The sequence below is a fragment of the Bos taurus genome, chromosome 8, assembly GCF_002263795.3.
Source record: "Bos taurus isolate L1 Dominette 01449 registration number 42190680 breed Hereford chromosome 8, ARS-UCD2.0, whole genome shotgun sequence".
In the NCBI taxonomy this organism is placed as follows: Eukaryota; Metazoa; Chordata; class Mammalia; order Artiodactyla; family Bovidae; genus Bos; species Bos taurus.
In genome coordinates this window covers 13,267,951-13,340,039 of record NC_037335.1, presented here as the reverse complement: position 1 = coordinate 13,340,039, position 72,089 = coordinate 13,267,951, and positions in this window count along the sequence as shown.

The following is a 72,089-nucleotide window of genomic DNA, read 5'->3' as shown; positions in this document are numbered from 1 at the left end:
CTGGCGAATCCCAGGGACGGGGGAGCCTGGTGGGCTGCAGTCAATGGGGTCGCAGAGTCGGACACGACTGAAGCGACTTAGCAGCAGCAGCAGTAATAGTAATTATATAGAATAATTGTCATATTTGCATGTAGCTATACCTAATCCTGATCCTGCACTAACTGGCCATCTTAAGTCAATTATGACTTTGTGAATGAGGGAGGCATTGTGAAATTAGAAGACTGATTAATAAATAATGTAGAAGCCTTTTGGTAAAAGAAACAATAGCACTTTTTTTTTTTATTGCCTTTAACTATTGTGAAATATCCTTTCTTTTTTTTTTTTTTAAGCTCTGTTTGGAAATTAAATGTTTAAAATGCTATTTAAAACCATGTAAGTGCACTAATAGAAACTATTTTGCTAAAGAAATAATGAGTATTTTTGCTATTTCCTCTAACTATTGAGATAGTGTTTCTATACCTTTAAAATTAGCTGTGATAGAGAATTAAATTGTTTTCAATTCCATTTTTTAAACAAAATATATTACTTCTATAAAAGCAGCCTTTAAAATATTGCCAACCTATTTTAAAGTCTAACTGCCAAAAAGAAATAAACTTTTTGTTCATTAAAAGAAGCTATTTAATTAATCATATATTTCCTAATTTACTCTTCAGAAAGCAATTAATACTATCAAGTTGTAGTCAGTACAGTTAACTGCTAAAAAACATTATCAACTTTTCAAAGAAGACTTTACAACCATACACATTGCAGTTCAATTTGTATCACTGGGTTTAAACCACAGATAATTGATACTCCATGTTGTCACCAAGGGCTTCCCCAGTGGCTCAGAGCTAAAGAATCTGCTCGCAATGCAAGAGAGAAAGGAGACGCAGGTTGGAAAGAACCCCCTGGAAAGGGGAACAGGCAACTCACTCCAGTATTATTGCCTAGAGAATCTTATGGACAGAGGAGCCTGGCGGGCTAGAGTCCATGGGGGCGCATAGAGTTGGACATGACCAAAGCAACTGAACACACACACGCAAGTTGTCAGCAAGCCTATTTTACAGCAGCTGACAATAACATTTCCTCAATGAACCTTAGTTTACTCAGATTGCCCAACTTCTGTGTCAGTTGCTTTTGCTACTGTTCAGTCAATAGTGTCCGACTCTTTGCAATTCCATGAACTGAAACTTGCCAGGCTCCTCTGTCCGTCGGATTTCTGAGGCAAGAATACTGGAGTGGATTGCCATTTCCTTCTCCAGAGGATTTCCTGGACCAGGGATCCAATCTGCTGCCCCTGCATTGGCATGCAGATTCTTTACCACTGAGCCACCAGGGAAGTCCCCTGCGTCAGTGGGAGTTGCTAAAATTATATCATTATGCTTTGAACCTAATTTCAGTTTTCTAAACATCTACATAGTTTTAAGATGTTTGGAATATATCTCATATTTTCTTCTGGGGTCATCTCTTTCATGTTCCTCTCCATCCTTGTCAATATCTGCACTGAGCCAATTGCTTAGGAACTTCCATTACATTTAAAATATGAAAACACAATTGATAGAGGGAGGGAAGCCAGGGAAAGTCTGCTCTGACTGACCTATGGCTGTGGTCAAAAGCAGTTACCACGGAGCATAGCTTTCTATATTCTGATAAAATTCTGAAAAAATATGGCATGACCTCCTTCTTCCTGGGACTAAACAAGCTTTCAATAAATTAAGAGATTAGGGGAGGAAATGGTGTTAAATATGGACAAAAATTAAAAATGTTATCAGCTAATCAGAAAACAGAGTGTATATACATATATACACAGTTCTGTCTCCATAAAAGTAATATTTAATATAAAGTTTGCAAATAAATTGCAATTATGCATATTAAGCTTGAATTTTATGTTCATATTTATGTATAAATACAGATACTATAAATAGAAGAGATTCTATAAATAGAATAGCTACTTTGGAAAAAGCACTTTCATTTCACGTTTAATACTGTAGTTTAGGGGAAATGAGTGAAGTTAGTATCAGAAAAGAATAATAAACTTTTTTTCTACCCTTTTAAATAATTCTGGCTGGTCAAATAATTAAGTTGACCTGAGACAGAGTAAGAGGAGAAATTCAAACCAAATAGCATGTATACATGGGAGAGACCCAAGAAAACTGAGTCACTCACCAAAATGGCTGAAGCTCTCAGCTTCAATACCATTGTCAGCTAACTGCAAAAGAAGAGGTTGCGGGTGGTGCTTGGGGACTTCAAAGGGAAGGAAGACAATTTACATAGAGATGGAAAAGCAAACCTTTGTTGAATAAATGTTTGCTGGGCCCTGAGAGACAATGAGACACAGACTGGACTATGATCTCTAGGGCACTTCCCTCACCACAGACAGCTCATATTCTTTGCAAATATCCGTGGCAATGGCTCTTTTCCAGGAAAAGGCCCTCTATTTGAACTTTTCTTAGGCAGTTAAGGAGAAGGTGAACATTTTTTTCCTGAATCTTTAGGACCTTTACTGCTTTCAGCTCAAAACAATCCACATGCCAAAAAGACATTTTGGAGTTACACGTTTTCCTCCCCTACACTAGTCTCTTTCTGAACCTCGTGTACATGAGAGAGGGAAAACGTTTAATTATGTTTGGATGAAACTGAAATGTAACTTGAATGCGCATACAATGGATTTGCCAACTAAGAGCTGGGATTCATTATTAACACCAGGCTTGGGAGGACCTATTTGACAACATGACATCTTTTAATCTCTGAACAGTTGGCCTTTTATGGGTTCAGTCCCAAAGAACCAACTAGGAGTATGCACATATTCCAAAGAACCAACTAGGAGTATGCACATATTCCTTATAGGAAGCTAAGGTTTCTCTGTCCTAAGCCATATTGTTTGAGCTGACAGGCTCCTTTCTCTTTAATGAATGTAAATGTTTTTTTCTTGATGTGACACTGCTCTCTGGGGGTTAGCAATTCAGAAATAAAACCTTTTGACTTTAAAAGTAGTTCAGCAAGAGTCTTGGGACTAGGGAGAGCACAAGAGGCAAAGTGGAACTGTTCAAGTAAAAGCTTAGTTGCCCTTCAGAGAGAAGCCCTAGCTGCTCCAATATTGGTGAGACTTATCACTACATCATCAGTCTAGTGTCCCTGAGAGAGCTCTTGTAAAACTCTGAACAAGTACTATTGTTGGCAGCTCTTCTAATATTAGGTTTTGCTGACTCTTAAAATGCATGTATGGCAATTACATTTCTTCAAGAACCTACTGACCTCTGTACTTAATACTCACAACTTATTTCAGAGAAAATTCAATTGAAAATAAGAAAGTAGGCTACTCTCACCTTGCGAGATGGTCTCTGAGGACAGAAAAATGGGAGGAGCCCCAAGGCTTTGACCATTCTGGAAAATGTAATGGACCATGAAAGTCTTTCTCAAACTTACAAAGACCCTTGTTAATATTTTCACATTATACAAAGGCTTTTTTTCCCCTTAAAAATCCCAGGAGTTTCTCCACAGTAGCATTTCACTAATCATATAGAAGGCATGAGCTTATATATGTACATGAAATTCATATATTAAGTCTGAAGTAAATTTTCACTGAGGCATTTAGGAAAGACAAGCAGTTTGTAGAGAATTCCCTAAACACTATGATTTAGAGCAAATATGACTCAAATCTGAATGCTTTGGAGAGTAACAAAGTTAAGAATACTTTTTTCTTCCATGGTTTCCCAAATGCAAAATGAAAATGCAATTCTCAGCATAGATCCCTTAACTTTATATGTATTTAGTAGCACAAAATAAAAGGAAGGAAATATATCACTGTTGCATGAAAACAATTGAAAAAAGAAAGACTCAAGCCCTAGCTAAAAAGAAAGAAATGTATACTTTTTACTGAGGTAGGGCTGTGCAAATTTAATGTTTCCAAATATTCTAATAAAATTCCCTCTAATTTCTATACTCCTGTTAATACAATTTCAAAGACCCATTTAATAAATAAGCAATACTAGTGAAAAGAATACATTAAAAAAGAAAATTTGAAGAAGATGAAATTTAAAATTTAACCAACTATATCCATATTTACTCCCATCTTTTAAGGAAATGGATTTTAGCTGAAGTAAATGGCAACCCAATTCAGTATTCTTGCCTAGAGAATTCCTTCGACAGAGAAGCCTGGTAGGCTACAGTCCATGGGGTCACAAAGAGTCAGACAGAACTGAACAACAGTTGCATTTCAGGTTCAGTATGAGATATTTACTCTGATATAGCCATCTATAGAAATATAGAATCACTGTACTGTACACCTAAAATTGTTAAAATATAATATGTCAATGATACTTCAGTCTAAAAAGAATTGAATGAATACCTAAAATACTGGCTGTCTAAAGTGCTTACTAGGATTTTATTTAGAGAAAGTTAGTAATAGGATGATAACCTTTAAAATGCATCAATATATATGCACTCAGTTCAGTTCAGTTCAGTTCAGTCGCTCAGTTGTGTCTGACTCTTTGTGACGCCATGAATCACAGCACACCAGGCCTCCCTGTCCATCACCAACTCCCGGAGTTCACTCAGACTCATGTCCATCGAGTCAGTGATGCCATCCAGCCATCTCATCCTCTGTTGCCCCCTTCTCTTCCTGCCCACAATCCATCCCAGCATCAGGGTCTTTTCCAACGAGTCAACTCTTCGCATGAGGTGGCCAAAGTACTGGAGTTTCAGCTTGAGCATCATTCCTTCCAAAGAAATCCCAGGGCTGATCTCCTTCAGAATGGACTGGTTGGATCTCCTTGCAGTCCAAGGGACTCTCAAGAGTCTTCTCCAACACCACAGTTCAAAAGCATCAATTCATCAGCGCTCAGCCTTCTTCACAGTCCAACTCTCACATCCATACACGATGACTAGAAAAACCATAGCCTTGACTAGATGGACCTTTGTTGACAAAGTAATGTCTCTGCTTTTGAATATGCTATCTAGGTTGGTCATAACTTTCCTTCCAAGGAGTAAGCGTCTTTTAATTTTATGGCTGTAGTCATCATCTGCAGTGGTTTTGGAGCCCCCAAAAATAAAGTCTGACACTGTTTACACTGTTTCCTCATCTATTTCCCATGAAGTGATGAGACCTGATGCCATGATCTTCATTTTCTGAATGTTGAGCTTTAAGCCAACTTTTTCACTCTCCTCTTTCACTTTCATCAAGAGACTTTTTAGTTCCTCTTCACTTTCTGCCATAAAGGTGGTGTCATCTGCATATCTGAGGTTATTGATATTTCTCTCGGCAATCTTGATTCCAGCTTGTGTTCTTCCAGTCCAGAGTTTCTTGTGATGTACTCTGCATATAAGTTAAACAAGCAGGGTGACAATATACAGCCTTGACGTACTCCTTTTCCTATTTGGAACCAGTCTGTTCCATTTCCATTTCTAAGGGTTGCTTTCTGACCTGCATACAAATTTCTCAAGAGGCAGGTCAGGTAGTCTGGTATTCCCATCTCTTTCAGAATTTTCCACAGTTCATTGTGATCCACACAGTCAAAGGCTTTGGCATAGTCAATAAAGCAGAAATAGATGTTTTTTTGGAACTCTCTTGCTTTTTTGATGATCCAGCGGATGTTGGCAATTTGATCTTTGGTTCCTCTGCCTTTTCTAAAACCAACTTGAACATCAGGAAGTTCACGGTTCACATATTGCTGAAGCCTGGCTTGGAGAATGTTGAGCATTACTTTACTAGCATGGGAGATGAGTGCAAATGTGTGGTAGTTTGAACACTCTTTGGCATTGCCTTTCTTTGGGATTGGAATGAAAACTGACTTTTTTTAGTTCTATGGCCACTGGTGAGTTTTCCAAATTTGCTGGCATATTGAATGCAGCACTTTCACAGCATCATCTTTCTGGATTTGGAATAGCTCAACTGGAATTCCATCACCTCCACTTGCTTTGTTCGGAGTGATGCTTTCTAAGGCCCACTTGACTTCACATTCCAGGATGTCTGGCTCTAGGTCAGTGTTCACACCATCGTGATTATCTGGGTCATGAACATCTTTTCTGTACAGTTCTTCTGTGTATTCTTGCCACCTCTTCTTAATATCTTCTGCTTCTGTTAAGTCCATACCATTTCTGTCCTTTATCGAGCCCATCTTTGCATGAAATATTCCTTTGGTATCTCTAATTTTCTTGAAGAGATCTCTAGTCTTTCCCATTCTGTTGTTTGCATTGATCTCTATTTCTTTGCATTGATCATAGAGGAAGGCTTTCTTATCTCTTCTTGCTATTCTTTGGAACTCTGCATTCAGATGCTTATATCTTTCCTTTCCTCCTTTGCTTTTCACTTCTCTTCTTTTCACAGCTATTTGTAAGTCCTCCCCAGACAGCCATTTTGCTTTCTTGCATTTCTTTTCCATGGGGATGGTCTTGATCCCTGTCTCCTGTACAATGTCACAAACCACATTCCATAGTTCATCAGGCACTCTATCAGATCTAGGCCCTTAAATCTATTTCTCACTTCCACTGTATAATCATAAGGGATTTGATTTAGGTCATATCTGAATGGTCTAGTGGTTTTCCCTACTTTCTTCAATTTAAGTCTGAATTTGGCAATAAGGAGTTCATGATCTGAGCCACAGTCAGCTTCTGGTCTTGTTTTTGTTGACTGTATAGAGCTTCTCCATCTTTGGCTGCAAGAATATAATCAATCTGATTTCGGTGTTGACCATCTGGTGATGTCCATGTGTAGAGTCTTCTCTTGTGTTGTTGAAAGAGGTGTTTGCTATGACCAGTGCATTTTCTTGGCAAAACTCTTTTGAGTTTTGGCCCTGCTTCATTCCATATTCCAAGGCCAAATTTGCCTGTTACTCCAGGTGTTTCTTGACTTCCTATTTTGTATTCCAGTCCCCTATAATGAACGTGTAAAGTATTAATAGATAGCTAGTGGGAAGTTGCTATAGGACACAGGGAGCCCACTTTGGCACTCTGTGATGAATAATAGGGGTGAGATGGGAGGAGAGGGAGGTTCTAGAAGGAGAGGATATAGAGGTTCTAGTTAGAGAGGATATATATATATATATATATATTCTTAGGGCTGAATAAAATTATTATATGTGAGAAACCAACTCTATGAAGCAATTATCTTCCAATTAAAAATATGAAAATATAATAAGACAAAAACAATTCTAAATTTGTTTTAGAAACAATTAACACAGAATGTTATTTTATGTGCACACAGGGTGTGATGTGATAATAATATGAAGTAATAAACAATATACACAGTTTCTCTAACTACGTTTCTTTAATCTGGTGAATATTTCTCCTTTCTGGGTCACTTGGCATGAAGGCTCATCCAGAAGTCAAGAATCAGAAAAGAATAAAAAAAAAGTATCAAATATTAGGTTATAGTTTAAGAAATAATTTCCCAACTATATAGTAAATATATTAACTAAAAGAACTGTGAAGCAATTTGCCTTGATTTCCTTCCTTTCAACTAAGGAAGAACATATTTCTCTGGGTTACTGGGGAAAGAAAAATCAAAAGTAGAGAAATGACAGACTTCACAACATCAGAATTTTAGAAGACGGGCATGAAGTTTCTCTTCCCCAGTGAATTAGCTTCCCTGGGACTAGTGACAGAAATGGCAACCACAGTACACCTACACCTCAATCCCATGTGGATACATGGAAGATGGAGCCTTTTACTAGAATCATTTCAGGCACCCCAATTCCATTCAGCAGAACAAAGAATGATACAGTGATGGCATCAGAGACAAAGATGGAAAACTCAACACCATTATTATTATTATTTTTTTTCCTGCAGCCCCAGATTGACAAAAAGTGGTCCATTGGAGAAAAGAATGGCAAACCATTTCAGCACTCTTGCCCTGAGAATCTCATTAATGGTATGAAGAGGCAAAAAGATATGACACTGAAAAGTGAACTCCCCAGGTCTGTAGGTGCCCAATATGCTACTGAAGACTGGAAAAATAGCTCCAAAAGGAATGAAGTTGTTGGTCTTTAGTTGCTCAGTTGTATCCAACACTTTGCAACTCCATGGACTGTAGCACACCAGGCTTCTCTGTTCTTCACCATCTCCTGGAGCTTGCTCAAACTCATGTCCTTTGAGTCAGTGATGCCATCCAATCATCTCATCCTCTGTTGTTCCCTTCTCCTCCTGCCTTCAATTTTTCCTAGTATCAGGGTCTTTTCTAATGAGTCGGCTATTCATATCAGGTGGCCAAGTATTGGAGCTTCAGCTTCAGCATCCGTCCTTACAATGAATATTCAGGATTGATTTCCTTTAGAATTGACTAGTTTGATCTCCTTGAATGGTTTGGCCTCAGACCAAACTATAGGGAAGGAACACAGCTCCACTCATCTGCAGAAAATTGGATTAAAAATTTACTGAGCATGGCCTTGCCCACCAGAGGAAGACCCAGTTTTCCCCACAGCCAGTCCCTCCCATCAGAAAGCTTTCACATGCCTCTTTTCCTCATCCATCAAAGGGCAGGCAGAATGAAAACCACAGTCACAGAAAACTGTCGGAACCATGTTATACTGCTTTCTCAGAAATGTCTCCTGGAATTTAATCTTACTCATTCTCTCTCCCTTGCTTGCTCTTTCCTCACCCTTAAGTTAAACATTCTGGCTGACAAGTCAGCATTAGCCAGATGCTGTTCTGCATGCAGAACAACCCCCTTATCTACAAAGACCTTTCTTTACAACTCTCATGCGATTACCTCCAGACCTCCAGGAGGAAGCTCCCTTAATCCCAAGAGTTCTGGCCTTTGTTTTGCTTTACTGCTCTTAGTTAAAGATTACAAGATAAGTTACCAATAAATATCTGTTCAATGTTTTCTTGGGGAGTTGCTCTTCTGCAAGCTCTCCCTGTACTGTGTCTCTCATAATCCTGTGTGTTTGTGAGAATTATTCAGTGTGAAACCACTACAACTAGCCAACTGATCACATGGATCACAGCCTTGTCTAACTCAATAAAACTATGAGCCATGCTCCATAGGGCCACCTAAGACAGATGGGTCATGGTGGAAAGTTCTGACAAAACGTGGACCACTGGAGATGGGAATGGCAAGCCACTTTAGCATTCTTGTCTTGAGAACCCCACAAACAGTTTGAAGGAATGAAGATGCTGACCCAAAATGGAAAAAAAAAAAAAAAAAAAACACCCAGTTGTGGATGTGTCCGGTGGTGAAAGTAAGTCCAATGCTGTAAAGAATAATATTGCATAGGAATCTGGACTGTTCATGAAGCATGGTAAATTTGAAGTGATCAAACAGGAAATGGCAAGAGTGAACATTGACATTTTGATGTTCATGAATCAAGGTAAACTGGAAGTGGTCAAACAGGAGATGGCAAGAGTGAACATCAACATTTTAGAAATCAATGAAGTAAAATGGATGGGAATGGGAGAATTTAATTCAGATGACCATTATGTCTACTACTGTGGGCAAGAAATGGAGCAGCCCTCACAGTCAACAAAAGAGTCTGAAATACAGTACTTGGGTACAGTCTCAAAAATCACAGAATGATCTTGGTTCATTTCCAAGGCAAACCATTCAATATTACTGCAATCCAAGTCAATGCCCCAACCACTAATGCCAAAGAAGCTTAAGTTGAATGGTTCTACGAATACCTACAAAACCTTCAAGAACTAACAACAACAACAAAAAGATGTTCTATTCATTATGTGTGCTTAGTCACTGAGTCATGTCCTACTCTTTGGACCCTATGGACTGTAGCCTGCTGGGCTCCTCTATCCATGGGATTCTCCAGTGGGTTGCCATGCCCTCCTCTAGGGGATCTTCCCAACATAGGGATAAATACCAGGTGTCCCACATTGCAGGCAGACTCTTTACTATCTAAGCCAGCAGGGAAACCCCAAAATACTAGAGTGAGTAGCCTATCCCTTCTCCAGGGGATCACTGTAACCCAGGAACTGAACCAGAGTCTGGGTCTCCTGCATTGCAGGTAGGTTCTTTACCAGCTGGGTTACCAGGGAAGCCCTAATCATCATAGGGGACTGGAATACAAAAGTAGGAAGTCAAGAGATACCTGGAGTAACAGGCAAGTTTGGCCTTGGAGTACAAAATGAAGCAGGACAAAGGCTAACGGAGTTTTGCCAAGAGAATGCACTGGTCATAGCAAATGCCCTCTACCAACAACACAAGAGATGACTTTACACACGGACATCACCAGATGCTCAATACCAAAATCAGATCAATTATATTCTTTGAAGCCAAAGTTAGAGAAACTCTACAGTCAGCAAAAACAAGACTAGGAGCCTACTATGTCTCAGATCATGAAATCCTTATTGCAAAATTCAGATTTAAATTGAAAAGAGTAGAGAAAATGACTAGGCAATCCAGGTATGACCTACATTAAATCTCTTATGATTATACTGCTGCTGCTGCTGCTAAGTCACTTCAGTCGTGTCCGACTCTGTGCAACCCCATAGACTGCAGCCCACCAGGCTCCCCCATCCCTGGGATTCTCCAGGCAAGAACACTGGAGTGGGTTGCCATTTCCTTCTCCAATTCATGAAAGTGAAAAGTGAAAGTGAAGTCCCTCAGTCATGTCCAATTCCCAGCGACCCCATGGACTGCAGCCTACCAGGCTCCTCTGTCCGTGGGATTTTCCAGGCAAGAGTACTGGAGTGGGGTGCCATTGCCCTCTCCATATGATTATACAGTGGAAGTTAAAAATAGATACAAGAGATTAGTTCTGATAGAAAGAGTGTCTGAAGAACTATGGATGGAGCTTGGTAACACTGTACAGAAGGCGGTGATCAAAACCATCCCCAAGAAAAAGAAATGCAAAATGGCAAAATGATTGTCTGAGCAGGCATTAAAAAGGGCTGAGAAAAGAAGAGAAGGAAAAGGCAAAGGAAAAGAGGAAAAATATACTCATCTGAATGCAAAGAATAGAAAGGAGATAAGAAAGCCTTTTTAATTGAACAATTCAAACATAGAGGAAACAATAGAATGAGAAAGACTGAGATCACTTCAAGAAAATCAGAGATACCAAGGGAAAATTTCATGCAAAGATGGGCACAATAAAGGACAGAAACTATATGAACTTAACAGAAGCAGAAGATATTAATAAGAGGTGGCAAGAATACACAGAACTATACAAAAAAGATCCTAATGACTTGGATAATCACAATGCTGTGATCACTTAGAGCCAGACATCTTGGAGTGTGACGTCAAGTGGGCCTTAGGAAACACCATTATGAAAGTGGTGATGGAATTCAGGCTGAGATGTTTCAAAGCCTAAAAGATGATGCTATTAAAGTGCTTCACTCAATATGGCAGCACATTTGGAAAACTCAGCAGGAGTCACAGGAATGTAAAATGTCAGTTTTTAATTCCAGTCCCTAAGAAGGGCAATACTAAAAATGTTCAAACTACTGCACAATTGCACTCCTTTCATATGATAGCAAGATTATGCTCAAAATCCTTCAAGTTAGGGTTCAACAGTATGTGAACTGAGAACTACAAGCTGGATTTAGAAAAGGCAGAAGAACCAGATCAAATTGCCAACATCTGCTGGATCATAGAAAAAGCAAGAGAATTCCAGAAAAACATCTACTTTTGCTTCAATGACTATGCTAAAGACTTTGATTGTGTGGATCACAACAAACTGTGGAAAATTCTTAAACAGATGGGAATACCAGGCCACCTTACCTGCCCCCTGTGAAACCTGTAGCAGGTCAAGAAACAACAATTAGAACCGGACATGGAACAAAGGACTGATTCAAAATTGGGAAAGAAGTATGTCAAAGCTGTATATTGTTACCCTGCTTATTTAACTTATATGGAGAGTACACCATGTGAAATTCCATGCTGAATGAAGCACAAGCTGGAATCAAGATTGCAGGGAGAAATATCAATAACTTCAGATATGCAGATGACACCACCCTAGTGGCAGAAAGCAAAGAGGAACTAAAGAGCTTCTTGTGAAGGTGAAAAAGGACTGTAAAAGAGCTGGTTTAAAAGTCAATGCTCAATAAGAGAAGATCATGGCATCACTTCTTGGCAAATAGATGGGGAAACAATGGAAACAGTCACAGATTTTATTTTCTTGGGCTCCAAAATCACTGAGGATGGTGACTGCAGTCGTGAAGTTAAAAAATGCTTTTCTCCTTTAAGAAAAACCATGACAAAGCTAGACAATGTTTTAAAAAAGCAGAGACATCACTTTGTCAACACAGATTCCTATTGTCAAATCTATGTTTTTTCCAGTAGTCATGTATGGATGTAAGAATTAACTATACTGAAAGCTGAGCACCAAACAATTTATGCTTTCAAACTGTGATGCTGGAAAGACTCTTGAGAGTCCCTTACACTCTGAGGAGACCAAACCTGTCAGTTCTAAAGGAAATCAACTCTGAATATTCATTGAAAGGACTGATGCTGAAGCTGAAACTCTAATACTTAGGCCACCTGATGTGAAGAGCCAACTCATTGGAAAAGACTCTGATGTGAGGAAAGATTGAAGGCAGGAGGAGAAGGGGACAACAGAGGATGAGACGGTTGGAAGGCATCACCAACTCAATGAATATGAGTTGAGCAAACTCTGGGAGATGGTAAAAGACAGGGAAATCTGATGTGCTATATTTCATGGGGGTCGCAAATAGTCAGACATGACTGACCAATTGAACAACAATCAGATTGGCAAAGGGATTAGAACTAACATAACATACTCCAAGGATGTAAATGCATAAAGCAACAGAGAATTAGAAAAATGAATCAATAGAAGACAGTGGAGGAGTAGGATGGGGAGACCACTTTCTCCCCCACAAATTCATCAAAAGATCATTTGAATGCTGAGCAACTTCCATAAAACAACTTCTGAACGCTGGCAGAGGACACCCGGGACCCAGAAAGGCAGCCCATTGTCTTCAAAAGCAGGTAGGACAAAATATAAAAGACAAAAAGAGAGACAAATGAGTTAGGGATGGAGACCCATCGAGGGGAGAGAGTCATGAAGGAGGAGAAGTATCCAAACAGCAGGAAACCCTCTCACCCACGGGTCTATGGGGAGTTTTGGAATCTCAGAGCACAATGTAATTGGGAGGAAACACACACACACACACACACACACACACACACACACAGAATATGCGTTTAACCACAACTCCCAGCAGAGAAGTAGCCCAGACGCTGGTGTCCACCACCAGCGAGCAGGGCCTGGACAGGGAGATAAGGACTGGATCTGAATGCCCTGAGGACAATCTGAAGGAGCTAACATGAGATAGCAACCCCAACTGTGGGATAGCCAGAGAGAGAGAGGGTACAAAATGAAACAGAGAGAACTTTCCCACAAAAAAACTCTAACCTAAGGCACAGTCTCTCCTGCTCACAGAACAAAGGATTGAGAGAATACCAATGGAGAGCTAGCCGCCTGCAGACAGGACCCTCCCCCTGCCAGAGGCAGAGAGGCAGGTGGGTGCAGCCAGAGCTGGAAGGGGAGGGGGGAGGGGCAATCTCGGCCCCAGAGACATCATCCTCCACCAAACTGTGAGCAGGCTCGCAGCTGCTAACCAAGTCTTCCTGGGACCATGGACGGATGACATCTCCCAGGAGGGTCATAGCCAGAGAAAAGCTCCCCAGAGGAGACACAGGGCACACCTGAGATTGTGCTCTTGCAGCACATCCAGGAAACCAAGCAGCTGGGACTGGGGAGGTGATTAAGATGGGACAGTGCACTCGCCAAGCACCTGGTTGCCTGAGTTGCTTGGACCTGGGAGGGCACAAAAGGCATGCCCAACTGAGTCTCTTCCTTTGTGGAGTACCCAAAACCTGAACCTGAGCAGCTTAGACCTGGGAAGTGTGTAAAACCCAGGGCCTGATTTGGACAGGTCCCTTGCGAAGCAACCTGGAGCCTGAGTGCTGGGAAAGCACACAGCACCGGGAGCCGGGGCAGATTCAGTGTGGTCCATACACTGTGAACACTACCCACACACACCAGTGGTATTTGTTTGCAGTGTTCCTCCCTCCCTACAGCAGAACTGAACAAGTGAGCCTAAATACATGACCACCTTCATCCGCTTTTGTCAGGGCAGAAATTAGATACTGAAAAGACTTGGAAACAGAGGAAGCCAAAATAAACAAAGAGGGACCCGCTCTGGAAATGACAGGTGCAATGTATTAAAACCTTGTCGTTAGCATTGAATAAGCATTGGAATGGGCCTATAGACTTTGAGAAGAAGTATAAGCTGGAACAAGGAAATATATGAAACTGAACTGACCCCACACTGCCCTCAACAGCTCCAGAGAAATTCCTAGATATATTTTTACTATTAACATTTTAATTTTCTTTATTTTTAAGTTCTTTATTACTCCATTACTTTTCATTTTTATAACCTGCTGCTGCTGCTACTGCTGCTAAGTCACTTCAGTCGTGTCTGACTCTGTGCGACCCCATAGACGGCAGCCCACCAGGCTCCCCTGTCCCTAGGATTCTCCAGGCAAGAACACTGGAGTGGGTTGCCATTTCCTTCTCCAATGCATGAAAGTGAAAAGTGAAAGTGAAGTTGCTCAGTCTTGTCCGACTCCTAGCAACCCCATGGACTGCAACCCACCAGGCCCCTCGATCCATGGGATTTTCCAGGCAAGAGTACTGGAGTGGGTTGCCATTGCCTTCTTCGTAACCTACTATTACCTTGCAAAAAAAGGCTCTATTTTTAAAGCAGATTTCATATATATATATATTACAATTTTTGTGGTTGACTTTATTTTGTATTTTTAATATTGTATTTTTCATAGTCTAATCTCTACTTTAGATTTTTAATCTGCATTTTGGTATTTGTTATCAATTTTGTACCTCTAAGAATCTAATCTTCAGTATCCATTTTTACTTATGGGTATGATTACTGGCTTGATTGCTCTCTCCCCTTTTGACTCTCCCTTTTCTCCCCCAGGTCACCTCTATCTCCTCCCTCCTCCTTCTCTTCTCTACTTAACTCTGTGAATCTCTCTGGGTGTTCCAGGCTGTGGAGAACACTTAGGGAACTGATTACTGGCTAGATTGGTCTCTCCCCTTTTGACTCCCCCTCTTCTCCTCCTGGTCACCTCTATCTTCCTCCACCCTCTTCTCTATGTAACTCTGTGAGCTTTTCTGGGTGTTCCAGACTATGGAGAGCACATAGGGAATTGATTATTGGCTAGATTGCTCTCCCCTTTTGATTCCCTTTCTCCTCCTGGCCACCTCTATCTCCCTCCTCCCTCTTCTCTTCTCCATGTAACTGTCAGAACCTCTCTGGGTGTCCCTCACTGTGGAGAATCTTTTCACTGTTAACCAAGATGTTTTATCATCTGTTCTTTATAGATAGAGAAGTCTTGAGGCTACTGTAAGAATAAGACTGAGGGCCAGAGGCAGGAGACTTAAATCCAAAACTTGAGAACACCAGAAAATGCCTGACTCCAGGGGATATTAATTGACAAGAGCTCACCCAAAAGCCTCCATACCTACACTGAAACCAAGCTCCATTCAAGAGCCAACAAGTTCCAGAGTAAGACATACCATACTAATTCACCAGTAATGCAGGAACACAGCCCTGAGCATTAAAATAAAGGCCCAAAGTCACACCAAAGCCACAGACACCTCAAAACTCAGTACTGGACACTTCATTGCACTCCAGAGAGAAGAGATCCAGCTCCACCCGCCAAAACACAGACACAAGCTTCTCTAACCAGGAAACCTTGATAAGCCACTAGTCCAACCCCACCCACAGGGAGCAACCTCCACAATAAAGAGGAACCACAAAGTTCCAGCCTACAGAAAGGCCACCCCAAACACAGCAATCTAAACAAAATGAAAAGACAGAGAAATATTCAGCAGGTAAAGAACGTGATAAATTCCCACCAAACCAAACAAAAGAGGAGGAGATAGAGAGTCTACCTGAAAAATAATTCAGAATAATAATAGTAAAGATGATACAAAGTCTTGATAACAAAATGGACTTACAGATATATAGGTTGGAAACAAGGATTGAGAAGATGCAAGAAATGTTTAACAAGGATCAAAGAGAAATAACAAAGAATCAATCATTAATGAATAATGCAATCAGATCAGATCAGATCAGATCAGTCGCTCAGTTGTATCCGACTCTTTGCAACCCCATGAATCGCAGTACGCCAGGCCTCCCTGTCCATCACCAACTCCCGGAGTTCACTCAGACTCACATCTATCGAGTCAGTGATGCCATCCAGCCATCTCATCCTCTGTCATCCCCTTCTCCTCCTGCCCCCAATCCCTCCCAGCATCAGAGTCTTTTCCAATGAGTTAATTCTTCTTATGAAGTGCCCAAAGTATTGGAGTTTCAGCTTTAGCATCATTCGTTCCAAAGAACACCCAGCACGGGTCTCCTTTAGAATGGACTGGTTGGACCTCCTTACAGTCCAAGGGACTCTCAAGAGTCTTCTCCAATACCACAGTTCAAAAGCATCAATTCTTTGGCACTCAGCTTTCTTCATAGTCCAACTCTCACATCCATACATGACCACTGGAAAAACTATAGCCTTGACTAGATGGACCTTTGTTGGCAAAGTTATGTCTCTGCTTTTCAATATGCTATCTAGGTTGGTCATAACTTTCCTTCCAAGGAGTAAGTGGCTTTTAATTTTATGGCTGCAGTCACCATCTGCAGTGACTTTGGAGCCCAAAAAAATTAAGTCTGACACTGTTTCCACTGTTTCCCCATCTATTTTCCATGAAGTGATGGGACCAGATGCCATGATCTTAGTTTTCTGAATGTTGAGCTTTAAACCAACTTTTTCACTTTCCTCTTTCACTTTCATCAAGAGGCTTTTCAGTTCCTCTTCACTTTCTGCCATAAGGGTGGTGTCATCTGCATATCTGAGGTTATTGATATTTCTCCGGCAATCTTGATTCCAGCTTGTGCTTCTTCCAGCCCAGCGTTTCTCATGATGTACTCTGCATATAAGTTAAATAAGCAGGGTGACAATATACCATCTTGACGTACTCCTTTTCCTATTTGGAACCAGTCTGTTGTTCCATGTCCAGTTCTAACTGTTGCTTCCTGACCTACATACAGATTTCTTAAGAGGCAGGTTAGGTGGTCTGATATTCCCATCTGTTTCAGAATTTTCCACAGTTTATTGTGATCCACACAGTCAAAGACTTTGGCATAGTCAATAAAGCAGAAATAGGGACACTGTTAAACTCCCTAGCATTTGAATCATAGGAGTCCCAGAAGAAGATAAAAATAAAGGCCATGGAAAAACACTTGAGGAGATAATAGTTGAAAACTTCCCTAAAATGGGGACAGAAATAGCCACCCAAGTGCAAAAAACCCAGAGTGTCTGAAACAGGATAAACCCAAGGTGAAACACCCCAAGACACATATTAATCAAATTAATGAAGATCAAACACAAAGAGCAAATATTAAAAGCATCAAGGGAAAAGCACAAATAACACACAAGGGGATTCCCCTAAAGATAACTGCTGATCATTCAGTAGAAACTCTTCAAGCCAAAAGGGAATGGCAAGACATACTTAAAGTGATGAGAGAGAAAAACCTAAAATCCAGATTACTATATTCAGCAAAGATCTCATTCAGATATTAAGGAGAAATTAAAAGCTTTACAGATAAGCAAAAGCTGAGAGAAATCAGCACCACCAAACTAGCTTTTCAACAAATGTTAAAGGATATTCTCTAGACAGGAAACATAGAAAAGGTTTACAAACTTGAACCCAAAATAACAAAGTAAGTGGCAATGGGATCATACTTATCAATAATTACCTTAAATATAAATGGATTGAATGTCCCAACCTATAGACAAAGACTGGCTGAATGGATACAAAAACAAGACCCCTATATTTGCTGTCTACAAGAGACCCACCTCAAAACAAACAACACATAAAGACTGAAATTGAAGGGCTGGAAGACAATATTTCACACAAATGGAGACCAGAAGAAAGCAGGAGTAGCAAAACTCATATCAGATAAAATAGACTTCGAAATAAAGGCCATGAAAAGAGACAAAGAAAGACACTACATAATGATCAAAGGATCAATCCAAGAAGATGTAACAATTATAAATATATATGCACCCAACATAAGAGCACTACATATGTAAGGCAAATGCTAACAAGTATGAAAGGGGAAATTAACAGTAACACAAAAATAAAGGGAGACTTTAATACCCCACTCACACCTGTGGACAGATCAACTAAACAGAAAATTAGCAAGGAAACACAAACTTTAAATGATACAATGGACCAGTTAGACCTAATTGATATCTATGGGACCTTGCACCCCAAGACATTGAATTTCACCTTTTCTCAAGTACACATGGAACATTCTCCAGGATAGATCACATCCTGGGCCATAAATCTAGCCTTAGTAAATTTAAAAAAATTAAAATCATTTCAAGCATCTTTTCTGATTATAATGCGGTAAGATTAGATGTCAACAGGAGGAAAAAATCTATTAAAAAGCAAACATGGAGGCTAAACAACACGCTTCTGAATAACCAACAAATCACAGAATAAATAAAAAAAAGAAATCAAAATATGCATAGAAACAAATTGAAAACACAACAACCCCAAACCTATGGGATTCAGTAAAAGCAGTGCTAAGGGGAAGGTTCATAGCAATACAAGCTTATCTCAAGAAACAAGAGAAAAATAAAATAAAAAAACCTAACTTTACACCTAAATCAACTAGAAAAAGAAGAAATGAAGAACCCCAGCATTAGTAGAAGGAAATAAATCATAAAAAGTAGGGCAGAAATAAATGAAAAAGAAACAAATGAGACTAATACCCAAAATCAAAAAAGGTAAAAGCTGGTTCTTTGAGAAGATAAATAAAACAGACAAATCATTAGCCAGACTCATCAAGAAAAAAAAAGGAGAAGAATCAAATCAACAAAATTAAAAATGAAAATGGAGAGATCACAACAGACAACACAGAAATACAAAGGATCTTAAAAGACTACTCAGCAACTATATGACAATAAAATGGACAACTTGGAAGAAGTGGACAAATTCTTAGAAAAGTATAACCTGCCAAAACTGAGCCAAGAAGAAATAGAAAACCTTAACAGACCCATCATAAGCATGCAAATAATAACTGTAATCAAACGTCTTCCAACAAACAAAAGCCCAGGACCAGATGGCTTCACAGAATTCTACCAAAAATCTACAGAAGAGCTAACACCTATCCTACTCAAACTCTTCCAGAAAATTGCAGAGGAAGGTAAACTGCCAAACTCATTCTATGAGGCCGCCATCAGCCTAATACAAAAACCAAACAAAGATGCCACCAAAAAAGAAAACTACAAGCCAATATCACTGATGAACATAGATACAAAAATACTTAACAAAATTCTAGGAAACATAGTCCAACAACATATTAAAAAGATCAGACATCATGACCAGGTGGGCTTTATCCTGGGGATGCAAGGATTCTTCAATATTCTCAAATCAATCAATGTGATATACCGCATTAACACATTGAAAGATAAAAACCATATGATTATCTCAATAGATGGAGAAAAAGTCTTTGACAAAATTCAACATCCATTTATGATAAAAAAAAAAAAAAAACCTGCAGAAAACAGGCATAGAAGGAACATACCTCAACATAATAAAAGCCATATATTATAAACCCACAGCAAACATTATCCTCAATAATGAAAAACTGTAAGTCAGGAACAAGACAAGGGTGCCCACTCTCACCACTATTATTCAACATAGTTTTGGAAGTTTTAGCCACAGCAATCAGAGAAGAAAAAGAAATAAAAGGAATCCAGATTGGAATGAAGTAAAACTCTGTTTGCAGATGACATGATCCTCTACATAGAAAACCCTAAAGACACTACCAGAAAATTACTAGAGCTAATCAATGAATACTGTAAAGTTGCAGGATATAAAATGAACACACAGAAATCCCTTGCATTCCTATGCACTAACAATGAGAAAACAGAAAGAGAAATTAAGGAAACAATTCCATTCCCCATTGCAATGATAAAATACTTAGGACTAAATCTACCTAAAAAAAAAAAAAAAGACCTATATATAGAAAACTATAAAACACTGATGAAAGAAACCAAAGATGACACAAATAGATTGAAAAATATACCATGTTCTTGGATCAGAAGAATCAATATAATAAAAATGAGTATACTACCCAAAGCAATCTATAGATTCAATGCAATCCCTATCAAGCTACCAAAGGTATTTTTCAGAGAACTAGAACAAATAATTTCACAATTTGTATGGAAATACAAAAAACCTCGAGTAGCTAAAGCAATCTTGAGAAAGAAGAATGGAACTGGAGGAACCAACCTGCCTGACTTCAGACTATACTACAAACCTATAGTCATCAAAACAGCATAGTACTGGCACAAAAACAGAAATATAGATCAATGGAACAAAATAGAAATCCCATAAATAAATCCACGCACCTACGGACACCTTATCTCTGACAAAGGAGGCAAGAATATACAATGGATTAAAGACAATCTCTTTAACAAGTGGTGCTGGGAAAACTGGTCAACCACTTGTAAAAGAATGAAACTAGAACATTTTCTAACACCATACACAAAAATAAACTCAAAATGGATTAAAGATCTAAATGTAAGACCAGAAACTATAAAACTTCTAGAGGAAAACATAGGCAAAACACTCTCTGACATAGCACACAGCACGATCCTCTATGACCTACCTCCCAGAATATTGGAAATAAAAGCAAAAATAAACAAATGGGACCTAATTAAACTTAAAAACTTTTGCACAATGAAGGAAACTATAAGTACAGTGAAAAGACAGCAATCAGGATGGGAGAAAATAATTGCAAGTGAAGCAACTGACATAGAATGAATCTCAAAAATACACAAGTAGTTCATGTAGCTCAATTCCAGAAAAATAAACAACCAATCAAAAAATGGGCCAAAGAACTAAACAGACATTTCACCAAAGAAGACATACAGATGGCTAACAAACATGAAAAGATGCTCAATGTCACTCATTATCAGAGAAATGCAAATCAAAACCACAATGAGGTACCCTTTCACCCTAGTCAAAATGGTTGCTATCAAAAAGTCTACAAAAAATAAATGCTGGAGAGGGTATGGAGAAAAGGGAACCCTCTTACACTGTTGGTGGGAATGCAAACTAGTACAGCCACAATGGTGAACAGTGTGGAGATTTCATAAAAAAAAAAAAAAAACTGGAAATAGAACTGCCATATGACCCAGCAATCCCACTGCTGGGCATACACACCGAGGAAACCAGAATTGAAAGAGACACGTGTACCCCAATGTTCATTGCAGCACTATTTACAACAGCTAGGACATGGAAACATGCTAGATATCCGCTGGCAGATGAATGCATAAGAAAGCAGTGGCACGTATAAACAATGGAATATTCAGTTCAGTTCAGTCACTTAGTCGTGTCTGACTCTTTGCGACCCCATGAACTGCAGCACACCAGGCCTCCCTGTCTATCACCAACTCCCGGAGTTCACCCAAACTCATGTCCATTGAGTCGGTGATGCCATCCAGCCATCTAATCCTCTGTCGTTCCCTTCTCCTCCTGCTCCCAATTCCTCCCAGCATCAGAGTCTTTTCCAATGAGTCAACTCTTCGCATGAGGTGGCCAAAGTATTGGAGTTTCAGCTTTAGCATCAGTCCTTCCAATGAACATTCAGGACTGATCTCCTTTAGAATGGACTGGTTGGATCTCCTTGCAGTCCAAGGGACTCTCAAGAGTCTTCTCCAATACCACAGTTCAAAAGCATCAATTCTTCAGTGCTCAGCTTTCTTCACAGTCCAACTCTCACATCCATACATGACTACTGGAAAAACTATAGCCTTGACTAGATGGACCTTTGTTGGCAAAGTAATGTCTCCACTTTTCAATATGCTATCTAGGTTGGTCATAACTTTCCTTCCAAGGAGTAAGCATCTTTTAATTTCATGGCTGCAATCACCATCTGCAGTGATTTTGGAACCCCAAAAAATAAAGCCCCCCTCAATTTTTTTAAAATGGAATATTACTAAGCTATTAAAAATAATTCATTTGAATCAGTTCTAATGCAGTGGATGAAACTGGAGCCTATTATACAGAGTGAAGTAAATCAGAAAGACACATATATATATGGAATTTAGAAAGATGGTAATCATGACCCTATATGCAAGACAGTCAAAGAGATACAGATTTAAAGAACAAACTGTTGGACTCTGTGGGAGAAGGTGAGGTGGGATGATTTGAGAGAATAGCATTGAAACATGTATATTACCATATGTCAAATAGACTACCAGTCTAGGTTTGATGCAGAGACAGGGTGCTCAGGGCCAGTGCACTGGGATGACCCTGAGGGATGGGATGGGGAGGGAGGTGGGATGGGTGTCCAGGATGGGGAACATATGTACATCCATGGTAGATTCATGTCAATATATGCCAAAACCACCACAATATTGTAAAGTAATTAGCCTCCAATTAAACAAAGAAGGAAAAAAAATGAATCAACAAAGATGATACATACACACAAATACACTCACAAGTGGAATACTATTTAGCCATGCAAAAGAAGAAAATTATGGCATCTGCTTCAGCACCATGGAGGAACTTGGAGAGCATTATGTTAAATGAAATATGCCAGAGTAAGACAACTACAATATGATATCTCTTATATTCAGAATCTTAAACATACAACAAGTGAATATAGCAGCAAAGAATCTAACTTGTATGTGGGCTTCCCAGGTGGTGCTAGTTGTAAAGAAGCTACCTGTTAATGCAGGAGATGTAAGAGATGAGAGTTTGACCTTTGGGTTGGGAAGATCCCTTAGAGGAGGGCCTGGAAACTAGTGCCAGTATTCTTGCCTGGAGAATCCCATGGGCAGAGGAGCCTAGCAGGCTACAATCCTAGGGTCACAAAGAACCAGAAATGATTGAAGCAACTGAGCAAAATAGGGAGAAGGAAGATCCAATGCAGGGGAAGGGTAGTACGAAACACAAACTCTTTGTATAAAGTAAGCTACAAGGATATACTGTACAACTTGGGAATATAGAAAATATTTTCTAATAACTATAGATGTAATATAACATTTAGAATTGTGAATCATTACACTGTATGCCTTTAACTTATACATCAACTATATTTCAATAAACAGAAAAATTTCACCCTAGTGAAAACAGATACCATGGGGTAACATAGCCTACAAATTAAAGAACCAATTAGGAATGCAAATACCAGTGTATAGGGGCAACCATACTTAACTACGATCTGGTCCAACATGTGCCCACAGTGCCACACTGTCACTCAAAAACCAACTTGGAATTTAGAGATCTCCTTAAGTCAAAAAATGTAATAGGAATTCTAAACAGATTGAGTTTATTGACTAAGAAAATTTTAAATTGACAAAGAAAATCTTGGTGTTATTGATTTATCATTATATAGCATGGTAAAATGTTTAAAACTATTAAAAATATAAAAGCTCTATTTCTATATAATTGAATTTATGACATGAGAAATCTATTACCAATGTATAGTGATAACAACACATTAAATTATATAATATTTACAGAACGTGCCAACTTCTAAAGTATTCATTTAGATGCTTTCAGAACAAACCATAAGACAATGATAATGATTATATCCATTTTACAGATGAGAAAACATTCTCAGAGAGATGAAGTATATAATTATCCCAGGCTACCAAGCAGACAGAGAAACAAGGTTTTGAGCTCAGGTGGTCTGACTTGAGACTCTGGATTCCCAGGCTCCATGGTTGCACTGTAGAAAAGAGATAATATTATGAACTAAACATTCAGATAAAATAACAAGTGCAATTGGTAACACAGAGGAGAACTATATGGTGTTACTGTGTTACATATAGGCATTTATAATAAGCCAAAATATTTTGAAAACTTGTGCATGTTTGTTTATATTTTAATATACCTGGAGCCTTAGAAACAGAAGATAAGGCATTTTCCCCTGAATACTCAGGTTTCTTGTTATTTATTTATTTATTTTTTTATAGTTTCATGGGATCAAGATCTTTAAATCACCTAGCTGTGGATAAGTGGGATAAAAAAATCATGCATGAATAATAGTTTGCTTGTTTATTGTTTTATTCAGATTAAAAATATGTTGAATAATAATTGTATTTATTGAGGAAAAACACTTGTTAAAAAGTGTTAGCTTTGGGTAGAAGATGCAGCTTCCTGTTTCAGAAATTTAGCATCTGAGGTAGCATTGACTTATGTAAGTAAAATTATCTAGTCACAAATTAATAGAAAATTTTAAGTTCAGGAGAGCAAACCGTAGACCTGAGAATGGATGAAGCTGTTCAGTGGAAAATACAGAGTAATGCTATATAAAGCTAAGAGGGTAAGGACAAAGCCCTCAGGAATAGGAACACTGGAGGAGTGGGCACATGAGGATAAACTGTTAAAAGAGACAGAAGTGGAACAAACACAGGAGGGAAGCTAGGAGAGAATGAAGACAGAAGTCAAGAGGGAGAGAGTTTCAAGGACAGGGTATGCTGTTTTGTACACAAATCCTGAGAATTTGATTACAATAAGTAACACATATATGTGTGTGTATGTATGTGTGTGTGTGTGTGTGTGTGTGTGTGTGTGTTCAGTCACTCTTTGTGTCCAACTCTTTGTGACCCTGTGGACCATAGACCACCACGCTCCTCTGTCCACAGGATTCTCTAGGAAAGAATACTGGAGTGGGCTGCTATGTCCTCTTCCAGGAGATCTTCCAAGCCTAGGATTGATTGTGTTGCAACTATTGACATACATATCAAAGTGTTACAATTATTGACATGTAAATCAATGATGATTTTGTAAGACTACAGTTGATTCATGAGTACAAAACAGAGAACTGAATACGTGGTTTACTGAGTAGAAAAAGAAGAAATATATAAATTCATATTAACTCTATTATATTTAAAAATACCTCATGAATGATTTCGTGTATAATCTTGATTTTCAAATTTTGAACTCTGACCATCAGATCATGAATTAATTTACCAATGCTCTCTATGATCTCTGTTCTTCCCACCATTTGAAAAAAGCATGAGGGTACTGTATTTATAAAATTGTGTTCCAGATTTCCTTCCAGTTTAGTTAAGAAAACGACAAACATGGGATCTGATATGGGATTGATTATTTTGTGAGTCTTAGAAGTAATCTTTGGCTAGAGGTGATGAAGGTAGTAAATTAATATCATTAATGAAGAAAAATATTTCTGACTTTTAAAATTAAAACTCTCATTTCTTAAAAAAGTTTCCAAGTCTGGATGGCACATTACACTTTGATTAGTATGTGGGAGTGATATTAAAGAGAGTTTTAACAATTATGTTTCATCTTCTAAGCTTTATGTCCTTTGGTCATAAGTATCTTGAATTGCCTATGAAGATGTCTTGAAGTTCTTAAAATTTGGGAGGGAGATTAAAATAGAAATGAATTCTGGCATTTGATGACATTTACCATAGGGAAAAATATAATGTGAAATAAAATCAATATCTTCTCTAATCTTAATTTCTATTTTCTTAGTTTTACAATTGATTGAGAAACAAATCACATTTCATTTCTGAGTATCCTTCCTCCATTTCTATTCTTCAAAATCTGCTAGATGTATTAGATGCCCATATTTAGGAAATTTTATCTATGGAATTAAAAAATACAGCTTCTTTAGTGTGAATTTTCTTATATATATTTAATTTTAACTCATTTCACCTCTCTTTAAGCAACATCACCTCTAAAATGGCAATTAATCAGTTAAGAATAGATGGTAACACATTTTATAAAGTAGTCCTGTTTTCTGTATAATATTTCTAGGTTTTTGTTTTGGACACGTTAGGACTCTATGAACCTGAAACACTTTTTCTTTTCTCCCTAAAGAGTTTGAGAACAGATGTTGAGGAAGACATTTCTTTGGGTGTTTGCAGTCTTCAGGGCTACCCTGGTGGCTCAATGGTAAGGAATCCACCAGTAAAACAGGACATCTGGGTTTTATCATTGGGTCAGGAAGAGTCCCTGGAGAATGCAATGGCTCTCCACTCCAGTATTCTTGCCTGGAGATTTCCATGGACAGAGGAGCCTGGTGGATTATGGTCCATGGGGTTGCAAGGAGTTGGACATGACTGGGTGATTAACACTTGCACTATTCATAGACTTCACAGCATAGTACAGTTAGGCTTCACAATTTCATCTTGTTGAATTATTTCAAGATTCAGTGTCACAATTTGTCATTTCTTTGTTCTAAGACAATCCATACTGTAAGAGTGTCTTGGCCAATGAAAGACCTGTAGCGAACTTTTTTTTTCCCCCCACTGTCTGCTCTACATTCCCCAACCCTCCCCCCCATACTATTTCTTACCCTTTGCTTTTTCTTGAGGAATATGTCTTTCCCTTTTCCAGTTGATTCTGCCTTTTGTATGAAGCATCCGTCCCCTTTCCTCTGACTGACTCCACCAGAGTCTTGACTCTACCCTTGCTCTTTGTAACACCTCATACATCTGGTATAATGACTAGTCCTGGGGAAGGTACATGACCCAGGGAGAAGCAAACACAAACTTCTGATTTTTCACTAGGATTTATATTCGTTTCTTGAAAGAAAAACTCTTTTCTTTCCACTCCCCGCAACTGCCAATACCAGATGGAATTGTATAGGGTCAGAACATTTGGTTACATTGTCCCCTGAATTTTGAGGGGAAAAAAAAATTTGCTCAAGTAGGAACAAGTGAGAATAAAATAGAATAAAATAAAAACATCAAATAAGAGAGAAAGAGCCTTCAGTAAAATCATTTGAGTTCCTTATGACTGAGTCATTAATCATCAAAATCAGTTTGGTATACAAAAATTGATTTTTACTACTTCAACAGATTTGAGATGTATTTAACTTGCAAACAGGAGATTTTTCACTAAATTAGAACATTAGAATCCCATATTTCTAAGATGAACCATTCTACTTTGTGCTTCTCACAATTAGAATAATATCTATGTGCTATATTTTACACACAACTCCCCTTTTCACTTTTTGTTTTGAGGTTATATTCAGGCATTTATATCTTTGTATACAGATCAGTGATAGACACATTTTTTAGATCAGAAGAAAATGTCTGAGTTTTTTTCCTAAGGATCATTATGTTTCATTGTTAGAACTTTAATTTTTCTAATGAAAGACTTTTAGAGTGGACATGTATTTTCCTTGATTCTGTGCTTCAATTTACATTCTAAGTACAGTTTTTAAAACTTATACATATTGAAAATCTGATCACATTCCCAGGCCCAAATCTCTTTTGATATAAAAATTCTTTATTTTTCATAGATTTTAATTACATCCTATATATGTGAAGGTTTTGTCAACACATTGTATTTTAACATGCCAGAGCTTAATTATCGAGGCAAAGAATCACTTCATAATGATCATTATATCGGGCCTTCAATCTAATCACAATCATTTTAAGTGATCATTTCTGTAGAAAACTAAATACAAAGTAAATATTTACTTTACTTTTTAATTTAAAGTAAATATTTACTTTACTTTTTAATTTAAAGTAAATATTTACTTTACTTTTTAATTTAAAGTAAATATTTACTTTACTTTTTAATTTAAAGTAAATATTTACTTTACTTTTTAATTTAAAGTAAATATTTACTTTACTTTTTAATTTAAAGTAAATATTTACTTTAAAATACAAAGTAAATATTTCAATTTTATTTATCTCTATAATTCAGAAGATAAATTATAGTATATACCATCAATGTATAAACATAAAAAAGTCATTACCTTAACTTAACTTTGAAAATTAATGGACACATAGTTGGAAAAGTACTTATTTTTATGAAGATCCTCTATAAAATTCAGACTTGAACTAAAAAAAAGAGGAACTTATACTGCATCTAGTTATATTAAATATCCATGCATTAGGAGGAAAACAGAATGCAAAAGTTTAAGAAATCTTTACCAGTTAAAAGATTTCATTGCTTTAAGTAAGTAAAAACAACCTGATCTATAATATATGACCTTAAATGAAAGAATATCTGTGTGCTGATATCAGATTTGTCATGACTCATGTTCCAAATGATTAAAAAAAAAAAACCCTGTGTTTTGTTGTTGATGTTTGTTTATTTCTATTTCTGTTCTCTTAGGTTCAGTTTTTTGGTGGTGAAATATCAACAGCTTGTGTGCCCCTCCATTTCTTCTTGGTTGTCCAATTATGAAGAAGTCACCATGACCCGTAGAAACCAGATTACTTAGGTTTGATTCAAGTGCTCTAATTTTACAAACTGCAGTAAAATGTGACAGAAAAGGATTTTCTGAGAAGGGGACTTTGGATGGTTTTCTAAATAGGTATCAGATGCTAATGACCTATAGGAAATTGAGCATACAGGACAGGCATTATCTAGGGATATCTTCTACAAAAGAGAAAGGAAAGTTTTTGGTTAAATGCAGGCATCTCTGCTCTCTTTACTTCAGTTAATGGATTGCTTACACAGAAAAAGCAATCTGTCTTAGGCTTGCCCTTAAGGAAGTCTAGTAAAACCACATATATGTTTTACTAACATACAGTTCATAGTAAAAAATACTACTTTTTTATTAACTTGCCATCAATGCTTAGAGTAGGGTATATCAATGCAACCATCCCCAATTTTACTGGACAGTCACTAAGACCACTTACACATATATGGTATCATGGCATCATTGCATGACAGTGTGCCTTTCCCTGAAAAATTCTTAACAGTGAAACCATAGTACTAAATCAAATAGGAAGGTTTGTGCATTTTAAAAGTACATACTTTTTGGCTGTATCTTAAAAGTTGCTCCAAATATCTTAGATATTTCTTTATGTAATATATTCTTTATGAACGAATTTATGCATAGTACTCTGAAAATACTCATTTTTTATCTATTTCAGGGTGTTGATATAATTGACTGGACTATTTAAACTAGACCTCTGTAATAAAAGACATTCATATGTCTCAATTTTAGAGGGAAAAAAAAAAGTATAATCTGTAAGTCATTTTCCCAAATAGAAACAGGCAAAATATTTAGTCAGCCATAATAAAATCACTCCCATTTGCTGGTAGCTGTCCATGGGGTTGCTAAGAGTCAGACAGGACTGAGCGACTTCACTTTCACTTTTCACTTTCATGCATTGGAGAAGGAAATGGCAACCCACTCCAGTGTTCTTGCCTGAAGAATCCCAGGGACAGGAGGCAGGGGTGGCGGGGGAGCCTCGTGGGGTCTATGGGGTCATACAAAATTGGACACAACTGAAGCAACTTAGCAGCAGCAGTAGAATCACCCTGCAATGCAGGAGACCTGTGTTTGGTCTCTGAGTTGGGACAGAGGAGACTGGTGGGTTACAGTCCTTGGTGTCACAAAGAGTCAGACACGACTGAGCAACTAACACTTTTTTTTTTTTTTTTAATAAGATCAGCAGAAAGGTATCACCCCACAATAAAATCTAATGGCCAAAAGTATGTTCCTTAATTCATACCTATTAAGCATGTATTTCTTATGAAAGATGACACATCTATTTTGCTCTGAAACTTTAGACCATGATATAACACATAATGCTTTACACATTTATAATTAGACATCAAACACATTTATTGTTACTTTTCAACCTGTAAACCTGGACTTATTACTGTTCTTCCTTCTTTTAAGTCCAGTTTCTTAACTGAAATAAAAAAAAAACCTAATTAGATGAGATCTCTTAGTAACCTTTTCATGAAACTGTCTCAAGGGCATTTAACACTTTTATTCAACCAATATCTAAACTTTCTATATTAACCATTTTAAATTGTGCTCTCTGAAAACAAATCCCATATGTCTACAGGAAAACATGCTAATTCCAGCACTATCACTGGGGCAAGCCATGAGTTGACTAAAGATATGATTAATGGATGTGCTTATTTTTTTTTTCTCTTCTTTTCCTCAGAGTGTTAGTGTAAGAATTGAAAATCAAGTAAATCTGGCAATATTATAATTGCAAAACCTCTCTTTCTTGTGAGCCATGTAGTTAATCTAGAGTGTAAACCCTAAGCTAGTAAACATAAAACACAAACAAGTCAATATTGTGAAGTAGTATTTGCAAAAAAAAAAAAAAAGATTCAAGCTAAAAAGAATGATATTTTGATCTATATATTATCTATACTCATGTATATTATATAAATGAAACATGAATATTCAGGGTGTTTATTAATATTATGTCTAGTTACACAGAAATAAATGTATCAAAATATATTTATATATGACCTAAAAGATATGAAAATTAAACCGAGACTTTATCTGGGTAACATGGTTATATAAGTGCTATGTAATTGCTGAAAAAAAACGAAAATCTTAGTTTCTATATTCACATTAATACTATATTGTAAATATTCTCTCTCTATATATATATATATATGGAAAATTGATAAATGGGTTTAGGAAAGAAGGTAGAAATTATTCTTAGTATTTCATTATAAGGAAATTGAATATAAATGAGAAGTTGTATGTGATTGAAGGAATTAAAAGAGAACCCAGAAGTATACAACAGAGATAAATGGCGATCATTAGACCTGGGGAAACAGAAGTTGCTGGAACACAGAAGCAAGGCTGCAGGCTGAGGGCTGAGGACATGGCATGAGGGCTGTGACCACAGTCTGATTTGCCTCAGTGAGTGGAGACAGATAAGAGACGACTTTGATTCTTTTCTCTCCTCTTGCCCTCTTATATTCAAAAATGCCTTCCATTGGCTTATTTTGCAAGCAGGATGCACCAGAGTCTGGGAGGGGATGCTATGCGTGAGAGATAGCAGAGCAGAAGGTTGCTGCTGCTGCTAAGTCGCTTCAATCGTGTCCGACTCTGTGCGACCCCATAGACGGCAGCCCACTAGGCTCCCCTGTCCCTGGGATTCTCCAGGCAAGAACACTGGAGTGGGTTGCCATTTCCTTCCCCAATGCATGAAAGTGAAAAGAGAAAGTGAAGTCGCTCAGTCAGTCAGGTCCGACTCTTAGTGACCCCATGGACTGCAGCCTACTAGGCTCCTCTGCCCACGAGATTTTCCAGGCAAGAGTACTGGAGTGGGGTGCCATTGCCTTCTCTGAGAAGGTTAGGGGTATAGCAAAGAAGCCTAATGTATATTTTAGGGGAAAAAATTAAGAATGACGAGCCATTTCCAGATATCAAGAAAAGCCCAGGAATTGGCCAAAACCATGACTAAATTCCACTCTGACGTATTTTAAGGCCCAGAAAATCCATACTCCTTTCCGTAGTAATTTACTACACAGCCGACTGTGTTAAGAGGCAGCCTTCTCTGGGTGTTGGAAGAGCACCAAACTGTATCACAAATCGTGATTGGATGCTGGGTTATCAAAATAGTCCTATTTTGAAGACAGAATTCATTTATGATCAGATTCCTTCCAGTTAAAACAATAATTTTTCTTTCTTTTTTTTTTTTTAAGAAAAGTAAAAAAATGTCCCCTGTACATTTCTTTTACAACGTAATAGGCACATTATTCTGTTGCAGTAAAAAGGTAGGTTGAAAAGGTAAGACAACATCTACTTCATCAATATATATTGATAAATTTTAGAAAATAAATCAATCTATGACAACACAATAAATGTAAGCAGAAAATCTGTAGGACAAATAATTAATAGTTAAGTGTAAATGAGTTGATAAATTTCAAGCTCTAGAATGATTAAATCCAACTAAAGAGAACAAGAATCCTTAACTTGGAGAGCAGGTGTTACTGGTATAGAACTTTTTTTTTTCCTCCTTTCTCTTGCTCTCCTTTTCACTTCTTAGGTATAAAAAGGTGATATTGAAAATCCTCAAGGTAATTTATTTAAATTGAATCTTGGTAAGCTAAAAATGATTTTTTCATATACTATCAGGATGAAGCAACATAGGGAGAGAAATATTAGAACTTAAATGCAATACTGTTTTCCAGCTCAGCACAAAAGATTCTCCAGAAGCTAAAATAAGGAATGGTTGTGCCACATTTATCAAATAAAAGAGGAATATATTAAATTTATATATGTAACACTATTTTTATAAACAAAATATGTATATCAACTTAATTGCATTTTTGTAATTTAGCATATTATTTCAATGACCATATTATCAATTCATAAAGCACTTTTAAAACTTTCTTTATCAGATTGGTTTTTATTATATCCTGAAGCTCTTTAATGAAGTTCATTTTCCAGAATGATACGCATACATAATGGGAGAACTTACCAATCATATCGTTTGAATAACTAAACCCACACAAAAAGGCAGTTTCTTCTGTAGATGATAGCACAGGGCATAGTATTTAAGCTAATGAGGATTATCATTATTTTAACATGAAATACTGCTAGCAATTTCCTTTTTCAGAAACAGCTGATGAATTTTCACAGATTCAGTCAATATCTGTGAAGGTAGTGGGGTCTTATAAAAAACTTTGTCGATAGGGGAGAATGAAATAAAAATAGTTACAAATGGGCAAATATATATATCTATATTTGCAAATATATGTGTGTGTATATATATATATATACATACATACATACACCCTCAAGTTTATGGTTCAACACTATTTTAAACTAAGGAGCCAATTACAGATCAATAAAACTCAGGTGTAAATTGATTCTTTAGGGCTTTCCCAGATTCTAAAATTTTTGTCATAGAAATAGCCTATATATCTGTGTTGACCAATACAGTAGCCACCAGTTACATGTGGCTATTGAGGAGTTGAAGGATAGGGAAGCCCGGCATGCTTAAGTCTATGGGGTCGCAAAGAGTCAGGTAGGACTTAGTGACTGTACAACAACAATTGGAGAGTTGAAATGTGGCTGGTGAAACTCAGCAACTAAATGTTTATTTTATTTAATATTAAATCGTCTAAATATAAATCTAAGTAGCCATTGGGGCTAGTGGCTACAGTATTGAAGAGGCTAGTTCTAAGAAACAGCATGGTATCAGGAGACATGTGAGTTATCCAAAGCGTATCGCCAGGTATGCGTTTGCGCTGTTACTTCAGTTGTTTCTGACTCTTTGTGACCCCATGCATGGACTGTAGTACTCCAGGCTCCTCTGTCCTTGGGATTCTCCAGGAAAAAATACTGGAGTGGGTTGCTATTTCCTTCTTCAGGGGATCTTCTCAACCCAGGGATTAAACTTGTGTCTCTTATGTCTCCTGCATTGGCAAGCAGGTTCTTTACCACTAGCGCCACCTGGGAAGCACCAGCCAGCTCAGGAGTAAAGAATCCACCCGCCAATGTAGGAGAAGCGGCTTTGATCCCTGAGTGGAGGATTCCCTGGAGAAAGAAATGGCAACCCACTCCAGAATTCACCTAGGAAATAACATAGACAGAGAACTTGGTGGGCTATAGCCCACGGGGTCACAAAAGAGTTGTACACAACTTAGCAACTAAACAATGACAATATTCCACTTAATATACAACTAGTAACAATGGTACCCCACTCCAGTACTCTTGCCTGGAAAATCCCATGGACGGAGGAGCCTGGTAGGCTGCAGTCCATGGGGTCGCTAAGAGTCGGACACGACTGAGCGACTTCACTTTCACTTTTCACTTTCCTGCATTGGAGAAGGAAATGGCAACCCACTCCAGTGTTCTTGCCTGGAGAATCCCAGGGACGGGGGAGCCTGGTGGGCTGCTGTCTATGGGGTCGCACAGAGTTGGACACGACTGAAGCGACTTAGCAGCAGTAAATATAAAACCTCTGTTACAGGCAGTTATGACAGATATTGCCAAAGAATTACGGCACTCTATCCCTTAGCTTCTACTGCCTCAGAAGTCTTTCTTTCCTTTTTTTTTTTTTTTTTATTTTTTAACTGAAAGATAATTGCTTTACAGAATTTTGTTGTTTACTTTCAAACCTCAATATTAATCAGCTGTAGATATAAATATGTCCCCCTCCCTCTTGCTAGTTGGTACTGGCACACTACCTAAAACAAACTTTCCATTTCTACAATATTACAATGCTTTCTAAAATGAAATGTGTATCACAGTAGAGGTCAGGTAGTGGTATTGATTCTTAGAAACAACTGAGAAACTGCCTGAAATCGCAGGTCTCTGACTCAAAAAAATGGAAACTGTTCTTAGGCTAGAGAAAGTAAATACTGAGCTAAGATAATCAGAGAAAGTAATAACAACTAAGTATGTGAAAAAACAATAGAAGTTATGGTGGGTTATTAATATCCTATGTTGGTTTACTTAGAAGGGAAAACATGAGAAAATAATAAGTAGGTGACTCTATAAGGAAATAAAATTATTGCAAAGGAAGAAAACTATCCTTAACTACATACAGTATCACTTTCAGTATGTGTATTTAGAGATACTGTAAAAACAGGTTCTAAATAGAGAGAGAGGGCATTTTTATCCCAGGAACTATTAGAGAACTGGTAGCAGACTTACCATATACAATTAGAAAACTGGGCAAATTCATTGAAAGAATAAAATCGAACCATTTTTAGATATTGGACAGCAGGCAGTGCAGGAAAGATGTGAAACAAATAAGGTGGGCTCTTGGAGGTACATTCTGGACCAAAGTGCAAGCTGAGTCCTGCATCTGAATAGAGCAGAAGATTCCCATTCTAAAGTGACAGAAATCAGAGTTTGGCAAGGAGAATATATTGATATTTGAATTATGTGTGTATCAGAAAAGTGGGCAAAGAAGGTGTAAGGGTTAATAAAATATTACTGAAATATTTACTACATAACAGTTTACCTAGACCTCGGAACAGACCAAGTTCTGGCCATCCAGAGTGGAGAAAACTTGAGAATATGTGTTGCTGCTGCTACTGCTGCTGCTGCTAAGTTGCTTCAGTCTGTCCGACTCTGTGCGACCCCATAGACAGCAGCCCACCAGGCTTCCCTGTCCCTGGGATTCTCCAGGCGAGAACACTGGAGTGGGTTGCCATTTCCTTCTCCAGTGCATGAAAGTGAAAAGTGAAAGTGAAGTTGCTCATCTGACTCTAGCGATCCCATGGACTGCAGCCCACCAGGCTCTTCTGTCCATGGGATTTTCTAGGCAAGAGTACTGGAGTGGGGTGCCATTCTGCCTTCTCCAGAGAATATGTGGGAATTCAGTAAAAACCACAGAAAAGTCATATTTTAAATGATGTGTGAAACTAGTCTTATAATAAAGGATATTATATATTCAATTTATTAAAAATATAAACTTTGACCCAGAAAAATATGAAGGAGATACTGGAGCAAACTTGTTGATCAGAAATGAAAAACACTATACATTTTAACAAAATTCTATTAAATATGGACTTTCAAAATTAAATAAAAATATAATTTATAATAGCATTCTGAAGTGAATATAATTTACTTGTATAACATATTTTATTTTGTATAAATAAAAATATGCAGTATCTGTATGTGAAAACTACTAACATTAATAAAAGAGGTCAAAGAAGGTATAAATAAACAGTGTTTGTGGATTAACTATTAAAACTGCTCTTTGATTTATAGATTCAATACAATTTTAATCAATACAACAGCAAGTTTTTTGTGTGATCTCAATTATTTGATTTTAAAGGTTACTTGGAAAAAGTAACTAGAATAGTCAAGATTACTCTGAGAAAGTAAAGGTACTGTCTAAGGGTTTATGCTATCCACTTTCAGGACTTAGTCTAAAGCTCAGTAATTGGAGAAGTACAGTATTCACATAAGAGACACACAGAGCAATGGAACGTAAAACAGAGATGAGAAATACACACAGCCCAAATGTCAACAGATTTTTTGTATAGAGGAAAAGACAATGCAACTGAATAAATAACTGTTTTTTCAACAGTCAGTACTGGAACAACTGGATTTCCACATGCCAAAATATTGACCCATGATCCATACTTCACACTTTAAACAAAAATGAACAAAAATGAATCAGCCTTAAACATAAAATGCAAAATTATAAAAACATCTTGAAGAACACATGAAAGAAAATATATGTGGTCTTAGGGTTTAATGTAACAATAAATTGAACATTACTAAAATTTTAAAATTGTGTTTGGCGAAATTGCCTGTGAGTAGAATAAAAGCAAAAACCAGTAAAAATATTCATGAATCACATATCTGATAATGAACTTGTACCTATAATATTTAAATAACTCTAAAATGACACAAATATAAACTAATAAAAGTTGGACAAAAGATAAGAAGAGACAGCCACCAAAGAGTGCATGAAGATGCAAATAAATACTTTAAAAGCTGTAGTTGGTCAACAACTTTTGCCTTTGGAGAAAACCAAATAAAACAACAGTGTGACACTACTAAACATAGAAGAGAATATGTAATATTGATTTAACTACCAATGCCGTGTTTTAGTGAGAATGCAGAGTGGTTGAACTATCAATTATCACTGTCATGAGTAACATGGTATAAATTTAAAAAAAAAAATGGCAGTTTCTAATCAAGTTAAACATACCCTTGCTTTAAGAATCAGAAGGCAGTGCCCAGATATTTACTCAAGAGAACAAAAAATATATAAATATATATCCACACTAATCTGTATAATAATATTTGTAGAGTTTAATTTATGGTTGTTCAAATTAAACAGTCCAAACTTTGCATTAAATGGAGAATGGATAACCATGCTATGGTATGTCCATAAAGTAGAATATCACATATTACTACATACAGAAATGTACTACTGACACATTCAGGATGAATCCCAGAAACACTATGCTATGCAGATATGCTGCTGCTAAGTTGCTTCAGTCGTGTCCAACTCTGTGCGACCCCATAGACAGCAGCCCACCAGGCTCCCCCGTCCCTGGGATTCTTCAGGCAAGAACACTGGAGTGGGTTGCCATTTCCTTCTCCAATGCAGGAAAGTGAAAAGTGAAAGTGAAGTTGCTCAGTCATGTCCGACTCTTAGCGACCCCATGGACTGCAGCCCACCAGGCTCCTCCATCCATGGGATTTTCCAGGCAAGAGTGCTGGAGTGGGGTGCCATTGCTATGCTGATATAACTCTGCTCAAAAGACTATACAATGTAGAATTTAATATATCTGACTTTCTGAAAACAGTAAACAATAGGGATAGAAAGTAGATTAGTATAAATTGATGGGAGAGAGAGATGGGATTAACTTCTAGGGACCTGAAGGAACCTTTTGGTGTGATGGATATAATTTTTATCTTGATGGTGGTAGCAACTGCATGACTATATATGTTTGTCAAAACTCAGAGACTGTTACTGTTGGTGATTACACTTCCATAAACCTGACTAAAAAATGAAGTGAAAATAAATAAAATGAAATTACCATTTACTGCCAAGATGTTGAACTGAATCACTAATCCACTGCTAGTGGGAAAGTAAATTAGTACATCTGCTTGGTACCGTGATTTCACAGCATCTATGAATGTTGAATACAAGCACACCTATGAACCAATAATTCTATGAGTATGTATAGAATCAATAGAAATGTATACATATGTGAAAATAATATGCATACATGAACCCACAATAATACTATTACCCAAAGCCTTAAACTGGAAACCACCAAAATATTTATAAGAAATAAAAAGCTTTGGGAAGATGGAATTATGAAATTGCTTGAAAAATTGCAGAAGTTAGTAGAATCAAATGATGAATACATTGTTCAATAAAGTTCTAAATAAAAATGGTACAGGGTAACTTGCCATGATGAAAAGTATAAATCATAAATCTGCTCATGAATTAGCATGTATTTAAAAAGTGATTAGTCTTAATAATGACCATATGTCCACAATTGACCAAAATTAAGTCAATTTTCTCTCCTGCCCACCACAGGTCCCTAAACTTTAGGTCACCCCCAACCTGAGCAAGCACTAAAGTAAGGACTGTGCCTTCGCATGAACTTATCCCCAGAATAGACTGACTACAGTGAGACACATTTCCTGTCAAACCATGCTGATTATGCATTTGGCTTATGCTCTCTCCTTTGTTCAATTTCCCTTTCCTTATTTCTTATCTATGAAGGAAAAAAAAAAAAAAAGGCATTTTTCAGTTTGATTTTGAGACACTTGCAGTTCCTGAAATGGGAGCATTCATCCTATTCACTAGTCTTCCTGTATAAAGGCTCAGCTTATCTGGATTTGTTTTTATTTGACAAAGTAGCTGTACAGATGACAAACATAAATACCTCCGGGGTATATCATTCTCTTAGGACTTTCCAAACATCAGTTTTAAACTGATTATACCCACTTTTTATCTCATGGTTTTTTATAAACATACTAAAACTTTCTGCCCATCTTTAGTGTTCCAGTGTTCCAGTTCACAAAAAATGTAATGTCTCTACTTGTATATAATTGTAATTAGAAACTCACAAAGAATGCCAGTTAATTTTATTTTTAAGAAAATTAAAAAATACGGATTTAGGTGGAAAATTTAGAGGGTTTTTATGCTTCCTTGTTTTAATTTTGTTTGTTTCTTTTCAGTCAAGGATAATGCCTAACATTATCACAGGCCACATGCGGCCTCATTTTAATATTATTATGTCTTAGGAAATAGAAAGTGCGCCAGGAGAGGGAGAGAGATAGGGGACAGCTGATCGGCTGAACTTGGTGAACACACATTTATTAACTTCACCATCTCACAAGAGTGTGGTTCATGGCCCCTCAAACTAATCACAAAAGTAACGTCAAATGTCCCTGTTCAGAGATCACCACAGTGAATATAATAATTGAAATATTACAAGAATTACCAAAACATGACAGGGAGGCAGGAAGTAAATGAATGCTATTGAACAGAACTAGTACTGATAAGACGTGCTTGAGGTAGTGTTGCCACAAACCTTCAACTTATGAAAAATGTAAAACAGTGAGATTATGAAAAATAAAATGAGGGATCTCTGTAGTAAATTTCTATGGTGAAGCTGATATGAAAAGTATTTCAAGAAACAAATCAGCATAGCCAATATGCACTATCTCTCTTTTCTATTCATCTTTAAAGGGATTTGAAAAACGTCTGAACCTCTAAAGGATTAACGTATAAATCAAATAAGTGTCCTGCAATTAGGGTGAAAAAAATGTACAGGATGCACAGTTAAATTTCAATTTCAGGAAAAAAATCAAATAAATTTTAGTTTATTACAAATGAATCAAATATGGCATAGTTAATTTAAAACATAATTAAAATTTGAAATTAACTGAGTGTCTTTCCGCCTTCTAAATCCAGCAATCATATATAATAAGAGTATTCAGTATTTGAGTCATTATGTTGTCCATATTTTTGAATATAGACTCTTGTTCAAAATAAATTGCAAATTTCTCAAAGTATTAAATGGATAGATGACAAACATTTTCAAACTTAGAAGCTTTAAGTAAATTATCATTGTAAATAAAGCTGTGAAATAGGACAGAATTAAAATGTATTCCTATAATAGCAAATCGGAGTGAAAGTGAAAGTGAGAGTCGCTCAGTCATGTCTGACTCTTTGCAACCCCATGGACTATACAGTTCATGGAATTCTCCAGGCCAGAATACTGGAGTAGGTAGAAATCAGAAACTATATACAATTAAAATATGAGGGTTCAGATATAGAAAACATTTAATTTTAACACATAAAATTGAGCTTGGGAAGTGTCTTTTAATGAAGCTTCTATTTTTAACTGAAAATTTATATTCTGTATTAGAATGGAATGAAACTGAGAAAACCTATGATTTTGTAGCATTTAATTTTAGTATACAATTTAAATGATTACAAACATACATTTTACATGATGAGTTTGAACTTGTAAATACATATCACAGGGAGAAATGCTCACAGACATATGATACAAATTTATGGTTATAAAAGGGGTAAGGTGAGGGAAAAATTAGGAGTATGGGATTAACATTTACACACTATTGTATATAAAATAGATTACCAACAAGCACTTGATATACATGACAAGGAACATTATACCTTATAATAATATATAATAGGACAGTTTCTGAAATATAATACATGTATATATATATATATACACAAATTTCTTTGCTGTCCACCTAAACCTAAAACAACACTGTGAATCAACCGTATTTCAATAAAAATATATACATATATAATATATAAATACATACATAATATTTAATTATAATATAATATATATATTTAACCTTTATTTTGTATTGGGGTATAGCTGATACACAATGTTTTAGGTTTTGGTGAACAGCAAATGGACTCAGCCATACATATGCATGTATTCATTCTCCCCTAAACTCCCCTCGCAACCAGGTTTCCACATGACATTGAGCAGAGTTCCATGTGACATACAGAAAGACTTCGTTGATTATCCATTTAAAATATCACAGCGGATTGTTTACCAGTGTGCCACTTGTGAAGCCCTGGATAAGGGCACAGAAACACTAAAATTAGAAGATCATATGGAAACAAAAGGACATTTTTTTATGATTCCAATACAGAATTCTGAGATGATTTTAGAGAAAGAAATGAGTTAGAAACTGAAAAAAATGCATGAAAACATATGAAGAATAGACATTCTGTTTGTGTGATTTTTAATATTCAGAAAAGTAATATTAAATTGCTTTAGTTGTCCTGTTACTTACATTTGTTTTATCTCAAGACCAATTTTATATAAGCAATAGTATTTGAAAAGGATTATTTATCCTAATAGAATTAATTCATCAGTATGTAAATATGAGTTTGAAAATTAGAAAAAAATTAATTATTTTAATGTTTCTAACATCTAAAAGCAAAAGCCTTGCTTTAAACAGTACATCATATGGCCACTCCAACCTTTTTCATACACTCAAACCCCACATAATTTTCTCTTTTTCTTTGATGATATCTTTGATTAGTATGGACCAGCTCCTTCTCAGTGTTTTTCTGTCCAGAATGTGTACCATGCATTTTATTTATCTATTAAATGCCAGTCTCTTCCACTAGCTTCTTGAGAACTGAGGATATATTTTATTCATACTTTTATTTCTAGCTTCTAAAATACAATACTACATGCAGTATTTCTTAGTACATGCTTATTAAATTGGACTTGAGTCATAGTTCTAGAAGTGCAATTATTAAGTTTCATATTTTTGTTGTAAATGTAACTTCTGTTTAAGTTAGAACTTTGGGGTTATGCATCTTTGATTTAGATGCCATACAAAGTATACAGTATTGAAGATATATTGCAAAAAATATGCATTTTTCTACACAGAAAATTAAAATGTGGGATTGTCAGAAATGGTTATATATCTTGAAATAGACTACACAGCTCTCTTTTGCCTTAGGCAACAGAAAACGCCAAGTGGTGTTCTTCCTTTTTTGTCTTATCATTTCAAGGAGTGGAGAAGCCTCTGCTGTCAGCGTAGTATATTACATTTAGTTATTTATTGAAATTCTGCCTACTTGAAAATATATTTGAATCTGCTTATTATTATAAACATCATATTTTAAAACTATGGATTGTATTTGCATTGGCAGTATGTGTGGTAAGGGAGACGCAGGTAAAAAGAAGTATTGACAATACCTTGCTTCCTTTCTTTCCACTAGTGACTTTCTTATGTGGTTTCATATTTTCTTCTGTAGCTCGGAGCTCATAGATATACATAGACTTTGAGAAGCTATTGTTGATATAATTTGAAATTAATCTTTAGTGTCTAACCTTAGTTTTTTTGCCTGACATACCTCGTGGAGACATTCAGCTGTTTATCATCTTTTACTGACATGGAGTCATCAAGATACATAGGCATACATACTGTTATAGGAGAAAGAAAATCTTAAAATAAATCAACAAATTAAATTAACCACCTGGTAAATCTAAATAATGACAACTTCAGATCATAGGTTTAGGAGCACAAAAGTATTACACTCATTAATACACACATCATAAATCTATTATTTCCTTGTCTATACAGCTTTATAAAAATTAGTATTTCTAATGTGTATATTTTAATGGAAAGGATGTAAAAGAGAGTAGTACCAATGGGGATATCTATTTACATTCATTTAAAAAGTATTTTTAAGTAGCATTTATAGAAATACATCAGAGCTTAATCACACAAAGGTAAAAATTACATTTGGCTTCTCAGTTGGTACTAATAGCAAAGAATCTGTCTGCCAATGCAGAACATGAAAAAGAATAGGGCTCCATCCCTGGATTGGGAGGATCCCCTGGAGAAGGAAATGGCAACTCACTCCAGTACCCTTGTCTGGGAAATCCCATGGGCAGAGGAGTCTGTAGGGCTATAGTCTATGGGATTGCAAGAGAGTAGAACACTACTGAATGACTGAGTATGAATACTATAATTATATTCATATATAATAATAGCATTCATTCAACTTATATGCAAGAAATTATATAACATTATAATACATTGCAGTCAATATTTGATTTCATTCTCAAACAACAATATAAATAGATAACATTCTCATCCTCACTTTGTAGATGAGAAACGAAGGAATAAAAAATAGTTCATATATTTTAATTTTGGATGTTTGGGCTAGATTCTAGTTTTTCTACCAAAATGCATATTTCAAAATAAGAAGCTAATTTTGTAATGGATATATTGAGATTGCAAAATTAGCTTCTTATTTTGAAATATGCATTTTGGTAGAAAAACTAGAATCTAGCCCAAACATCCAAAATTAAAATATATGAACTATTTTTTATCCCTTAGTTTCTCAAGCTGGTTTTAGAAAAGGCAGAGGAACCAGAGATCAAATTGCCAACATCCGCTGGATCATGGAAAAAGCAAGAGAGTTCCAGAAAAGCATCTATTCCAAAAAGCATGCTTTATTGACTATGCCAAAGCCTTTGACTGTGTGGATAACAATAAACTGTGGAAAATTTGAAAGAGATGGGAATACCAGACCACCTGATCTGCCTCTTGAGAAATTTGTATGCAGGTCAGGAAGCAACAGTTAGAACTGGACATGGAACAAGACTGGTTCCAAATAGGAAAAGGAGTACGTCAAGGCTGTATATTGTCAACCTGTTTATTTAACTTATATGCAGAGTACATCATGAGAAACGCTGGACTGGAAGAAACACAAGCAGGAATCAAGATTGCCGGGAGAAATATCAATCACCTCAGATATGCAGATGACACCACCCTTATGGCAGAAAGTGAAAAGGAACTCAAAAGCCTCTTGATGAAAGTGAAAGTGGAGAGTGAAAAAGTTGGCTTAAAGCTCAACATTCAGAAAACGAAGATCATGGCATCTGGTCCCATCACTTCATGGAAAATAGATGGGGAAACAGTGGAAACAGTGTCAGACTTTATTTGTTTGGGCTCCAAAATCACTACAGATGGTGACTGCAGCCATGAAATTAAAAGACGCTTACTCCTTGGAAGGAAAGTTAGGACCAACCTAGATAGCATATTCAAAAGCAGAGACATTACTTTGCCAACAAATGTTCATCTAGTCAAGGCTATGGTTTTTCCTGTGGTCATGTATGAATGTGAGAGTTGGACTGTGAAGAAGGCTGAGCGCCAAAGAACTGAAGCTTTTGAACTGTGGTGTTGGAGAAGACTCTTGAGAGTCCCTTGGACTTCAAGGAGATCCAACCAGTCCATTCTGAAGGAGATCAGCCCTGGGATTTCTTTGGAAGGAATGATACTAAAGCTGAAACTCCAGTACTTTGGCCACCTGATGCAAAGAGTTGACTCATTGGAAAAGACTCTGATGCTGGGAGGGATTAGGGGCAGGAGGAGAAGGGGACAACAGAGGATGAGATGGCTGGATGGCATCACTGACTCGATGGACGTGAGTCTCAGTGAACTCTGGGAGTTGGTGATGGGCAGGGAGGCCTGGTGTGCTGCGATTCGTGGTGTTGCAGAGTCGGACATGACTGAGCGACTGATCTGATCTAATATTGAGATTAGTGGGCTATTTAGTGAAGGAATCCAAATTCTCTTGATTTAGCATACATGTTACTAGCTAAATAGCCTTTTACTTTAAAGTATTGTTTTTATTTTTTGTTCACTTTCAATTATGTACTTGGTTTGATGTCCTATTACAATTTCTTCTGTGTTTTGATTCCTATATAGCAAAATTTTTACCTTGTATCAAACTTCTGCTACCTTATCAGGCACAGTGGACTTTGAAATACGCAAAATTTAGCCCCAAGTTTTTTGTCCTCTCTGTCTAAAACACTGTCGCTTCTTCAAATCTTTTAACAAAAACAGATTCTACTAAATCTCTAGGGCTGGATACTTATGGAAAGAAATCATATGTTCCATAATTGTGTCAGGTCCATAGGGAAAAGCTCTTCTTTGACATAATTAATTCTCATCTGCCCTGTATATATACATAATATTAACAATTTCCTCCCTGGATTCTAAGAGTTCTCTTCTCCAAATTATACTTGGAAAAAAACATATGCCATTTCAGAAAGAAATATATTAACTCTATTACATGAGCTTGAAAGAAATAAGTCAATTTAACTGTTATCAACACAATGGGTAATCATGACAATTAGAATGCATTTTAATTTCATTTTGAAGCTAATCCATGATGTATTTTTAGATGAGAAGGAAAAAAGACTCTGAAACACTGTAAATTTGGGGGCAGTAAGCATAGAAAAATTTAACATACATGCAAATAATGGGTTTTATAAATCAATAACTATCTAATTTTCACAGAACTGTAGTTCTGTCTAGGTAAATATTTAGGTGAATATACTAATCCTTTGCTTCCATCAGAGATTCAATCAATATATAAATGCATGCACTGACTGTTATACCATGAATTTCAACAGCATTTCATATACTGTTGAATCTATAACCTGTCCTCAAAAATATTTGAAAAATAATAGCAGTCAAATGTCTACAGTTTTGAATTTTTTTTTTAATTAGTGGAATAGTCTTCCTTCATTTCTCCTGTACCTTTGTTTTTTCTTCAAGAAGCACTGATAAAAAGAAAAATTAACAATATATTAATCCCTGATTCAGAAATGAGCTAAGAAGCATATTCTGAAGTCAAAGATCATATGTGCCCTTTTATGCAGAATAATGAAAAAGGGTAATAGCAAACTTTTCTGTCAATAACATTAGTATATTGTGACTAACTTTTTATAATTTGTGCCTTAAGAGAGGTCACGCATTTTTCTTTAAAGAAGTTTGGTACATTACAAGAAGACTATCTCCATCATATTCCATTTTTAAATAAATTTAGACCCATTTTTAATTTTTAAGTAAAACTGCAATGGTTAACCTTTAAGTTAAACTGAAGATTCAATAAGTAATCCTTTAAATAGTGTATTTTTCTTGTTTTTAAATCACAGGAAATTAGTAAAGCTAAAGGATTTATTACAAAAATATAGGGAAGGAGCAGTTTGTAATGTACTTTAATACTTAACTTTTTTTTTTTTTTTTTTTGGTTAAAGAAAATGCTGAGTTAATGATTTTAAGGGTAGAGTGATTCTACAACCTTCTCTACTTCTTCAGAGATCAATTAGGTGATTTACATATTTAATTCAAAAAAGTTTTATTATAGCTCTATCTTTAATTCTTTTTTTTAGGAACCTTCAAACAGTTGTCCATAGTGGCTGCACCAATTTGCATTCCCACCAACAGTGTAGATGAATTCCCTTTTCTTCACACCCTCTCGAGTACTTTTTATTTGGAGCCTTTTTAATGATGACCATCCCGATCAGTGTGAAGTGATACTTCATTAAACAACAGCATAATACACACTATTTTCAAGCACACACTGAACATATTTTGGACAGGGGATATGCTAAGCCAAAAATCATACCAAATACTTCTTTAATCATGATAGGAAACTAGTATTTAATTTGGCTAAAGCCTTTGAATGTGTGGATCACAAAAATCTGGAAAATTCTTAAAGAGATGGGAATACCAACTGCCTTACTTGCCTCCTGAGAAACCTCTGTGCAGAAAAGAAACAACAGTTAAAACCAGATATGGAATGGATTGGTTCCAAACTGGAAAAGGAGTTAAGTCAAGGCTGTATATTGTTACCCTGCTTATTTAACTTATATACAGAGTACATCATGTGAAATGCCAGGCTGTATGAAGCACAAGCTGAAATCAAGATTGCCAGAAGAAATATCAATAACCTCAGATATGCAGATGAAACCACCCTTATGGGAAAAAGCAAAGAGGAACTAAATGGTCTCTTGATGAAAATGAAAGAGGAGAGTGAAAAAGCTGTCTTAATACTCAACATTCAAAAAACTAAGATCATGGCATCTGGTCCCATCACTTCATGGCAAAATAGATGGGGAAACAATGGAAACAGTGGCAGACTTTATTTTCTTGGGCTCCAAAATCACTGAGGACTGTGACTGCAGCTGTGAAATTGACTCTTTCTCTGCGGTTGAAAAGGTACGACAAACCTAGAGCATATTAAAAAGCAGAAACATTACTTTGCTGACAAAGATCCATATAGTCAAAGCCATGTTTTTTCCAGTAGTCATGCGTGTGAGATTTGGAACATAAACAAAGCTGAGTGCCAAAAAATTGATGGTTTCAAAAGGTGGTGTTGGAAAAGACTCTTCAGAGTGCCTTGATAGCAAGATCAAACCAGTCAATCCTAAAGGAAATCAACCCTGAATATTCACTGAAGGACTGATGCTGAAGCTGAAGCTCCAAAACTTTGGTCACCGATGTGAAGAATTGACTCATTGGAAAAGATCCTGATGTTAGGAAAGATTGAAGGTGGGAGGAGAAGGGGGCAACAGAGAATGAGATGGTTGGATGGCATCACCGACTCAATGGACATGAGTTTGAGCAAACTCCAGGAGATAGTGAAGGACAAGAAAGTTTGGTGTGCTGCAGTCCATGAGGTCACAAGGAGGTGGATACTACTGAGCAACTTAAAAACAACAAATGCAAGTGCAAAGATTTTCCAAGATTAACATGAAGAGAATATAGGAACTATAATCTTTAGAGATTGAAAAATAGGATCTACCAAATATATTCCTTTCGAATTCATCCAGAAGATTCAAATGCTAAGACTTGGATAGGGTAAGCTATGGCCAGTCTGTCATAAAGGTATTAGTTACAGATAAAGATTTACACAGAAGGTAAATGCAGACCCAAAGGCACTACTACAGGTCATTGTCATGTATCTGCACCTCTGTTTGTTGGCAAAGAGAAGCAGTTGGATCCACAGTTCCTGCAACTCCTTCCATATCTTGAGCTTTTCTTTGACTTCTGGGCCATGTATTATTAATAGTAATCAACCTATCCTCTAGGGCACTCTGGTTACCAATATGGGAAGCTTGAATGAAGGGACATGACTTCAAAGTTTCCAATTTGTCCTTATACTTTTCAGAATAGTCTTGGAAGGAAAGTTATGACCAATCTAGATAGCATATTAAAAAGCAGAGACATTACTTTGCCAACAAAGGTCCCTCTAGTCAAGATTATGGTTTTTCCTGTGGTCGTGTATGGATGTGAGAGTTGGACTGTGAAGAAAGCTGAGCACCAAAGAATTGATGCTTTTGAAGTGTGTTGTTGAAGACTCTTGAGAGTCCCTTGGACTGCAAGAAGATCCAACCAGTCCATCCTAAAGGAGATCAGTCCTGGGTGTTCATTGGAAGGACTGATGTTGAAGCTGAAACACCAATACTTTGGCCACCTGATGCGAAGAGCTGACTCATTGGAAAAGACCGTGATGCTTGGAAAGATTGAAGGCAGGAGGAGAAGGGGACGACAGAAGATGAGATAGTTGGATGGCATCACCAACTCGATGGACATGAGTTTGAGCAAACTCTGGGAGATACTGAAGGACAGGAGCCTGGCATGCTGCGGTTCACGAGGTCGCAAAGAGTCGGACATGACTGAGCGACTGAACTGAAAGTTCCCACCTTGTGTTTTACATACAGTTCCTATTCCTGATAGCCTGCTCAGTACCAGACCTAGAAAAACAGCATAGTATAAACTTTAAACCAGATTCCACTACTAAGTATAGTTAAATCTCGGTAATACAACTCTGATTATTTATAGATCTTTAGTGTTATGGTTGAACCATCACTAATGTAGCCTGATACAATTTTAAACTTCCAAAAATATGATTACATTGATGAATAAATCCTTTAGAGAATCTTTGTATCTCTAGGAGAACTTCCACAAAACATGATCTCAGATATTATTTTTTCAAATAAATTTAAAATAACAAATGATTGACTTAATCCATCAATGAGAACCCCAACAGAAAATGCATTAAAGTAGGACTCAGAGTACCCTGGGGGAAGACTGTCATCATTTATTTCTTCCTAAATCTCTAAAGAGATTTTGGTGGATATAAGAAAAAAAGAATATGAAATATTGGCTTGAAAAATGATGATTATCTGAGGAATGAAATTATTATTCACTATACTATTAATCTAGTTTGCTCATTTATTTATTTATGAAAGAATTAGTAAAAGAAAGTACTTGAGGCTAAATATCAGATCATTTCATGCGTTATTAAATGCATTAAATAATGGACACAATTGGGTGCTCTCAAAGAAGTATTGATTTTTCTGAATAACTGTCAATACAACACTAATTACTGTAAAAGCCCAGAGAGCTGTGTCAAAACCCTAAGGATGTTATTTTATCTATACATGAAAGAGGTTATGCTTAAATGCTTCATGTTTAGAATACTTGGAACAAAGTTTCAGATCAGAATAATGTTTGTTTTCAACTTTCTTTTACAATGTATTTAAAGACATGGAGAGAGAGCCTTATATAACAATAATAAATATTGTCCAGCCTTATACTAATAAACACATCAGACTGTGGAAAGTTCTAAAATCCTCTATAAATGTAAGTATTTTAGATGTTGTGCTAAGAAGAAATATGAGTAACATTCTTTTAATTGGTAAAATTGTGTGTTACTATGGCTATTCTGGTCCTGAAAATATCAAGAAAATAACCCACTGTACATGAAAAATAAGCTTTTTATGTTTCTCCAGAAGACAATTTTCTCTATTTAAAGTACCGTTCAAGTAATCTTTTACTTGTTCATTAATATGGGAACATAATGTATATACACCAATGTATTAACATTAATCCCAGGTGAGAGAACTAAATTATCTATCTAAACTATTATGGATAAACAGATTCAGGAAAGCCCAAGAATCCTGGAGTGGGTATCCTATCCCTTCTCCAGCAGATCTTTCCAACCCAGGAATCAAACCAGAGTCTCCTGTGTTGGAGGCAGATTCTTTACCAGCTGAGCTACCAGGGAACCCGTATATTCACACAGTAGATTATTATTGAACAATAAAAGTGGGATGAACTATTGCTACTTAAGACAACATGAATGAGCATAACACTGAACAAAGGAATTCAGTCACAAGAGTATATATATGCTTTCAATTATAAGTTTCACCTCTACCAAATAGATCTAGACTATTAGAAGTCAGGACAGGATAGAGGTTACCCCTATTGGGGGTTAATGATTAGAAGGAGGAAAAGGGGACTTCTGGGTTAGTTGTAATATTCTTTTTTCTCTGTATGTTGAAAATGCATTAGGATTTTACTTATGATCTGTACATTTTTATACACATGTTGTACTCCAAAAGTATATTGACAATAAATGTAAACTGTGAAGTTAGCAACTTTGGTCCCACGATATAGTATAAATGATTCTCAAGACACTTCAAATAATTTTTTTCACTAAACAAATCAATTTGCAATCAAGGGAAATTACCTTGCACCCTTCTTAAAACTGTAGATGTATTCAAATGATGAATACATTTGGTTACTACAGATAGCTGTCCTTGATTTAATCACACTTAGATGACTAAGCAGCAAAATAATGCATTCTCCAGGTGTATGAATTATAGACACATAATTTCTACTAGTCATTGTTTGATATCCAAATCGCTCCTTAATGAATTTGTAATGCAAACTTTCTTTTTTTTTTAACTTTCAGGCAGACCTGATTCCTAACAGAGAATTTAGATGAGGGATCTTCAGGTGAATCAATTATTAAAAATAAATTTTGACACAATGTAATTCTCTATTCCTCTCTGCATACAGCCCATGTTATCTCAATAAGTTATCTTTCTTAATGTCATGAGAGAACACTTTAATATGTTCAGCCCACTTACAGCCCATTAATCCAAGAAAAATTTGTATGTATTAGACTGAGAGGTATCACAGGCCATTTATAAGGGGCCCCACCCCTATTTCCAAGGACCTCCCATTGATAGAAAATGAAACTTTGAACCTAAATGCAGGGCTGGCTCCATAATTTGTGAGCCAAAGTACAAAGTGAAAATATTTTGTACAAATATTAAGGATTCCAAAATGGCAATAACAAAGCATTAAACCAACAGCAGGCCTTTCCTAAACATGGCGCTTCCTGTGACCAACCAGGTAGCAAAACTGATGATCCAGGTCCACACAAATATTTCATCTCCTGCAGCCTTTTCTCTATACACTTTTTTCTTTCTTTAGCCTTCCTTTTTAAACAAAATAAGGTGTACAAAATAAGATGAGAAAAACTGTAATTTGATATTGTTTTAATTTTAACCTATAATACAACTTGCAACTTTTCTTTTTTATAAAAACTTAGAACAACTCCTCAATTGTATCTTTGGATGCTGTGGGTTATAGATGTCCTTTCTGCAGCTTCAGTTTGGGAAGTCAAGAGCTTAAATGTGTGTCATCTACTATTAAAAAAGGCAGAAACTGAATTATTGATCTTTCACTGTTAACATACAAAGTGTAATCATAGTTAAGTTTTATGTTCAATCAAGAAGAAATCAGAAAATATTAAGTGCCAATTCTACATTATATGGGCCATGAAAACCCCAGAACTTTCATTTTTAACAATTCTAGGCAACCAGGAAAATTAAACAAATAAATAAAAGAGTACATTAAATGTTTTATTCTGTACCTCCACTACATTTAGAATACTAGTTATATTAAGTAGATTAAGTAAGGAACTGCAACTAGACCTGTTGACTCTACACAGAATACTGTGTGTAATAGATGCATGTGGAAAATAAATATATTTAAACTAGTTTTAACACCATATATATTTTAATTTTGACCAACACATAGTGTTTAATCTTTTTTTGAATTACAAAAATAACATCCTTATTTAAATAGTTGAAAAGAACTAAGAAGTGAGAATTTAAAAAAAGAAACTCATTGCTCTACCCAAACTTAAACTGATAAAGTATAAGTGCCTCCTTCTTGCATCTTTTATTTTTAATTTGAAAATTCTTGATGATCAAATTTATTGTCAAGATATCTTTGATATCTTACAGCACATATCTACATTGTTTCCAACCTTTGAGCTCATTAAAAGCATGGAATAGAGAAATAAGCTTGTTAAGTCATAAATAATTCTATCTTTTGGTAGAATAATGGATATCATTGCTTTAGTTTCTGAAATTTCTACGTAGTATTTCTATGTAGCCATTAAAACATGTTTTAAGTGGTAGTATAATCATCTTATTAGATACAGTAAAAGACAGCCAAATAACAAAAGCAACACACACCACTTAGTAACTATAAAATAATAATAGGCTTACTACAACTGAGTCCTGCGAAATGTGACTCAGTCATGGAAAATCTACCATTAATTTATAATTAGATAAAGTATCTCGTTGCACATACTCAGTTACAAAAAAAAAAAAAATAGGATGGAGTTGTTAGGGAAAGCATACTGACTGAAACTGCCCACCCTGGCCAGGCACCATAGTAACCATTTGCATCAGTTGTTTTACAACAGAGGTTCCTGGAAAGAAACATGGAACTAATAAGCCTCCACCAATGGGAAGAGCGGGAAAGGTCAAAAGGAGACACCACCTGTCCGGCCACCTCCCAGAATCCTTCTCTCTGGCGTCCATCTTGGCTGAACAAGGTGTGTACCACTAGGAAGGACTCTGAGTTAGACTGATTGGTGAAAGACAACCTGGAAACTAATCCCATCACCATAAAGCCCGAGACTGCAAGCCATGTGGCAGAGCTGTTCTCCTGGGTTCCCTTACCCTACTCCTCTCCACCTGGGTGCCCTTTCCTCATAAAATCTCTTGCTTTGTCAGCATATGTGTGTCCTTGGACAATTCATTTTTGAGTCTTAGACAAGAGCCAAGTTTCAGGCCCTGGAAGGGGTCCCCCTTCCTGCAATAGAACACTGAATTTTAAACAGCTATTAAGATCTGCACTAACCTCATTAAAAAAGTTGCAGGAAATTTATCTTTATAAATGACCATTAAATCTATGTCAGTGGGAATGAAGAAAATAAATATCTATATTTCACAGGGAAAAAACAGCATGTCAAAAAAGGAGAGAGAGAGAGAAAGGACGGAAGAGAGGAAGGCAGGCAGGCAAAGAACCAAGGGGAGAAGATCAAATACAGTAATTTGAGAAGGAAAAGATCTGATGGTACTATGTGTCACATCTCCAAACCCAGAATATATTTTTCTAAATTAAATAACCTAATTTAAAATATAAATGATACACAAGGAAATTTGAGCTCCAGTAAAGCATAAAACCTAACCCAGAGAAAAACAAAACATTTCAGACTTGGTTTTATGAAACTATTAATATATACCTTGGCCAGTTAAAGAAAATCTCTTCCCTTTTGTCTTCTGAAGGAATTAGGGCCTGCTTTGTGACTTTCTGTACTATAATACCTTGCCATTCATCACACAATAGCTTAATTAATTCAGACTTTTTAAAAATTTTCTGATGAAACAGAAATATATTCACCTATATGCAAGTAAGCTTACCTCAAAAGTTCAAAGTAGATTTAGGTAAGCTCATTTATATTAAATACTACTGGAGGACCATGTTAAGCAGTTCTGAAGCAGGCATTTTTAAACCTCTGTGGGAGCACTTGGAGGAATCTGTGAAGCTGATCCTCTGAAAAAGGCTCTGAATATAAATTTTGGGCAAAACAACACATTTTAAAAGTATTTTGTAAGTAACATATTTAGAATTTTAAAAAGTAATCTGTAGAAATATTGAAGGACAGGAGATAAGGCAAAACTGTATTGTGTATTTTTTCTCTGATGTATAACACTGCTGTTAAACCTAGTATTTAGGGTTATTGGGGAAGCTTTTATTGCCTCTTTACTTCCAAGGTGCAGACATTAAATGTGGATGATATCATTACAACCAAGGCTGCCTTTTAACTGACTTTCTGGGTCATGGAGATAATGCTATTTTAGGTACCTTATTATCAACAAAGACGCATGCAGCTGCAGAAGCTTCCGAAATATAGCAATCTAATAAGATGTGCCCTAGACAAGAACTTAGAGGCTTCCCAGATGGCGCTAGTGTTAAAGAACCAGCTTGCCAATGTAGGAGACCTAGAAGAAGCTTGTCTGAATCTTGGGTCTGGAAGGTCTCCTGGAGGAGGAAATGACAACCCACTCCAGTATTCGTGCCTGTAAAATCCCAAGGAAAAGGGAGCCTGGCGGGCTACAGGCCATGGAGTCACAAAGAGCAGACATGACTGAAGCGACTTAACACCAGACAAGAACTTGCTTTCAGAGATAATTGTGTTTCTAAAATTTATTGGCATTTTATCACCATCTTGCTTCTATAACTCAGACCTTCTTTACTGACAATTTTATACTTTGATCAAATGAAAAGATAATTTATCATGAGGACAAACATACTTTCAGCATTAGTTAATTTCAGACAGTAAGGAGTTAAGTTTCAAATTATAATCTTAGTAGATCAATAATATATAATGGCCTGGAATTTAAATACCATGTAAGAACTGAGGCATAATTATGCAACAGATTTCTAATATTATCTCAGGAATTACAAGCATGTTAAATGAGTCATTAAATTAGACACAGAGAAATAGAGATATAAATATTGAAGCAATAATTTCTTCTGCAACTTGTCAAATGAGCATCCCTACAGAACAGATTTTTATCACTGGTGCACAGAAATGCTCCATCATTTTCTCTAGGGCTGTGATTCCTGCCTAATACTTGTTTTCCTACTTAAGCTTATTATTATCGCTTATTACCATCAAAAAAGAAATACTGAATAGCAAAACTGTAGTCTATGTGAAGTTTTCTGAAGCAAATGAATAGATAATTTATATTTAAGCGGATGTCTGACTTTCAATGAGCATACTTGTAGCAAACATGATATTATGGCAAGATGTTTTATATACAAAGCTTACAACACTAAAACCACACTCTATACTTAACAGTAAGTTACCTCCAATTTAAATATGATAGACACATAATACATAATCCAAATTATACCTAATATTTATGTGGAACATATATGAATTAAAAAGGGCTTCTGGGTGTAGTAGTTGGGGAAACATAAATAAAGTAAGTCTAAATGATCAGCTCAAACTTCATTATAAAGTTGTCCTGGAGTGTTTGCTGTAAGAGCCTCATTCTGTTTTCCTGTTTATTGGGTTTTGTCCCTATTACAACATTTAGAGAATGAAGGACATTGCCATGAATAGTTACTACATAAAGAACAGGGTCATTGAATTGCTTTCCAAATAGTTTCATTAATGATAATACTTAATTTGATAGTCCTATCTGCCTTTTCCCAGTTAAAACTGAAACGAATAAGAATATTTGAATGCCAACCAAGTAGGAATTAGTTTAATTGAAAGCCTGAGGGATTCATATAAAAATTTAAAAAAAGAGAAAGAAGGGAGAGAAAGAGAACTACTATATGACCCTTAGAAGAGGTAGCATTTTTCTTGAGAGGCAAAGATGTGAATGGTTGAGTAGCCTCTCGTTTGATCATGTCCTATCTGTGTGAACTTTGGCTTTCTCTTTAACTATCTTTGACTTAATACCTTAATCTGTAAAATATGCATGTTAATTTTCATTGTACACTGAGTTGCATGAAAAGTACATTCTAACTAAAAAATTTAGAATAGAAAAAGCAGAGACATTACTTTGCCAACAAAGGTCCATCCAGTCAAAACTATGGTTTTTCCAGTACTCATGTATGGATGTGAGAGTTGGACTATAAAGAAAGCTAAGTGCCAAAGAATTGATGCTTTTGAACTGTGGTGTTGGAGAAGACTCTTGAGAGTCCCTTGGACTGCAAGGAGATCCAACCAGTCCATCTTAAAGGAAATCAGTCCTGAATATTCATTGGAAGGACTGATGCTGAAGCTGAAATGCTAATACTTTGGCCACTTGATGTGAAGAACTGACTCATTTGAAAAGACCCTGATGCTGGGAAAGAGTGAAGGCCAGAGGAGAAGGGGATAACAGAGGATGAGATGGTTAGATGGCATCACTGATTCAATGGACATGAGTTTGAGTAAACTCTGGGAGTTTGTGATGGACAGGGAGGCCTGGCATGCTACAGTCCATGGGGTCACAAAGAGTTGGACATGACTGAGTGACCAAACTGCACTGAACTGGTACATAGCCATTCTGTAACTATCAGAAATTTATTGTATGTATATTTTGCTTTGTGTGTTATGAGGAGATAAAAGTATGAAATGTCTAAGCTTTATTATTTTATCTGTTAATGCTATCATCATATTGATATAAACAAATTTTATTTAACACAAGCATTGCCACAAATCTCAAATGTACACTTACATTTTCTAGGGTAGTGATTAATCCCCAAAGTAGAACTCACAGTATTCTATCTCCACACAGCCACTAGCCAAGATATAGGTTAGTGCTTGTTTTTAAAAAGCACCTTGATTGATGAACCACTGGAAAATTTAGTGTCATGATTCAATTCTTTTTCATTTTGTTTCATAAGATAGCCTCTAACAAGAGTACCTTTCACTAGTTCAAAATTCTGAACAAGAATTCCAACTGCATATATGTATATGCGTATGTATAATTGATTCACTTTTTATAAACTTGAAACTAACACATTGTAAATCAACTATACTAAAAAAGTGTAAAAACAAAAGAATAATTGCAAACTGTTACATTTGATCTATGAAGTAAAATTATATGTATGTGTGTGTTTAAGTGTAACATACAAAAAGTAACATTAAAATTAACAATAGGCACAACTGAGCGCTTGCCATGCAACGTATCTTGCATATACATTACTGATGTAAAGTTCTACAAATGCTATATCATTATCTGTACTCTATTCATGAGATGAAAAAAATGATTCTAAGAAATATGAAGGGATTTCCCTAAAAAAGAGCCAGAAAACTGAGGATTTGGGACTTGCTGACACTTTCATTGCTTCTTTGACAGGTAACATTGACTAGTCTTTGTCTATCGGGATAAAAATGAGTGAGGATTTGGAGCAACTGCAAAAAAATTACAAGCAAAGCTGGAGGAAAATGAAATTGTTTAGCATGAATTTTGGAGGAGGTTGATAAAATGCATAATATGTTAGCCTTTAGAATATATCTTTTGTCTCTATATTTTTAGAATTCCATTTTAAAATGTATTTTAGCTCATATTTTGTAGTAGTAATTATTTTTGATATATATATTCCTCAAATTTAATAATATTATATAAATATGACTGTGAACTAGATTTTAGACTTTTGCTTAAATAGACTAATAACAACACTAAAAATTTTATATAGCTTAGTCTAAGATTGTATTATCTGTAAAATCTACATTATATAAATATGCCTTGACATATTAATTGACAAAGCTTTTATCTAAATTATAAATCCCTCAGACGGTAAAGCATCTGCCTACAAAGCAGGATACCTGGGTTCAATCCCTGGGTTGGGAAGATCGTCTGGAGAAGGAAATGGCAACCCACTCCAGTACTCTTGCCTGGAAAATTCTATGGGTGGAGGAAACTGGTAGGCTATAGTCCATGGGGTCGCAAAGAGTAGGACATGACTGAGCGACTTCACTTTCACTTTCATACACAATATAAATAAAGGTATATTAGATATATGTGTATATTTTTCTGATTTCCTTTTGTTTCAAGGATTAGCATCATGCTGACAATCACCATGAAAATATATAAATTTATCTTGGGAGGGTTTGCTTTCATAATTAATAAATTCAGTAATATCTGTATTCATAAATGCGTAGATTCATAGTTAACAAAATGGATTTGGCACTTAAAATTGGGTACTTTATTATAAATGGTTATTTTGTAAATAGCTTTACAAGAAACACTTTCATTTTCTAACCATATAAATAAAATGAATCACATAGTCATACTACTCTGAATCTATTACTACACAGATTCTTTTTTCTGTGTACTTTTTCCTTATTTATATTATGCATTTTACATAGTATTTTTTTTAGTAAGAACTGAGTGTAAAAGTTAACATGCAAATATTTGCTAAATTGTTATTTTGATTATATATTACTATTTTTAATTCCATTTTTAAAGTATAATTATAAAAGACTTCTATATAAACATATTTCTATACACACATATTTACAATGTATATGCAATGCATACATATATATTCCATGTAATCATACATATATATTTACTTGTATCAATTTACTACTTGATTCTTCTGCTTAGACTTTTACCAGTTACATAATTTACTTGCTGATTTTTTTCCCCCCAGGAATACACAAATCATCACAAACTTGGGCCGGGGTTAGACAAAGTCCTCAAAACAATACACTGATAATTATATATTTAATCAAATGAGTTAATTATAAAATAATTTACTAAAATTAATGGTCAATTCAATTAACAGAGTTAAACAAAGAACCTCAAATAGACATTATCAAAGAGTGCTAAACAGTTGCTTCAACACTAGCTGGTCATTATGACAGAGGAAATATTGTAACAGAGATCTGTACATTTATCCCCTATCTTCGAGGGAAATTTTGAGCTATTTCAGTTTACACTGGCATTTCATCCTTCCTTCATCTACATTTCAATTGCAGCAACTCTCTACTATCCAGTGAGCCATAGCCATGTCCTGTCCAACAATGTCTGGATGGAAATCAGTGGTGTCAATCTCCATTTGGTGATTTATCTCAGACCTAGGAATAGTGGCTGCTTTTTATATCTTCATTACTCTTTCAGACATAAATATTCTTTGTATTAAATTGTTCTCTTTAAATTACTGTGTGGTTTCTGTCTCCTAATTTGACTGTGAATTATATAATTGATATTTTCTTTAATCAATACATTTAAGTGATTAAAAGGTATCATATCTCTCTGGTAGCATTTTAAAGTCTAAATTAATAGAGAAGTAAAAATAGAAGCAGGTGTTTTTGTTTAGTTGCTAAGTGAGGTCCAACTCTTTTGTGACCCCATGGACTATAGCCCACTAGGCTCCTGTGTCCATGGGATTTCCCAGGCAAGAATATTAGAACGGCTTGTCATTTCCTACCAGGTAGATCCAGAAAATAATCTATGGCAATCAAACCATCAACCATTGGTGATGACTTGGTTCAACTTAGTAGTAGTCTGCCACATTCTAGATACAATTTGTAGGTAGGAAAAATAAGATTTGCTGAGAGATCAAATGGAACATGTTAGAAAGGAGATTTCAAGGTTAACTCTAGAGCTTAAGCACTAACAACTGAAAAAATTATGTTACTTTATATCATAATGATGTAGCACGTGAAATAAGCAGGTTTGGAGGAAAATATCTGGTGTTTATTTTTTAACTAGTTAAGTTTATGTTTATGTTAATTATGTGGGTTTCCCTTGTGCTTAGATGTTAAAAACAGCTGCCTGCGATGCAGGAGACCCAGGTTTGATCCCTGGGTAGGGAAGATCCCCTGGAGAAGGGAATGGCTACCCACTCCAGTATTCTTGCCTGGAGAATCCCATGGAATAGTTCAAAGGATTGAGTTTGGGATATTCCCATCATTCCAAATTAAGAGAGATATAAGAAACCAGAGAGCTGAAAATTGAACAATATTTTGACATAGAACACAGATCTAGCATTAAGGTCAAGGGAGAAAAGAATGGATAGCCCACTTCAGTACTCTTGCCTGGAGAATCCCATGGACAGAGGAGCCTGGTAGCCTGCAGTCCATGGTGTCGCTAAGAGTCAGACATGACTGAGCAACTTCACTTTCACTTTTCACTTTCATGCACTGGAGAAGGAAATGGCAACCCACGCCAGTGTTCTTGCCTGGAGAATCCCAGGGACAGGGGAACCTGGTGGGCTGCTGTCTATGGGGTCACACAGAGTCGGACACGACTGAAGTGACTTAGCAGCAGCAGCAGCGGCAGCAACAAATTCTACTTATAGGTCAAATCATATGAGAGTTAAGACAAAGTCATAGGATTTTGCAATTTGAAGTCATCAGTAAATTGACATGAGTACTTTAAGTAGAACAGTAAATGCAAAAGCCTATGCATATACACTATTGCTACAATGTATAAGATAGACAACTAGTGAGAAGCTAGTGTTCTATGGTGACTTTCATAGAAAGGAAATCCCAAAAAGAAGGGATGTGTGTGTATATATATAGCTAACTCACTTTACTGTACAGTAGAAACTAACACCATATTTAGGGCAGAGATAGTCCAATAAAAATTAATTTTAAAATGAGTGTAAAAGAGAGTAAGAGGAGAGATTTTGCACTGGTAACACATATAACTTTTTAAGGAGTTTTTCGAGTTAGATTTTCTTTTATAATGGGATAGAATTATATATTTTGTGGAATATTTTATTGGAGAAGGAAAAATCAGTGACACATGCAAGAGACAGAGGAGAATTGCTATAGTGATATTCTTGAGTGGTTCAGACACATAGACTCTACTGAATAAGATTAGGGGTTGTCTCTAGACAAAGGCACTGAATATTTATTTCATAGTAGTGAAAGAGAAGATAGCAGGAAGGCATAGAAGAAGATGTAGTAGTGGAAACCTAAGTTCCCTTCTGATTATATTTTCTTTACTGGTAAAATAGAAAATAAGGTCATCGTCTGAGAAGGAGGAGAATGCAGTGAATGTTGGGGGTTTAAAGAGATAGGAGAAAGAATATAATATTCTAGCAGGAGACGGGGAGAGTACATAGACAAGAGAAATATACAACAGATCCACTCGCAGTTTGAAAATTGTGAGTTTAAAGTGAAACCAGTTAGCAGTGCTGTGAGTATATAGTACAAGGGTTACATCCACACACTTTCAGTGGCATTCATGCAGTGAAGACATAAATGGAGAGCTGCAGTGACTGGAGGCTATATTTTTTAGGACCCTAAAACTAAATGATTGAGGGGCAAGAGTTTGGTGAATGAATGCCAGTTTTGATCATGATTGATCATGAAATTTCAACTGAAGGAGGACAGGAGTGAAGACGTGATTGAAAGACAGTGAAAAGTGGTTGGATCCACAGTTCAATATTCTGGAAAATTTGAGGTACTGATAGAATCGGGACATTAGAGAAAGTGATTGGAAATGTATGGGGTGGTATTTAGAAAACTCAGTGTTGGATATTTAATATAGAAAGTTTCCATTGTTTTAATGGGTAAGCCTACAACATATTGGTAAAATAAGATGATGAATGCTAGGAAAAAATAACCTCAGGGGTGTGGAGTTCTAGATTATTAAAATCATTGTCTCTGTAGATCATTTACAAGATGATCCCTAAATTCACAGAGAGTGATTTCCTGAAAATATTCAATAAAATAATGAATGTTAAATTTCATTTTTTTCATTTGCTGAGCTAGTTAAGGGCTTCATTTGTATATGGATTGCCATACTGCAATTTATTGACATGTCTATAACCTATGAAAAAACAGTTTAGAAATAGTTTTTTTAGTATGCACATTGAAAATGCTATTCTTTCTTTTTTGCTTATGTAAAAATATTGCATATGGGTGTCAGATAACATCTCTTCAGTGCAGATAAAACTAGATAACGTGAGTTTACAAATGTTATTATTTCATCCCATAAGAGCTGTCAATTTCACAAAGGCTCACAAATATATTATTTAAAGAAAATAGAATGTATAGGAAATCAAGGATGTGCTACAAAGAGAAATATACAAAAATAAGACAAATTTGCCAATATAAGCATATAGCCCACTCTTAAACTGGTAATTAGAATTTTGGAGATGTTTTCCATTTCTTGGTTCTATATTCATAATATACAGCAATAATTTTTAACTAAGAGAAGAATTTTTCCGCTGCATTACTATATATGCTTTAGGTAATATTTCATAACTATTTATTCATCCATAAGTAAAAACTTTTAATTAAAAGTAATGTTCTTAATAATTTGTTAATTTGCTATGAATTATATAATTTTCTAACTTAAGTTATTCCATTTTTTTGTTATTGGAGGGAGTTTCATAACTTTTATTAAAAAAATGTAAGAAATTACCAGATTCTGTACACAAGTATAATTCCTACCAATGCTTTAAAAAATTGGAAGGTATCTTTAATATCCTCTTATATTTCATTTTAGTGGTATATTTAACCTATATATGAAAGAGTACCAGCATAAACCAAATTTAATATATAAGCAATTTGTGAAAGAACAATCACATGTCATTTTAATATAGCAAGCCAGTTTAATTCAATATCAAATAAATTTACTAAGCATAGGGTGTTTAAAGTACTTTGTTTAGTATAGGAAAATCTTTAAATAGTGTAAAAGGAGGCATACAAGTCATAGTGATAAGTATCATTGTATACATGTAGTACAAAGGTAGAAAAAAATTGATATTTGGGAAAGCTTTTAAGCCTTAAGATTCATGAAAAAAAAAAAAAATATATATATATATAAATAGATGTTATGACCAGAACATTTAAAACAATCTGCTGGTAGTTTTAAAACAAGCAAAATTACCATACACAGAAAAATTCAACAGAATTTGAAAATTTTTACAAGGATGAAAATGTGTCATATCTTTAATATATAATTCACAAAATTCAGTAAAATGACTATAAAAATTTCCCAGTAGAAATACTGTAAAGGTTTATTGAGAGAGATGAGTTAGAGTCCCAGGGTTCATGGTGGTTTCTCTAGGATTCATAAGATAGACAAGTGATAAATGTTGTTCTTCAGTTTCCAGGAGCTGAGAGAGGTAGTATTGTCTGGAAACATAGCTTTAAATTTTAGTGAAGCAACTGTGAGGCCAAAAATATTGAAGACATGAGTGCTCTGTGGTCAATAAAATGTAATTACAAACCAGTAAAAGATTTCAGTATGTTTGCCCAACGACAGCAAATTCCAGGCTCACCTAACTAACTGGGTTTAGATTTTGGTGAGAGCTATTGACAGAGTTGTTTGCATTTATGAGACTATGGTTAAAAGAAGACAGGGGCTGAAGAAATTGTCACTTAGAGTGATGAATGTGCATCTTACATGCACAAATTATAAATACTTATGAGAGTCAGGGTTCTCCAGAGAACAGAACCAATAGGATATGTATATGGAAAGTGAAAGTGTTAGTCGCTCAGTCATGTCCAACTCTTTGTGACCCCATGGACTGAAGCCTGCCAGGCTCCTCTGTCCATGGAATTCTCGAGGCAAGAATACTGGAGTGGGTAGCCATTCCCTTCTCCAGGGGATCTTCCCTACCCAGGGACTGAACTCAGGTCTGCATTGCAGGCAGACCCTTCACTGTCTGAACCACTAGGGAAGCTTTAGAACTACACCAACAGCTTCCTGGGCTTCATTTGTTTTTTCACTTTACAGACAGTAGATCATGAATTTATCCTCCATAACTATGTGAGCTAATCTCAGGATAAATCCCTGATTGGCTAATAAGAAATCTCTAATTCTGGCCAGAACCAGAGAGAATAGTGGAGTCAATAGTCCAAATCCTAATCAATCCAAAGGCCTGAGAACCAGAAGAGCTGGGTGTCTAAGGGCAGAAGAAGACAGATCTCCCTGCTCAAAAAGGGAGTGGATCCACTCTTCCTCTACCTACTGTACTCAGGCTCTCAATGTACTGGATGATAATCCCCCACACAGGGGAGGGTGATCTCCTTCACTAAGTCTACAGATTCAGATCCTCATCTCTTCTGGGTCCTCATCCCTCACAGACCTACCCAGTAATAATGTTTTACCAGCGATTGAGGTATCCCTTAGCCCAACCAAGTTGACACTGAAAATTACCTATCATGAATAAATATGTGAGATTATTGAAAAAGCCTAGTTTGGAAATTAGTCGCAGGGTCTCAAATTTAGAGCTTCTCAGGTGGCACAGTTGTAAAGAATCTGTCTGCGAATGCAGGAGATGCCAGAAACCTGGGTTCAATCCTGGGTTGGGAAGATCCCCTGGAGGAGGACATGGCAACCCATTCCAGTTTTTTTTTTTTTTTTTTTTTGCCTGGAGAATCCCATGGACAGAGGAGCCAAGCAGGCCAGTCCCTGGAGTTCCAAAGAGTCAGACATGACTGAGTGACTGAGCACACACACACACACACTCAAATTTAAGTAAAACTTAGTTGCAGGGGCATTTTGCTGCTCCAAGGAACTTGATATGACTCACTTGCCCTGTGTTCCATTACATATGTTGGGTGCTGGTACTGTTGAATGTGATGCTCACTTTCTGCATCTTCATACTTGAAACACATTTTTGAATCATTTTATTTTCCTACTAGCTTTTTACTTGAATACTGAATATTCCACTATTCATTCCATTTAAATAATTTTATTGTTCACACAAATATTTTAAGCTGAATAAAATTGAGTACAGTTTATTAGTGTTTTTCTACTCTGCAATATTTTGTAATATTATAATATAAATTACTTGTTTTTCCATGGCCCTTAGCCACCTAGAATTATGATTTCTGGATGTTTCTTACGTAAGGGATTAAACTTAGGATATAGTTTTCATTTTCTTTTTTCTGAAAGTGAGGTTTAAATTTTAACAGAGTAGAGAGAAACTTGCCTCCAATAACTTTAGAAAAGTAATTTCACAGTAACGTGCTGGAATTTTCAGAATTTGATTTAGATTCAATAATTCAGTTACTAAGACCTTCAGTCTTGAATCAGCCCCGGTAGTGCTGCCTTTGACCATCATAGATTCCAGGTACTCTATTTGCCTGCCCAGTTTAATGCTTCATCATAAATCTCTACCTTGTTAATTCATATGGCTGACCTTGTCCTTTCTCAAAATGTTATGGGCTATCTTTACCCCTTATGCTTTGCCTCAGACTTCAGCACATTAATTTTCATCTTTTAAAATGTCCTTACTCATGGAGAAAAAACAAAGGTTTTATGCTAGTGTTATAGTTTAAATGCTTTCTGCAATTTATTATAGTCCCAAGCAATTCCCTGAATCATTCATGCTAAGGAGGATTACTGTCAGACGGCAGGATTTGTAATGTCAATAGAGGTAAACTATCAGAAATCTGCCATTAGCTTTCCCTTCAACCTCTTTTAAATGAAAGTACAGAAGGAAAGAGAAAATTGTAGCACATGAAAATAAGCAAAGTATATCTTAAATGGTTTGTAATAGTTTTGTTAACCACTGATTACTAAAATCCAATTGCTATCTTCTCAGTGATCATAAGGATCTGAATGCTCAGGAAATCTATTTGCTATAAATGCCAAAGGGAAGTGGTTACACGAATGAACAAGAACATAAAACAGCTGACAGCTATTTTGTGATTGAATTCCCTGTAATGTCAATCAAAAGATTCTGCATCCAAGTAGGAAAATTAGTAGTAAGTGCCAGTAGGCATTTGAGGGCTGATTTGTCTTGTATTTACTTTCCTCAGCCATGGAACTCCACTAAAATATTAACTCTTTTAGTTTAAGTCATATATCCAGGAGCCCCTGTTGAATTGTTAATGCTATAATTAATCACCACAACCTTAGATTAACTCTAATCAGCTGGACATTCACCAAGATAGAAATGAAAAACAGCCCAGTTGGATTTTGTTCAGCTTTCACAGGGAGAAAGGAGAACTCTGGCATATGGGTGGCTTTTTCCTTGATGAATATATACATGTTTGATCCAATATTCTGATCAGTGCAGAGACAGGAACGGGCACTATATGTGTGAATGGAATCTTCAGTAAGATCCTCTTCATTTTAACCCCAACCTTATTCTCTTCATGTTCTAATGTTCAGACTTGAGTCTTTGAAAGCCTTTGGATCTGAAGACCATTCTTAACGCCATTACACTGAGTCTGAATGGTTCCCAATTATTTTGGTTTTAAATCAATCCTGGATGCTTTGAGTAAACCCACTGAGAGAACTCAAGCTCCTGATGTTCTCTATTGAAAAACCAATCTGGTCAGATCCACCAGGAGGAGGGAGGTACTTCTGACCAACAAAACCACGATAAATAATAGCCTATTATATATGCATATTTTGTTCATTGTTTTATTATAAGTTAATATGTGTGCTAAGTCATGTCCAACTCTGTGACTTTATGGAATGCAACTCGCCAGGCTCCTCCAACCATGGGGATTCTCCAGGCAGGAATACTGAAGTGGGTTGCCATTGCCATGCCCTCCTCCAAGGGATCGTCCCAAACCAGGGATGATATGAATGCATGTATATATAGATATATATATGAATGGGTATATGTGTATATATAAATAAATGGGTATATATATATATAACATATATATGAATGTGCATATATATATACATATTATATATAAAAATTACATTAAAAATAAATGATACAAAAGTAATATTTGCTCAAAGTATGATATATTCATACATAAATGATGCAAACTTGAAAACAATATGTGCATACATTTTTTAAATTGAAAACTGTTTCTGAAATCATGGTAAACAGAAAATGTTATAAAACTGCACATATATACAGCTTCATTTGAACTGAGCATCTACTAAAATGTATAATTCATGGTAGCTACTCAATACAAATTACTTGAATCAATAAATATTTTAATCAAAGATTGGTAAAAGAAAACCTTCCATTTATTTATCTAGTTTCATCTGTTCATTAAATAAGGAAAAGCAAAACAACAGAATAACAATAAGTCTTCTCTGAGTGGTTAGACTCTAGGTGAATCTACGGTTTATTGTCCCTAGAGTTTTTATGTTGTCCTAATTTTCTATAATTACATTAATAATTTTCATTAATTATATTTACTTTTTCTATCTTCACACACACACACATAATCAAATGCTGTCACCTGAGGACTATGAATAGAGGGGTATGCCATGGAAAGTGAAAATCACTCTGTCATGTCCAACTCTTTGTGATCTCATGGACAATAGAGTCCATGAAATTTTCCAGGCCAGAATACTGGAATTGGTAGCTGTTCATTTCTCCAGGGGATCTTTCCAACCCAGGGACTGAACCCAGGTCTCCTGCACTGCCGGGAGATTCTTTATCATCTGAGACACCAGGGAAGCCCAAGAATACTGGAGTGAGTAGCCTATCTCTTCTGCAGGGTATCTTCCCAACCCAGGAATAGAACCCAGGTGCAAGTGGATTCTTTACCAGCTGAGCTGCTGTAGAAGTTAGATGCAAATGAAGCTTTCTAAGGCAAACCTTAAAAGCAGAGGAGTTCTACAGAGCATGACAATACCCATACTCCTCAATGTATCACAAGTTAAGCTAGGTTCAGACAGCCTGCACACACGGTAGCCAATACTGTGACTGAGAGGTAACCCACACAGATTATACTCTGCACATAATGTTGCCAATGAGATCAGCTTAAAATGATATGATTTTGCACCATAAATCTGCAAGTAGACGATTACGCTTGGTTTGGTGGGATAGCTTTTTTGGCTGTTTTAGTATCGCTCACATCTGGTACTCGCACTTGGTTGGCTATCATCTGGGATAAAAGAGGTAATTGGGCCACGTGTCTCTCTTCTTCTAGCAGCCTAGTTTATACATAACATCATCTTCTATTCTAGTTGGAAAAGATAAAAAACATAGGAAACAGCCATGAGACAAAGCTTCTAAGCTTCTTACAATTTGAGCAAAAACGGGCACATGGTTCCATACTATATTAGAGAACCAGGACTCTGTCAAATTATCTGGCACAGGGTATCTACAGAGAGAGGAGTGAAAAACTGGGGTCATTAATATCAATCTACTACAGAATATCTGTACTGCAATAGAAGCTTCTTAATCTGGAAACTGGTCTAGTTAAAAGGAACCAGACTTCAGAACCCAGAGATAGTTCAGTTTTACTTCTCATGAGTTAACTCAGATTTGATGAGTCAGATCTGCCAAGTTACTAAAAGAGTATATATAATAAATGCACCTCCAGCCCTATACATTTGTATCTCCTCAGTCTACTTTTGGTCCAGGAGCACTTAAATGTCTCTACTGGCTTTGCTTAGTGATAAGTCATTGACTTTTCCAGTGATGTTTGGGAATGAAACATGCACAGGATCCCACTTTGCTGGTTGGTATGAAATGTAAAAATTTTAACACCATGCCAAGACACTTGTCAACATGGTTTACGAGCTTTTGTCAATATTTGTGATAGAACAATAAAAAGTTATTCAAACCCTTTGGCCATACACAAGTCTTCTGAGGCTACATGTATATGTTAATGTGCAACAAAAGTTTTCAATTTTACAACTTGAGTTAGGATGAATTATAGTAGTATTTGTTTTACAAGAACAATCAGTTCTACAGGGTTACTAGGATCTCCATTTTGTCATCATAAACAACCTCTATGGGCAGAGACAAAACCAGTCAATCTTAAAGGAAATCAAAACTCAATACTCATTGGAAAGACTGATGCTGAAGCTGAAGCTTCAATATTTTGGCCAGCTGATGCGAAGAGCTGACTCACTGGAAAAGACCCTGATGCTGGGAAAGATTGAAGGCAGAGGGAGAAAAGGGCAGCAGAGGATGAGATAATCAGATGGCCTCATTGATTCAATAGATATAAACTTGGGCAAACTTCCGGAGATGGTTAGGGACAGGGAAGCCTGGCATGCTGAAGTCCATGGGGTTACGAAGAATCCGACACCACTTGGTGACTGAACAACAATAACAAGGGCTGAGAATCATGGCCAAGTAACTACTCAAGGCGAAGTTAATGTCCAATTTCGTGGTTACTATCTTTGATCTAAGTAACATAAGCTGTCAATCCATTCACTGAAGTTACATAAATTATTCAAAAATCTACTGAAGTCAAAGTAGGCAAAAAATGAACTACCCATCTAACAACAGAGATTTTATAAAGAGGAGTTTCTTCTTCCCCTTGGGGGAAAAAATAAACATGTAATGTTCTTCAAATTTCTTTCACATTCCTCCTAATACTCATGTCTAGGATCTCAGCCAACATGGAAGAAGGCATGTCTATGCTGATAAAATCAATGCAATTGCATTGATTTCTTGAATTTTTGTAACTGGTATTTCCCGTACATTTCTCTTGGATAAATACAGCACTGTGACATCTCATGAACATATATGTATATATGTATCTTTTAAATTTTTCAAAATATATCCTAATTTTCTTCATGGTACTCTTTTGGATATTTTCTCAGATGTTTATGTTTGTGAGGCCTGGTGTGCTGTGACTCATGGGATCGCAAAGAGTCGGAACGACTGAGCGACTGATCTGATATGATCTGATCTGACTATCAGGACACTGCTCCCGTGCTAGAAGAAACTCTAAATATACCTTTCCTTAAATTTGTCTTTCTTTAGAATTAGTTCCACCAAGACTATTATGTAGAACTTCATAAAATGGTCACTGTATGTGCTTATTAATAAGCGGATGAGGTGGCCACATGCTCCACTGTGCCAGGAACCTGGGGGTGCCTCATAGATGTCTGCTTTAGATTCTAAAATACTGTCAGCACAGGTTTGTATCCACCACCAAAGATCTAAAACAAGCAGGTAATTGCAAGAGAGGTGAATTTACTGCACATTTCCAGCTCAACAGGTCCTGGTAAACAGAGAAAAGGAGAGTAGATTTCACACCCTGAAAGGAGAAACAAACAAACAAATAAAAACCACACAAACTCCTATTCCATGGTCAAAAAGTGAAGGACTGAGAGAATGAAAGGGGACAGGCAAGCTGGTCAATATGGGACATGCTGTACAGGATGCTTGAAACAAATAGCAAAGAGCAGATGGACTGATCGCAGACACACACAGATTTGGCTGCTCCACTAGAACACAGATTTAGATGAGCCAAAGTGCACTGATTTAAAGGTATAATTGACATGCTAATTTAGGGTGGAAAAAAAGAATCATATATAAAATGCTCAATTAAAACAAGACAAGTCATAAAAAAGAGAAAGACAAAAAGAAACAAGGAACAAGAGCGATACATCAATCCTATGAATCAACTGCAACGAAAGCCACTGCACACAGCGTAGGGTACTTAGGATATCTTAGGCAAGGGTACATTAGCCTGAAGCTTAGTTCTCTGGCTGCTTCCATCCAAAATGGCCAAGACAAGATGATGCAGACTGTTCAGTACAGATTGGAATATTTTTAGTAGAGACGATCAGAGTTTAAATCTAGAATGCAGCAGTTCTGAATACGTGCCCATGACCGTGACATGTAGGATGTTGATATCATTGTGTCTCTTAAACGATTATGCTTAGTTGCTCTTTTTAAAATTTTACTTGTTCATTTATTTATCTTTGGCTGTGCTGAATCTTTGTTGCTGTGCGGGCTTTTCTCTAGTTGTAGCAAACAGGGGTTGCAATGAGTGGACTATTCTTGTCACAGAGCACAGGCTCTAAGCCCTGTGGGATTAGGTAGTTGCATCACGTAGGCTCAGTACTTGTGGCTCCAAGGCTTTGGAGTTGTGGTACTTGGTAGGTGCAGCACACAGGCTCAATTGCTCCACATCATGTGGGATCATTTGGGATCAGGAATTGAACCCATGTCTCCTGTATCGGCAAGTGTATTCTTTACAACTGAACCAGCAGGGAAGCACCCTTAGTCCCTTTCTTATCGGTAGTTAGAACATTTTTAGGGGATGGAGAGAGTAAAACAGATAACTAATATGGTCTGAGATGAATTATAGTCAGAAGGGTGTGAATTAAGCTGAAAATGTCTTAGTCCTTATTTAACACTTCGTATGAAACTAGGGAATCCGAAAACAAGGAAAACTGAAATTATATTGTATTGCTTTATTGGTATATTAATCTGATATAAAGACTATGATTTTTTTGCAAGCTGATTTGAGTTTAATGAGATTCAGAGAATATCATCTTGGTAATACTTTTCTATTTTGAAAAGGTTACATTTAATTAGAAACATGAAAATAACTAATTGAAATTATACTGATCGCTTAAAGATGTTAAATAATATCGTATGTACCAAGCAGGCTTCCTAGCTGGCGCTAATGGTAAAGAAATTGCTTGCCAACGCAGGAGATTGAAGAGATGTGGGTTTGATTCCTTGGTTGGGAAGATCCCCTGGAGAAAGGCATGGCAACCCACTGCAGTATTCTTGCCTGGAGAATCCCATGGACAGAGGATCTTGGCAGGCTAAGGTCCACAGGGTTGCAAAGAATTGGACAAGACTAAAGTGACTTAGCATACACACACATATACATGAAGCATGATTTTGCTTAAAACTATGACCTTGCATATTTGAAGCCACTTGAAGTAAAAGGGCTATGATTATATACCTACAAAGTCGTTATTATAAAGTTTTCTCAAGTACTAACTTCAAGAAATAGAAGAGGCATGATTCTTTACACAGAACACAAAACCCACAACAAGTGAAAAATAAAATGTAAAGTTTTGTTATTCAAAGCCATCATTAAACAAATGAAAATGTAAGTTGCATGTTGGTCATATATCTGTGAACATTTTCCTAAACTATTTAAAGATATAAATAACTCAAATCAGTATAAGAAACACACACAACGCAACTGAAAATGGGCAAGCTATGTTGAACATACAATTACAAAAGAATGAAAAACCAATAAACACATGTAAAGATGTTTAGTCTCCTTAGTCATTGGGAACATTCAAATTAAAGTCAGAATAAAATAATTTTACTTTAATATCTAAAATGACTTAAGCTAAAAAAGAACTTTGAAAAAATTCAAAGAGATGAAAAAATTCAACTCTTAGTTTCACATTAATGGTGGCTGTATAAACGTAAATAATAACTTTGGGAAACATTTTTCAGGCACTGTCTGATGAAGTTAGACACACTTCTACCCAATAACCTAGCAATTCCACTACCAGGCACTTGACCCAGAGAAAAGAAAACACATGTTTACAAAAAGTCATGCCCAAAAATGTACATGCAGCTTGTGTTAATTTTCTATCACTGTGTAACAAATTACCAAAACCTGAGTAGTTTTAAATATCTTCCAATTATTATCTCACAATTCTATAGAATGGAAGTATGAGTAACCAATGTCTGGTTCTCCTGATGTTTCACAAAGCTGAAACCGAGGTCTTGGCCATGTTACTTTACTTTCTGGGGTATCTGAGAATGACTACGACTAGTCATTGGTAAGGTTGTTATTCCCATGCACATATTAGAATGATATTGAACTGTTTCTAGTATGTAGCTGTGTGAACCATTTTTAAAGAGTAGGTAATTAAATGGAATCTGATTCCTTTTGGATGTTTGACTGAGACATCTCTCAAGCCCCACCATGTCCCTTTTTTCTTTTATGAATATCTGTGTAAACTGATAGAAAACCTGGATTATAACCTACTGTAGTATTAGTTTGGAAGTTCAAAGCTTACAAGAGCCAGTCTGCAACAGTGACCCTATGCTAACTGCAGCCTCCAAAATCAACACATAAACAAAGCCACTTCCCTTCTAAGAAACTTTTTCACACTGGTTGTTTTTCTGCCTTCTACTCAGAAAATTTCAATATATGAGTAATGGATATCTTCCTACTCTCTTGACGCTTGTGCTGTACTATCCATCTCAACATCTGAACTGATTTTGGGTGGAAAACGGCCCACACTCAATTGTGCTATGCTTAGTTGTTCAGTCTGTGTGACTCTTTGCAACCCCAGGGACCATGGCCTTCCAGGCTCCACTTCTCCAGGCAAAAATGCTGGAGTGGGTTGCCATGCCCTCCTCCAGGGGATCTTCCCAACCCAGGGACTGAAACCAGGTCTCCCATATCGAGGACAGATTCTTGACCATCTGAGCCATCACTCAATAGGCAAGCTCAAGGCTGTTGGCACAGCAAGTAGGGTTCTAAGCAAGGGCCACCACCAGGGGTCTTACTTCTCTTGCTCTGGCTGTCTACATGGCTCACCTGTCTCCTTGCATGTGTCTATTTTGAGTTGCTTCCTTTGACTATCCTGTGCTTTTAGCACTGTTGGTGCTGTGCCCTATTTGCTCACCTTACCTCTTGAGAAATCTGTATGCAGGTCAGGAGGCAACAGTTAGAACTGGACACGGAACAACAGACTGGTTCCAAATTGAGAAAGGAGTACGTCAAGACTATATATTGTCACCCTGCTTGTTTAACTTATATGCAGAGGACA